Here is a 68,786-nt window from a genome sequence, read left to right as displayed (position 1 = left end):
GCAGCTCCCGGCAACCAAGTCAGGCGGCTCACAACGGGAGGCAGAAGCAGGAGGATCTCTGTGAGTTCGAGGCCAGCCTGGTCTACAGCAAGAGTTCCAGGGCAGCCAGAGCTGTTACACAAAGAAACCCTTTCTTGAAAAACAAAACAAAAAACAAAAAAGAACAGAACAGAACTGACTCAAATTGTTCTCTGACCTCCACACATGCACCGTGGTATACACCCGCACACACACACATACACACACCCACACCCACATTATACACACACATACACCATACACACACACTATGTACACACACACACACACATGCACTATGCACATACAAATAATAAGTGACGTAATTTTCAGCCTCTCGTGGTATAAATCAGTAGGTACAGCTATCATTTCCCTTGTGAAAATGTGTATGGTCTCCCTTTGGTTCCAGCACTGGGGAGGAGAATCTCTGGTTTGGTGAGAGACCCTGCTTCAAAAAATAAAATGGAGAGCAATAGAGGAAGATACTTCATGTACACACACACACACACACACACACACACACACACACACACACACGCACACACAGCTTCGTGCATGCACACCCACACACATAACACATACAGCATCTTGAGGCCCCTGGGACCCAAAGGACCCAAGCCACAGCTCTGTATAGACAGGGCTCAGGAACAACTGCTTCCCGAAGGTTTTCCAGACTCTTAAGACTTGAAAAGATGACAATGAATTTGTTCATAATTACATAGTTCAGCAGTTCAGACTAGACCAGCTCTTCCTGCTGTGACTTGGGTATCTATTGCAGCTAACGGGCTTTCCGTGGCTGGACAGAGCCTGTGTGACGCAATGGTCTTAGCCAATAGCTTAGGCTAGCTCTCAGCTGGGTGCCTTGATCATCCCCCAGGCCAGACAGATCCCTGACAGGGTGGCAGAGAGTCCCAGAATTTAAAACCAACCAGAAGGGCCCCTGGTGGCCAGGTCTCAGAAGACGTAAGACATCGCTCCTGCCACATTCTATTGGCCAAGAGAGCCACAAGGCCTGTCCAGAGTTGAGAGCGGCTGAGGGAATACAACGCCTTGTTGGGAGGGGAAACGATGTCATGTCACGGAGAAGTGGCTGCTCTCGGATAGGAAGATTGCAGCCATCTTCGTCACCAGCCCTATGCATGCTGGGCATGCGTGCCTGGCGCTGTTAGTGCCCTGTGACGTGCCTGTCAATGGAGACAGAAGCACTCCCTTACCACAAAGAGCCCAGTCTTTCTCCAGATGGTTTCTGACCCAGCGTTGCTTCCTGTGTTTCTAGACCCATTACAGGCGTGTTTATATGTGCCGATCCTTACTATTTCGGTAATGATCTTTTTTTTTTCTTTTTTCTTTTTTTGCATTCTAGAGAATTAACGGGGAATAAGATTAACTCAGCCCAGCTCACATTACCATAGCACTGTGCAACAGAGCTGAGAATTGAGTTTTGAAATCTGTCCTGTTCCGGTTGCCATGCCTGCTGCCACGCCTCCCCACCCTGCTGCCACGCCCCCTGATGCCATCATGCCTCCCAACTCGATGCCACGCCTCCCCACCCTGGTGGACTCTCAGGGCTCTGGAGCCACAGGCCCAAATGAACCCTTCCTTCAGTAAGCTGCCTTGGTCACCGCGTTTCCTCACAGCAACAGAAACCAGCCAACATATCTAGTTTCTCTTGTTGTTCCGTTTGCCACGTGTCCCCCTTTAAGAGATCATGCAGCACCTGTGCATGCCAACAGAAACACGTCACGGTCTCACCCGTGTCAGATGTCCTCCCCACCAAATCACTGCCGACCAGAGGAAGAAAATAAACCCTTCATTAGGTGTCAGGATTTTTCCACAGTATATGTTCTAGAAATTCCTCCCCGACGTAACACTGCTAACAAGTAATGGCACCTTAAGAGGTGAAGCTTGAGCTGGGGATGGGCAGGTAGTGGGGGGCTCTTCCTGGGGGGGCTAATATGCGCCTCACAGGTATAGACTGAGTTCTTCAGCAGCGAGTTATTGTAAAGCAAGGTGTGGTCCTCACTTCCAGCTCACCATGGGATCTCTCCCCCACTGTGACGCCATCTGCCAGGAGGCCCTTTCCAGAGCTGAGTATGTAAGTCGTGAACCTCCACAATTGTGAGTTAAACAACCTGCTACAGAAGTTAACTCTCCACCCCACCCCCCACATACACACACACTCACTCACATGCCAAGGCACCTTTAATCCCAGATTTGGCCATCCGGACTACACAGAGTGTTCCAGGACAGACAGGGCTACATAGACACAAACCCTATCTAGAAAAACAAAAGTTAACTAGCTCCAGGTGTGTGTTTGCTGTTAAGACAGCGTATCATGTAGCTCAAACTGGCCTCCATGTCTAACATGTATACACATGAGCTTAACTTCAATCCCAAACTTAAAACACACACACACACACACACACACACACACACACACACACACATATGAAAACAAACAAAATCCAAAATCCAAACCACTAGGCATGGGGATAGATAGCCAGGTATGGGGATATGCAACTATAGTTCCAGCACTTGGGAGTTTAGAGGCAGGGGGATCATCAGTTCAAAATCATTCTTTTTTTTTTTTTTTTTTTTTTTTTTTTTGGTTTTTCGAGACAGGGTTTCTCTGTATTGTTTTGGAGGCTGTCCTGGAACTCACTCTGTAGACCAGGCTGGCCTCGAACTCACTGAGATCCGCCTGCCTCTGCCTCCCGAGTGCTGGGATTAAAGGCTGGGCCACCACCGCCCGGCAAGTGTTGCTTTTGCAGTATTTCATCCCAGCAACAAGACAAGAACTAACCTATTCCTGTAAACAGGAAAAGAACAAATCTCTATGACTTATTCTTGAAATAGTCGCATTATAACACAAGCAACATTATGGCAGCAGAATTGAGATCAATTATTGGATCGTTTTAAACACAGAAATTTGATTTTTTTTTTGTGTTGTCACCAGGTCCTTTTGGAAATGTGCAAAATGCTGTCAATTGCTCTGTGATACAAGTGGACAGATTAGTGATTATCAAAATTAGCTTCCCGATTTTTGACAAAAATAGCAGATTTTCAAGAAGTTGGAAGAAGTCTTCCCATTAGTATGTCCGTAAAATAAAGAAGACAGTTTTTCCAGTTCTTCGAGGCACTGGGCTCTGATTGTGTGGGTCACAAGTGCTGATCCGTTTTAGGGTTTAGCGGAATGTCCCCGCTCACATTCCTCACATTCACAGTGCAGTCATCAGCTTGTTCTCCTTCCGCAGACTCCATTTCCTCAGCAGAAGCTCTGGCATAACTCGCCTTTTGAGATACCGCTGACACACCGCCAGCGCAATCTTCGTCTTTTCTTTCTTTCCCCTAAACTCACTAATCATCTCAAAGGGACCTTGATGGAAATGACAAAATCAGACTCTGGTGTGCAATTGGAACGCCTAATGAGTTTTGATTGGGAACATGGTTGAGATTCAGACCCCATCAGATGCTGAGAAAAAAATGTAGTTTTTCAGGCTGCTTACACAGTATTGTTCCAGAGTGAGGGTTCTGAACTGAGGGTCTATCCTCCTATTTATTTTAAATTTATAAACTTTAGTTTTGAAAAATTTTGGACATAAGAACATCACACGTGCCGGGCATTGGTGGCACACGCCTTTAATCCCAGCACTCGGGAGGCAGAGGCAGGCAGATCTCTCTTCGAGTTTGAGGCCAGCCTGATCTACAAGAGCTAGTTCCAGGACAGCCTACAAAACCACAGAGAAACCCTGTATCAAAAAAACAAAACAAAAGAACATCACACACCAAAATTAACCAGACTTCAAGTCTATACACCTTAATGAACTTATATGCACTTAGAATTGGCAAAATAGCCGGGCATTGGTGGCGCACGCCTTTAATCCCAGCACTCCAGAGACAGAGGCAGGTGGATCACTGTGAGTTCGAGGCCAGCCTGGTCTGCAGAGTGAGTTCCAGGACAGCCTCCTAAACAATACAGAGAAACCCTGACTTGAAAAACCTAAATAAATAAATAATTTAAAAAATGGCAAAATAAAGTAAATATTTTATTGAGACAGGACCTCACTCTGCAGCCCTGGCTGACCTGGAACTTTGTAGACCAGGCTGGCTTTGAAATCAGGGATCCACCTGCCTCTGCCTCCTTAGTGCTGGGTTCTCCTTGTATATAAAGTCATGATGAAAAACCTCAATACACCCCCCCTTTTGAGACTCAGAAGGTCGCCTCAGTGGAAAATTCCCCAAGGTCCTTTCCCCTAGGCAGGGAACCAGGTCTAATTAAAAAGAACATCTGGTCCAGAGTGCTGACAAAGGAAACCGGCAGGCTGTAGAGATAAGTGCACATCTGACCTTGTGGTTTCTCCAGGGAGGATGAGTTAAGCCCGTGCTTCTGACAATCCCTATTGCTTGCCCAGATCTGCACCTGCAGCAGCTCCACTCCTTACAATACCCCTATTACTTTGCTTGCCAAAATTGTGTATATAAAAAGAAAGCTGTCCTAGAGCCTGGCGCATTCAGTTAGCCGAGCTGCTGAATCGCCCACAGACGCCTGTGTAAAAAATAAACCTCTTGCGGTTGCATCCAACTGTCTGATTATTGAGCTTGGGACGTCACTGGGGTATTCAGCCTGAAGCCCGCTTACTTCAGGTCTTTCATTCGGAGGTCCCACCGAGATTTGGTGTCCCCACTCAATAACCTATAGACGTCGGGAGGCGAGACGATTGGGTACCCCTTGTCTGTCTGTCTGTTCTTCTGTCTCACTGTTCTGTCTGGTGTGCACACATCTGAATCTGAGGGGCGTCCAGTGAGGGAATTGACGAATTCCATACTCACTTGGAGCCGCCGTCCTGGGAGATGCTCCAGGGTGTCTGGGGTCCTGGTTCTTCGGGGCCCCCTCTGTATTGGGGTGGTGAACAGGCCACCCTGTTGGAGGACGGGCTATGCAGAGACAGGAATGGGACTTTCTGAATCATGTGGGAGTGAGCTGGGGGTTCCACTCAAACACAGACAAAAGGAAAACTTCCTTTTGTTTATAGAAAGCTTCGAACGTACAAAACAGTAGAGAGAGCTGCACCGAGGGTGCTATCAGCCATGACACAGGTACAGCAATGAGCAGCTGGTAGCCCATTGTCTCATCTTTATCCGACACGTAGCCATCACTAGTGGACCAGATCACCTATCGATACATTACATTGCCCCAACTGTAAATATTCTCTTTATTTTATCGTATTTTTTATTTTTGGTTTTTCAAGACACGGTTTCTCTGTATTGTTTTGCAGGCTGTACTAGAACTCCCTCTGTAGATCAGGCTGGCCTTGAACTCACGGATACTCGTCGGCCTCTGCCTCCCGAGTGCTGGGATTAAAGGCGTGCGCCACCAACGCCCGGCTTATATTCCCTTTAAAATACCCACAGTGCAGCTTGGCATGGTGGCTCACTTCTGTAATCACAGCACTTAAGAGGGTGAGACAGGAGGGTTACTGAGAATTTGAAGCTAACTTAAATTACCTGGTAAGTTTCAGGCCATCCTGGGCTAGACTGTGAAGACTCCTAGAAATGAATGAATGAAAAAAAAAAGGCTGGGACATAGTTCTGTTGGTAGTGTGCTTGCCCAGAATTCTGAAGCCCTGGGTTCCATCCATAGCACCTCATAAAACAGTGGCACACCTCCAATGCACGTGAGAAGGCAGGAGGATCAGGAGTTTGAGATCAGCTTGTACACATGAAATCCCTTCTCAAAACCAACCAAACAAAGCAGCAAAAACCCACAACACTGTTATCATCCTTAAAACAAGCCTAAGGAGTTCCTTAGGCTCACGGCTGGGCTTCGGATGTGGACCAAAGGACCATGGTTAAGGTTTGCTCCCGGTCTAGTATCATCAGGATGTAATTGACCCTTTAAGAGGTGGAGCCTAATGGAGGTCTTCCCCTTTAAGAGGTGGAGTCATATGGAGGTCTTCCCCTTTAAAAGCCAGAGCCTAATGGAGGTCTTCACCTTTTAGAAGCAGAGCCTACTGGAGATCTTCCAGTCATGGAGGGTGGGTTGCCTTTAACTGGAAGACTGAGACCTCAGTTCTTTTTTTTTTTTTTTAATTTTATTTACCAGTTTAAATTTAGATAAGAAACAAGGTTGCTTCACAAGTCAGTTCCAGGTCCCTCTCCCATTCCCTCCCTTCCTCCTGTGCCCTCCCCCCAACCCCCCCCCCGTTATCCCCTCATTTTCCCAGGGAGGGTGAGGCCCTCCATGGGGGTGTGCATAGTCTGTCATTTCATATAGGGCAGGGCCTAGACCCTTCCCCAAGAGTTCAGGGTGAGAGTGCACCTCACATTGTTCTATGGGAGTCCAAAGTCCGTGTGTATACTTGGGATGGGTACTGATCTGCTGCCCAAGGCTCAATAGATTCCCTAGGCCTCTTCACTGACACCCAGATTCAGGGGGTCTTGATCAGTCCCATGCTGGATTCCCAGGCTGATGCCTGGGATTCAAGAGTTAACCTTTGTCTGGTCAGCTGTTTCTGGGGGTTAAACCAGCCCAGTCTTAATCCCTTTGATCATCAGTCCTCCCTCTCTGTTACTGGCTTTCTTGAGTTCAGCTCAGTACTTAACCAAGGGAGTCTGCCTCTTCTTCGATCAGCCACTAAATAAAGTTTCTGTTTCCCAGACTCTCTGGCCATAGGATTGTAGGCTGGCACTCCCCAGATCTATGTCTAAAATCCATATATGAGAGAGTACATGCCATGTTTCTCTTTTTGTGACTGGGTTACCTCACTCAGGATGGTTTCTTCTAGTGGAGACCTCAGTTCTTATTTATGTGTATGGGTGTGTTGCCTGTATGTACATATGTGCCCCACATGTGCACAAGGAACCCAGGAAGACCAGGAGAGGGCATCCCACAGAGGGCTTTCCTGGGACTGGAGTTACAGATGATTGTGAGCTACCATGTGGGTGCTGGGAATCGAACCTGGGTCCTCTTCAAGACTAGTGCTCTTAACCACCGAGCCATCTCTTCAGCTCCCTATAAATGAGATTTTTTTTATTTTAATAAAGAAACGTTGCTGGGCGTTGGTGGCGCACACCTTTAATCCCAGCCCTCAGGAGGCAGAGGCAGGTGAATATTTGGGGCTCTGAGGCCAGCAATGACCTATTGGGTGAGTTCTAGGACAGTCAGAGCTACACAGAGAAATCCTGTCCCAAAAAATCAAACAAACAAACAAACAAAAAATTAATGATCTAGGCATGGTGGTGCATACCCGTAATCCCAGCACTCAGGAGGTAGAGAAGATGAGGTACAGCCTGGGCTACACAGTGAGTCCAAGGCCAACCTGGGCTACAAAAGACTCCAGAAAACAAAAGCCCAGAAGGAACTCCACAGACACAACCGTTAGAGGAACTTAGAAAAGAAAACCCTCTGAGGGGAGGCTACCCAGGAAAGCAATAGCAGCTCGCAGGAGGGCACCGAGTCTTGTACTTGAGCCCATCGGCCCTACACAGTGAACTCCCTTCCTATTCCCATTCAGCGAGGCAAAAAGTTGCCGTTGAGGCAACTAAGGATGGAAGTGACGGACAGCAGCAGACTCCCTTCTGCCCTTCATGGGGTATCACTGAGGTCCATCCCTCCGAAGCCTAGCTAGTACATCTGGATAAGGAAGAAGCTTATTAACAACCTCCGCTCTGACTGCACAGCCTAGCTCAGAAATTATGCCTAGGGAAAGCAGGAAGCTATGATGAATCCTAATCTCTTCCTGGAGAAAATGACAACCTTGACAGAACAGAGTAACAGAGCAGAATTAAACCCTTGTTATCAAAGAAAGTCTTGCCATTAAAAACAATTAGGAGCACGATCAGTTCAGTGAAAACACGCGATACTGTGTACATTCTGTGCAATCCCTGTAGATCGCCTGATCCCCAGGAAGTGGTAGGATGAAGGCCCAGAGACAATATTTTCTCAGGGGGCATGCCTTGAGGCCTAGCCCCTCATTTCTGGGCGGCTGTCCCACTGTCCTGCTGGAGGACAGGCAGGCAGCAGGGGCAAAAGGCTTCTCCCCAGCGGGCAGCTGGCCCACTGAGCACACTGCTCTGCTGACTGAGACCTGGGGCCAGTGCCCTTGTCACACTGATCCTGGCAGGGAGACATCCTCCCCAGGGGTCTCTGCCCAGGAGCCAAGAACACTTAGGCCCCCAGGCTCTGTGCAGAGAGGTGAGAACAGAGGCTGCCGCTTCCTCACACCAACTTTGCGATGTCAGGCCTCAGTCCAGCTCTTTTGATCCATATCTAAGCCCTGGCCTGAATCTATTCTCTGCCTTCTAAATGTCTCATGCCTGAGAAACCTATGCCAGTTGTCAGGCATAGTGGTGCACACCTAGAATCCATAGAGGCAGGAGGAGCTCTGTGAGTTTGAGATAAGCCTGGACTATATAGCAAGTTCCAGACCAATTATGACTTCATAGGCAGACCCTGACTCAAACAAAACCAAAAGAAATGAAAACAAAACAGCAAAAAACTGTAGGTGAACTTTTCTTTCCTGCCTACCGGTTCCCAAATAACCTACATGGAGACTTAATATTAATTATAAATCGTCAGCTAATAGCTCAGGATTATTACTAACTAGCTCTTACAATTTAACCAATTCTTACTAATCTACATTCTTCCAGGTGGCATTACCTCTCTTTCGTCTTGAGCCTTCTGTTTCTTCTCCATATCTGGTTGGTGACTCTTCTCACTCTTCCCAGTGTCCTTAGACTGATTCTCGCCCCTAACCAATTCCTGTCCAGCTATTGGACAGTCAGCTTATTTTTTATTAAACCAATCACAGCGATATATATTCATACCATGTAAAGGAACACTCAAAAAAAGAAAAGAAATGTGCCAGGAAGTGGTGGCATATGCTTTTAATCCCAACACTAGGGAGGCAGGCAGAGCTCTGTAAGTTTGATCATTGTAGACCAGCCTGATCTACGAAGTGAGTTCCAGGACAGCCAGGGCTACACAGAGAAACCCTGTCTCAAAAACAAAAACAAAAACAAAAACAAGCAAACAAGTAAGCAGGGGAGAAGGAAGAAACCTGAATTAATGCTGTCACTGAGACAACAAATCTCTCCCATGGCTCTCAGGACATGTTGTCCATACATGTTGTTCATCCTCCCAAAAGTAACTTTAGAGGGCATCTTTATGGGTAGTCACAAGCAACAGGCCAGGTGCGGTCCTGTGTCCAGCCCCATCTGGATGCCTCAACCCCACCCTGTGATTTAACAATTGCTCTCTGCTATTGCTATTGGATGAAAGACAGGCATGAAACAATGGGAATGAGTTCTTGGGGGCACCACCTCAGAAACCCTGGGTGGACAGAAACCCCCTTGTCTGACCCAACCTCACCATGTCCTGTTTCAAGCATGTGGCCGTGCTTTCCAAATGGCAATCGGTCTACCTTTGGAGTGTAGGGTGGAGAGAACCAAGGCAAAAACACCCTGGCCCTGATGTGACTCCAGGACCAGGGCTTGAAATCCCACCAAATCCCCGAGCTTGCTCCAGGGTCAGACTGCAGAATCCCAGCAATCCCTGAGTTACCTGAGCACAAACTCCCATCAATCCCTAATCATGAAATCCCACCAGTGCTTGCACCAGAATCAAGCCACAAAAAACCACCAATCCCAAGCCATCCTGGAAAGTCCCACCTGTAAGAAACCCTATATAAGCTCTGAGCTCTCTTCAGCTTGCTGCTGCTTCTCATCCTTCAGACAGCCTCCCTCCTGGATTTTTCGTTCCCAGTAAATCTCCTGAGTGAGGTTTGTTGTGCATTGTGACATTTTCACAGAACTGTAACACAGACAGCAGGGTTGTAACAACTGTACCGGGAAGCCCTCCCCTGCTGGGGAAGAGTTGTTAGCTTGGGGAAACCTTTCCCTGGATCAGGGCTGTGTGCTTACAGTGACTTTGTAGTACTGTAAGTGTTACAATGGATGGCATGGGCAGGGATTCTGGCACTGGGGAGTCACAGACTACTGAGCTAGGATGATGGAAAGATATTCTGGCACCAGGGAGCCAAGGATTAGTAGGCATAGCAGCTTACAGCCCTGCTCCAGGGAAAGGCTTCCCCACTGTATTAGCTCTGCTCTGGCAGGGGAAGGTTTCTCCAAAGTTGTTACAGTTCGGCTCCATCCCCCAGAGAGTGGTGAGCAGGAGTATAACAACTCCACCCTGTCAAGGGAAGGTTTCCCCAGTGAAAAGTGTCTTCCCAGGGTTGTCTCTGTTCTGGTGAAGGAAGGTCTCACCCAAACATCATTCAAGAGATTTATTGGAAGGGAAAAATCCAGGAGAGTGGCTGCCTCTGCCAGGGTGGAAGAAGACAGCCAGAAAGCCACAAGCTGAACAGACACAGGGTTTATATAGGGCTTCTTAGGGGCGGGGCTTTTCCAGGGAGATTTACAGAGTGGTGATTGGTCAGATTTCAATCCCTGAGCTCAGATTGGCTACAACTCCTGCTCAGGGATTGGTTGGTTTTTCTGCCCAGGTTCAGGGTCAGATTTGGCTCCTGTTTCAGGGCCAAAGTGTGTTTCTTTCACTGGTCCTCTTTAGCCTTTTGGCTCTAATTTTAGGGCCGGGGTATATTTCTTTCACTGACTCTGATTCCAGGGACAAAGTGTGTTCCTTTGGCACTGGTTTCAGGGTTAAGGTGCATTTCTTTGGTTCTGGTTGCAGAGCCAAAATGTGTTTCTTTGGCCTGGCCCTTTCTCCCTGCACTGCATACATGATGCCCTCCATCTCAATGGGTAGTCACCAAATAAAGGTATGACAACCCAAGCCCCACAGTGGTCCCCCACCTCGGCAGGCTCCCTGCCTGAACCCTGCACCTCCAATCCCAAATCTGGGCTAAGGGGTTTCCTTCCATCCTTTGGTGAAAGCTCCTCTGTGCTCTTAGGCGAGTATGCAAGGTACCAGGGCCTAATCCGTCAAGCTTCAGGGTCCTAGTGAGAGCAGCCAGCCAGGTGGTTTCACCCTCTTCTCAAGTCCATAAAACTCGGATGAGTCCCGAATCGCACAGTGCTCAGCCCGCGCAGCTGGCGACCATCCCCGTCCTTCACTGCACATGCTGGCCCTGGACGGTGCGGACCAAACATCCCTAACCGTTCCAAATCTGGGCTAGGTGCGGCCCGGGGTGTGGCTCTTGCAGGAGAGCAGCGTCTGGGGTGACCGCCATCGAAGTCAGGGGGGTGGGGGCTCGGATTGGAGGTAGGTGGAGGCTCTGTCCTTCGGTAGCTGCACGTCGGCCTTTTTTGGGGGGAATTTGGGGGTAGGGGGTGGGTGGAGACTCAGGCTCAGTTTCTGGAGTTGTGGCGACCTCCGGCCCGGCGAGGACACAGGGGGAGCTGCAGGACCCGGAGGCGCCGCGGCAGCCCGCGGTGGGCTGGGCGGGGCAGAGCAGGGCTACCGCCTCCGCGCGTCCCTCCAGGTCCCGCCACTCCGCCCGCCCGCCGGGGGAGCTCAGGGCGCAGGGGTGGCGGACGGGGCGCACCCCGGCCGGATTCGCATGGACCTCCCGCGGCGCTGGCTCTTCCGGATGCTCCTGCTCGTCGCCGCCTGCTTTGGGGTCCTCTTCACTCTGTACTCGGTGGGGCGGCGGTTTCAGGAGCCCGGTGCCCGGGCCAGGTAAGCGCTTGCGGGGCACTGAGCCCGGGGCGCGCGCGGGCAGAGAGCGCGCTCCCAGCGCCGCCGACGCCCGCGGACACCCCGGGCAGGCTCGCAGCGGCGACACGCCTTTGGCTGCCTTAATCTCGTGCTGCCACCTGGGCCCCGCCGCCTCTGCCCGCCCCGAACACACTGGAGACCCTGACGTCTTGGGTTAATTTCGTCCAGGCTTAATTAAAAGCTCCTCCCTGTTGCCACTTTCTTCCTGGATCCACTTTTAGGGTAGAGACCCTGTTTTCCAACTCGACCCTGCTCTTCGGGTAGGAGGTAGCCAGGCTCCTGCTCCGCTCACTTTGGGCTCTGGGCAGAGAGGCCCGCCTGCATCTGGCTCCCTTTTATCTGGGCCTATTTGTTGTTCAAGTGTTAACTTTGATAAGCGGCGTCTGGACACGGCCCTGCGTGCTGGCGAGCTGCACCTGAACAACGCAGAGGCCTATTCTGGACCCATCCGAGCCTTCCACCCGGTTCCTCTTGCTTTCCAGAAACCTGAGAGTGCCTTTCTTTGGTCGCCTACAAGTTTCGGATGACTGAAGGAACCTCGGGAGGCTTTAACTTTATTTCTGGGAGGCACAGCAAGACATACCTAGAGTGTGGGCTTAGAGGCAGGAAGCGCCCACACAGCGTCACAGAGACCTCAGGCACCAGTCTGTCTCCTCCTAGCCCGTTTGCTTCCGCACACAATGAGTGGTGTTTGGTTAAAGGACACAGCTCAGTTGCAACTACCACGAAAATTGCTTGCAAACAGTTGAACCTAGTTACCTTAGCTGGCAACACCCTGCAAGGGGCCAGACTTCACACGTGACTTCACACGGAGGGTTAGTTACATATGGGTTACACCCCAACGAAGCTTTTCATTTCTAAAAAGTATTTATTCTTTTATTTTTGCATCATTTTCCCCCTTTTCTCCCTCGAAAGTCTCCCATATACCCTTGACCTTGCCTTTTTTTTGCAAATGCCTGGCCTCTTTGTTCATCAATTGCTGCTACGTGCATATATATGTATATATATATCATATGTTTATAATACATGTATGTTTATGTATTATATGCATATAACATATGTGTATTTATATATATATATATGTGTGTCCTGCACAGCCTGTATACTGTTCCTTGTATGTGTGTTTTCAGGGCTGATCATTTGCCACTGGATGACCAGTTGGTGTGAAGGTTGTTTCTCCAGCTCTCAGCATTCCCTAGTTGACTATAGTTCTTCATGTAGGTTGTGAGGCCTCCAGTGAGGTCTCTCCCCTGTGCACTCTGGCAAAACATTTTTCCATTTCAAGAGATCTTTCTTCCTCTCAAAAATCTGATATAGGGGCTGGGGACATAGTTCAGTTGGTAGAGTACTCACCTCTCGTGCATGAAGTCTTGGATTTCAGTCCCCAAGACTAAAAAATAAGACAACAACAACATCAACAAACCTGGCAAAATCTGGTATGAATAAAAAACCTGTCCTTTTCCTTGCCTGTGTTAGCGTTTGCTGTAGTAAAACCTGGTTGCGGGGAAGGAAGGGGCAGGTCAGGACTCAGCCTGGCTGTAGGAAGTGGGTAGGTAGTTCCCGGAGACAGATGACTCCCAGAGTATGGCTGGAAGCTGAGCGTCCTTCCTGTGAATAGGGCCAAGAGACAGTCCAGACGGAAGAATGGCTGGGCCTAGGGAGGGCTCTATTACTCCTTAGTGGGGGATCTCATCACCCACTCACCGAAAACTCTGCTTCCAGAGGGTTTCCAAGACATGGTTTCTCTATCTCCGTAACAGCCCTGGCTGTCCTGGAACTCACTGTGTAGACCAGACTAGCCTCGAACTCAGAGATCCACCTGCTTCTGCCTCCTGAGTGCTGGGATTAAATGCGAGTGTCACCACTGCCTGGCATCTGGGACCTTTTTATTTTATTTTTTAAGGTTAATCTTTATAGTCAATACTTTAAAATTAAATTTGTTCTTTGAAAAATCTGTATGTCACTCGGGCAGTGGTAGCATAGGCTTTAATCCCAGCATTCAGGAAGCAGAGGCAGACAGACCTCTTGAGTTCCAGGCCAGCCTGGTCTACAGAGCGAGGTCCAGAACAGCCAGACCTACATAGTAGCCCTGTCTTGGGGTGGGGGGAGATCCCATTCGTGTATATAATGTATTCTAATGACTCTCACCCTCTACCCCCTCTTGTCTCCTATACACACACACACAGGCACACACACACACACACACACACACACACACACTCCCACCAGCATTCCTTTCTTCCCCACAAGCAAGTCCTTTTGCTCTTTTGCTTTGTTTTATGAACCCCTGAGTTTAACCAGCGGGTGCACAACTGAAGACAATAACCCCCAGTCTCCAGAACCCATCCATATTCAATAACCCTTGCCCAAGGGAGAGGAGGACCCGAGAGCCCCTCCCTTGCCCACAGGGGACTGCTGGCTGCCCAGCCTCGTGCAGGACCAGGGCAGGCAGCTAACTGCAGCCCTCTGAGGTCTTGATTGCAGTGGCCATGCGGTGCCCAGATGGCAGCACTCACAGCATGCCACCCCACCCCCATCCCTGGGCTTTTACATCCTGTCTGCCCTGCATTCTGCAACGTTCCCTGTAATCTCCACATGTGCTCCAGAGTGTGTGTGCACCTTCACACAGATGAATGCACACACATCACACACAGCACACATAGAACATAACACACAGCACACATATCACACAGAATGCACACGTTACACACTGCACACATACACACAGCACACATAATGACACGTTACACACTGCACACATTACACACACACATCACACCCAGCACACATAGAACATAACACACAGCACACATATCACGCATATCACAGAATGCACACGTTACACACTGCACACATACACACACAGCACACAGAATGCACACGTTACACACTGCACACATACACACACACACAGCACACATATATACATTATCACACATTTTTAAAATTGACTATTTGCCTCTTTGTCTTGAGACAGTGTCTCATAAAACTCAAACTGGCCCTAAACTTGCTTAAGTAGCTGAGGAGGGCTTTGAACTCCTGATCCTCCATCTCTGCCTCTAGAGTGCTGGAATTATGGCAGGTGCCACCACACCTGACAATACATTTAGTCTTATAAAAATGCACATTTTTGTGCTTATTTCTCAGGCTGCAGAGTTTTCATAGGTTTGGGTGCCTACCTCCGTTGAAGGAGAAGCCCTAGGTAGCTGGAAGGATTTGGATTCCTGAGAGAGGGCCTGTGAAGTCACCAAGCTGAGGGCAGCTGGGGAGCACCCTTAGGATTGGGTGAGGGTGGGCTTAAGGAGAGTCCCACTACCCTCACCCCATCTGTCACTTTTGTCCTGCTGTCCTAGGTCTGTGATCTGGTAGTTCCTCCCTGGGTTCACAGGCCTGCTGCCCGAGAGATTTACCAGAGAGGGGGGTGGGGGTGGGGAGGTGAGCTTGGAATCAGCCAGAATTTCAGGACTGGTAGGGTGTGGACGTTTGCCAAGCTCCTTCCACATGGCCTAGGCTGAGCACCACCAGGTCCCCACTCCTTAGCCACAGGATTATAGGGGTGGACATCTGGCTGGTGGAGGAGGGAAGGGGGAAGGGGAGGGATCTTCCCCGGATCAGTCCCTTCAGGATCTTACTTGAAACCTGGGAAACCAAAGGGTGGCACAGATTCCAAGCCCTGCACTGACTCAGCGTGCTCGGTGCCTACAGGAGACCAGGCCCCATGTCCTCACACTCCCTGCTTCCCCGATGCTGCTGGGGTATGGGTAACGAAGGAGGGGAGCTCCTGGCCACCAGGCACGTCCTCCGTTCTTTAATCCTCTGCCCAGGGCCTCGCAGTGCCCGGGCAATGTGAGCACCCTCTTGCCTCCCTTTAGAAGACACTGGTAAAGAGGTACAGGATCCCTCACCTTCCTCTCAGAGGGACGGTGGCTGGCATTTAGAGGACCTTTCCGTGTGGGGTAATTTAGCTGTTCTCTTGGGCCCCTTCCGTGTGCTGAGGCAGAGACTGAGGTCTCCGGAAGAGTCGATGGCGAGCTGACCAGACCGGGCTGCAGGCAAACCCTCAGAGTCAGGGCTTCGAGCCACATGCACCCTTCAACAGGAAGGAGCTGCGGAACTGTAGGCACATTCGACTGGAGGAGAGGCGTCCCCCCCCCACTCCCAACACCCTAACATCCCCTCAGACTTTTGTTTCTCCTTCAACAGGAAGGAGCTTCGGAACTGTAGGCATATTCGATTGGAGGAGAGCCCCCCCCATCTCACTCCCAACACCCTAACATCCCCTCAGACTTTTGTTTCTCCTTCAACAGGAAGGAGCTTCGGAACTGTAGGCATATTCGATTGGAGGAGAGCCCCCCCATCTCACTCCCAACACCCTAACATCCCCTCAGACTTTTGTTGTTGCTGTTTGCTTCTGTGTCTTGAGACTTCATCACCAGCCTGAGGCTGGCTCGAAATCTGTGCAGTAGAGGGTGGCCTTGAACTCTGATCCTTCTGCCTCAGTCTCCTAAATCCTGGGCTTAAGGGCATGCATCGCAACATTCACTCCTGGGCTTTGGCAGGAGACTCCTCCGATAGTCACAATGCCAGGCACTGGCCGTCCTTCCTGTTTTATATCTTCGTACTTCAACCATCTCTACTCCTGTAAACTCCGGTTTTTCTGCCCCCCTCTCCCCGCCCCCGCTGAGAGACTCGCTTAGTTTCTTCCTCTGTGTAGCTGGGCAGGACACAGTTGAGTGATGGTAGTTTGTGTATCTAAAGGTGGAGTCGTGGGTTCAGAATCGGTGTGGAGGAGAGATCAAAGGGATGCATCCTGGGGACCCTGGCACTGTGTCAGCCTCTGAGCTGAAGCGTAAGGTGCTTGTTGGACCCCCACTTCACTTCTGCCTTTCCCCCCCTCCCCCAGGAACATCATATCACCTCGAGCATTCCTTGAACTCAAGGCACCGAACCCTGAACACACAAAGGTACAGTGGCTCACCACTCTGGGGCAGTTTGAGGGTCTTCTAGCTCAGAGGGGAGGAGGAGGAGGAGGAGAAAAACCAAGAACTTTCTTGAGGTTTCTGGGTCTAATATGTTCGGACCTCCACTAGCACAGAGATAAACATCCATCCTCCCCAGGCATCTTCGACCTGGGATACAGTGTTTCCTGTATCCCAGCAGAAAATGGTGGATAGATAAGGACCTCTTATGGTGTAGCCAGCTGGAAGGTTCGTGGAAGTCTGAAAATCAGGTCTTGTAACTATATGTCTGAATGTGTGTGTGTGTGTGTGTGTGTGTGTGTGTGTGAGTGAGTACAGGTGCCACAGAGGATACAGGCAGCCGAACCCCCAGAGTTGGAGTTACAGCCAGTTGTGGGTGCCGGGAACCGAACCCAGGTCCTCTGCAAGAGCAGTGTGTACTCTTCCTCACTGAGTCATCTCTCCAGCCCCCTCAAATTGCCTCTTTTATAAAATCAATGTTACTTATTTGTAGCAGGTGTTTGCTTATGTGTATGTATGCGCACCGCGTGTGCACCCAGAAAGCATAGGACCCCCTGGAACTGGGGTTATGGGCAGTGTGAGCCGCCCAGTGTGGTCCTCTGCTGGAGTGATGCACCCTCTTAACCACCCAGCTATCTCTCCAGCCCCTTGAAACTGAATCTTTGTGTTGAATGGATCCTGTACTCTGTTCCTCCAAATACTTACTTAGGATAAGTCGCGGTTCACTTGCTCACCCAGGAATAAGAGCCAAGCTCTGGGAAATGCCCCATGTTTGCCTCAGGGGTCTTAGGTCTTCAGGACTCTAGTCCGTAACCCTACGTAGTAGCTGGGTACCTGCTGGGCCGTGAGGTGCTTCGTTCTCAAGTTCCGGATACACAGTAAATAGAGGTATTCCAGTAGGGCAGACTGAGGCATGGAGTAGTGAGGTGCCGAGGGTCTGACGCCAGAACTGGCTGTACGTTGGGTGGTGTACAGGACTTCCCTGCCACCCCAGCAGCTCATACTGGGTGAACTGGGAGATGTTTGTTTCTTTTATGGGTTATTACAGACTTAAGCATTGTTTTCAGTACCCAAGAAACTGGACTTGGACATGTTAACTGAGGTTTCAGGGACTCAGGGACTCAGGGTCCATGTGTTCAAGAGTTTAGTGATAACCCAGGCATTCAGAGACTGCACAGTGGTCTGGTCTGTCAGGTGATGAGGGAACCTGTGTGTGGAACACTTGTGGTCACGTGGTTAGCAACTGAAGAGGCTATAAGCGTCATCTTGAGTGCTTGAGCCTGGTCAATTTTACGTTTCCAGTGGGTGCTAATTGGCACACAGCCCCAGCTCGTTTAAAACAGGCATGCTGTGACCTTTGAACATAATGTGGCAAGGTAACCCATGATGGGGACAATCCCATCCTAGGGTGCATAGAGTCTTTTGTTGGAGGAGCTGTTGATGGAAGTGTGGTCCCGAGAAGTGGCAAGGCCAGTTGGAGTCCCACACTTTGGACCAGAAAGAGGGATTTATTTGTGACTTCGAAGGAAAGGGACCTCATCTGAGCTGGCATGTGACAAGTACACACTGGATAAAGCAGAAAGTGCACACACATGGCCGGGCATTCGTGGCGCACGCCTTTAATCCCAGCACTCAGGAGGCAGAGGCAGGCGGATCTTTGTGAGTTCAAGGTCAGCCTGGTCTACAGAGCGAGTTCCAGGACAGCTTCCAAGACAATACAGAGAAACCCTGTGTCGAAAAACCGAAAAAAAAAAAAAAAAAGAAAGTGCACACACCTGAGCTGAACCATGTAGGACTAGGACTACACAGAAACACCCACCGACTTTACTACCTGTGTCATGGTCTCACCCAAACACACCTGCTACTACAACTCCCCCTTCTGACTCCAAACAACCCCTTTTCTGCCATTTCACTGAACCTCACTAACTGCTTACCCTTCAGACCCCAGCACCCACAAGCAAACCTCCAGTCTTTCCAAGGGAAGGTTTAGGCAGCAGTCATGTATTGCTTGGCTATGGGACCCAACATGAGTCTGGCTCTCTTGCAGCTGTGCGTGCATGCACGTGAGTGTGTCTGTGTGTGTGCGCGTGCGTGCGTGCACGTGCATGCTTTAAGGCACTACTGGCAGCATTCTGAGTGTTACATCACTCAGCCCATCTCCCCATATGCCCTGTGGTTTGAATTGCAGCAGTTTTGCATAGTGTGGGATGCTCATATGTTGCATGATAGCAGAAACCACTGTCTGGCCACTTCCTGCTCTGTCCTTTGATCAACGGCTTAACAAAGACGCTCATTCAGAAGTAACAGAGCCCCGCCCCACCCCCACCCCAAGGCTGGGTGAGACTCAATACTGTGGGAAAGCAGCAGACTAGAATGGGGTTGGCTAGGAACCTCACCCTCCTGAAGGGCCCAGGCTGCAGGGGTGATGTCTTGTTCCCTGAGGCTCCCAGAACTCAGGGCACAGGGTATGTGGCTTAAAACAACAACGGAGGTGGGATGGGGGTGGAGAGACTGTTCAGTGGTGTGTTCTGCTTTTGCAGGGGTTCCAAGTTTGGTCTCCAGCACTCATACCAGGCAGCTCACTCACAACCTCCTAGAACCCCAACTCTGGGGCGATTTGATGCCTCTGGTCTCTGACAAAGCTGTTTTCACAAGCATAAGCACACATATGCATCATTTTTTTTAAAAAAAAGGGCAAATCAACTCTCTGCTGGTTCTGAATGCCCGAGGACCAGTATCACATGGGGGGGGGCATTCTTCCCTGAGACTCTAAAAATCCTCCCTTGCCTTCTGTCTTCTGGTGTCTCAAGGGTGCCGTCCGCTTGGCCCAGGGTGACTCACTCCTTCGATGCGTCATCCCCCACGGCCTCTGTTTTTCACAAGGCCTCATCATCACGGTGCCGGTTGTTGGGTTTAGGTCTAGCCTAAGCTCATAAGACCCTGTCCTGATGACATTCACACATACCTTATCTCCAAGCAATGAGTTGGCTTTTCTGTTGTGACAAACACATCAGAAAAAGCTTCAGAGGAAGAGCAGTTAGGTTGGCTCCCTGCTCCAGAGCATCTGGGAGGCAGCAGATGGAAAAAATGGAGTCGTTTACATCACGGCAGCCAGTAAGCGGGGTGAGAGAGCACAAGGGGGCCCCGGAACAAGATGTAGCCCACAAAACGTGGCAGTGACCAGCGTCCTCCAGTGAGGCCTCACTGTAGAAGTTTCCACCACCTCCCGAGACGGCATCAACATATTCTTATCCTCATCATCGTCATCATTATTGTAGTGTTTTGAAACAGGGTCTCTCATGTATTCCTGGCTGTCCTGGAACTTGATATTTATACCAGACTGGCTACGAACTCACACAGATCCACCTGCCTCTGCATTGGGAATTCTGGGATTAAAGATGAGCAGCGGCCACACCAGGCTGTCAACAAATCATTACCCCGCCTGTGGGTTAATTGATTAAAGGCAGGAGAACTCTTGCAAATGCCTCGCGGTGGCTGGCTTCACCAGCTGAGGGCAAAAGCCACCTGAATGGCTGGGGGTTGGAGGTAAGCAGCCAAGGGGAGGGAGGGGGACACAGTTCTTCCCAGCACCGTCATTTCACGGGACAGACGTGCCTCCTGGAGGTGGGACTGCGGTCAGGTGGGTAGAGCATAAATCCATGTCGTCCTCACTGGTTGTGAAGTACCCAGAGTTTGCCCAGGTGTGAGCTGAAGGACTACAAAGCCAGACCCCCTGGAACGTGGGCGTGTGACATCTGGACTCGGAAGGGCTGGGCAGGCTAAACCCAGAAAGTTTCCTGACCCCACCAGGCTTCTGGATCGCAGGCTGTTTCAGCCAGCAGATCCAGGGATGGCCCCTTCTGGAGGGATAGAAGCAGCTAACCCCTCCTTTTGAATTCTCCTGTGAGGTCTCCCAGGAGACACACCCTGGCCCCTACCTGACAGGCTTGACCCTCTCCTCAGTCACAGAGCCAGCTCTGCCGACATCCGCTTTCCCTGGCCATTCAGAAGGACCACCACTTCCGGGGTCTGTTCAATCTCTCCACCCCAGTGCTGCTGTGGGGCGGCCTCTTCACTCAAGACCTCTGGAACAATCTGAGCCAGCAAAATGTCCCCTATGGGTGGCATGGGCTCTCCCAAAAAGGTAACCTGCTACCTACCTGCTGCTTCTCCCCACCTCCTGCCTCAGCCGGCCCCTTCTCCCTGCTGTGCTCCAGCCTTGGCTGCCTTCTCAGAATCTGTGGAGAGCTTCGTGGGCTCCTCTCTGTGTGAATCCTGCTTCTCTCTTTCTCCAGTCCCCCAGGACCAGACTGAGATTCCCTTGCTCGGTGGCTCTCACTATCTTGGGGTCTCCTTGACATGGAAAATGTCCAGTGTTTAATGGTGGCCGGGTATCAGAGGTTTAGGGGCCTTCACGGAACTCTCACGGCTGCACATTGCCTAAACCACCACACACAACCCCACCCCGTGCCTTGGATTCTTTACCTTTGGCGCGTACACAGTCTTAAGAGAACTAGTTACTCTAGATCGGCCCACCAACACTGACTCCCATTCTGCCCCCACCCTCTCTACTTCCCGGGTCTCTATAACATAGGTCCCAAGCCAAACAGTCTGGGGAAAGCCTGGCAACAGCCCACTCCACGTGGTTCCCCCCTGTCCTCACCCACAGTTATCATCTCTACCCTGAGCCTTCTCAACAACTCCGAGAGCGCAGAGCTGTTTGGTGCTTCCAAACCCCTAAGCTGTATTCGGTGTGCTGTGGTGGGTAACGGAGGCATTCTGAACGGATCCCGTCAGGGTCAGAAAATCGATGCCCATGACTACGTGTTCAGGTAATGAGGGCAGGGGCCAGGCAGCTGGGTGAACAGCTCTCGTTTTGCTAGTCATGAGGGAACATCTGCCCCGAGGCCAGGGCAGAGGCAGTTGCCAGCCTAAGGTGGTTAGGATAGGCAGATGTCTGATCTAGACCAATAGTTCTCAACCTGTGGGTCCTGACCCCTTTGGGGCGGGAGTCGAATGACCCATTCACAGGGGTCACCTAAGATCATTGGAAAAAGCATCTATATGCATCACTAGTCATAACAGTAGCAAAATTACAGTTATGAAATAGCAACAAAGATAATTTTTATAGCTGGGGGTAGTCACTACAACATGAGGAACTGCATTAAAGGGTTACAGCATTAGGAAGGTTGAGAACCATTGGTCTAGATCAAGAATCAGCCAACCCTGAAAACAGAGCACAATTGCCCAACGTAAAGGGACCTGGGAGGAAGGGTCCCCAGGACCAGGGTTACTCAGTCTGGGAACCCGAGCAGTGAGGATAGGCTAGACCCCAGACAGGTATTCTAATGAGGATAGGCTAGACCCCAGACAGGTATTCTCATGAGGATAGGCTAGACCCCAGACAGGTATTCTCATGAGGATAGGCTAGACCCCAGACAGGTATTCTCATGGGACGAGAGGGAAGGGGAGAGATGAGGCCGTGCCATGGAGACGGAAGTAAACCAGACAGCATGGTGGGCTTCTCCGGGGCCAGGCTCAATGGAGCAGTGATCAAAGGTTATGAGCTGGACGTGGGCACCAAGACCTCCTTCTACGGCTTCACCGTGAACACCATGAAGAATTCCCTCATCGCCTACTCCAACCTGGGCTTCACCTCTGTGCCGCAAGGGAAGGTGAGGCCAGCAAGGGGTGGACCACGGTGGCTGACGGCGGGTATTGTCTTCTTAGGAACTCTTGGGTGGGGTGGGCCTTGGGATTCGTGGACAGGTAGTGTTAAGATTTTGGCCACCTGCTTGGGTGTGGTGGCGCACGCCTTTAACCCTGGCACACCCTAGGCAGAGGCAGGCAGATCTCTGTGAGTTCCAGGATAGCCAGGGCTACGTAGGGAGACCCTGTCTGTCTCAAACAAAGAAAAGGATCTCGGTCACGCGAGGCAGAGATTAGAGATAAAGGCAGATCTGCTGGAGATTCCCCCGGATCACCCCAGTGGCTCGGGGCTGCCTCTCGAGCATGGAAGGGGGAGGATCAATACAGATGGATGACTTGGGACCCCCCACTTCACTGGGGGAAGACTGAAGACCGGAGCCCTCCCATGCGGCCAGTCAGCAGAAGTCCCAAGTTTCAAACCTAGACTGCTCACCCAGAGTTCCCTTATCTATGCACAGTGCAAGGACATTTATTGGGTCCCCTCTCTGTTCCCAGGTATGGACATGAGTGTCACGGGTGCTCCATATAGGATCATCATACCCGTCTTCAGATGGCAGAGTTAAGGGTCCCTGAGAGGTTGCCAGGCATGGAGCTGGTGCACACATGGCAGTCCCAGTACCTGGGAGGCAAGGGCAGGCAGATCTATGTGACATTTGAGGCCAGCCTGGTCTACAGGGCAAGCTCCAGGTCGGCCAGGTGTATACAGTGAGCCTTTGTCTCTAGCAGGGGGAAATGCCGGGAGGTTTGGGAATGTGTCCAAGAGCATTCGGCTAGGATTGTCGAGCCCCCTGGAGATACTTCCATTTCCCTACACTGCTGACCAAAGAATGATGTGTGACCTCTCGGGCTCTCATCAGAGCTCTGTGCAGGAAACGGAGGCTCAGAGAGGCCCAGGCCCCATCACAGCTCCCGCCAAAGCCAGCCTTGGAGCCCTCTCCCCTGGGTCCTCCCTCCATGCCTGTTTGCCCTAATGCCGTGCTTTCTCTCTGGGTGTCCCTCAGATTGAGCAATCCAGAGAGAGCAAGGAAGCCAAGCACCTTTTTTTGTTTTTTTGGTTTTTTTTTTTGGTTTTTGGAGACAGGGTTTCTCTGTGGCTTTGGAGGCTGTCCTGGAACTAGCTCTTGTAGACCAGGCTGGCCTCGAACTCACAGAGATCCACCTGCCTCTGCCTCCCGATGCTGGGATTAAAGGCGTGCGCCACCAACGCCCAGCAGCCAAGCACCTTTTATGACCATCTTTGAGATGCTGTGTTTTGCCCGCACGTATGTCTGTGCACCGTGTACATACTTGGTGCATGCAGAGGCCAGAAGAGGGCGTCGGATCCCCCCTGGAACTGGAGTTGTGGGTGGTTATGAACCACCTGATGTGGGTACTGGGATCCGAACCCGGGTCCTCTGGTAGAAGAGGAAGTGCTCTTAACCACTGAACCGTCTCTCCAGCCCTCTGTTTTCTAGCTTTAGACTCTGGAGGGAGGATCAGGAGGGTCAGGACTTCCTTGGCTGCATAGGGACTTTGAGACTCTGTCTCCTAAAAAAAACGAAAACACAGAGAAGATCCTATGCATTAGTCACAAAGTGTAGCCGGTCCTCCAGGGACCGGCGACCACGCTTCACCTCTCACGGGAGGGACATCAAAGGTCCTGGGAGCCTACAATGAAACCACCCGAGTCCCTGGGCGCGGGAATACAGTCTAGCAAGCCTTGGGAGGCATGGCGAGGCGGAGAACTGTTTTTCTGTGGAGCTGAGCTTGGCCTTGTCCGATACCCTGACAGGACCTGCGCTACATCTTCATCCCCTCCAGTATCCGTGAATACCTGATGCTGAGAGCCGCCATCCTGGGCGTGCCTGTCCCAGAGGGCCCGGACAAAGGGGACAGGTGAGCAGCTGACTGGTGTGTGAGCCTGTGACATGGCGGGTGGGGAACACCGTGAGCACCCCCCCCTTGTCCCCGAGGTCCCATGGTTGGATAGAGAAACTGTCTGATGGCTCTTTAACCCTAGCTATGGTGCGAGAAGCTGTGCAGAGAAAAGTCTCCCTCCAGCCTTCAGGAGTCCCTAATTATTCAGCATAATTTAGCATGGAAATTGTGCTCTGGCTGACAGTAGGTGCCATCTCCTGAGGACCCTTGGGTGGGGCAGGCCACGGGGTGGAGTGTAACGCGTCCAGTGGGTGGAGAGGTAGCAATGCGTGGCCGCCTGAAGTGCTGGCATTAAACCTGAAGGCAGATTTGGCAGAGCTCACATTCTTTCAGGTATTGAGGGCCCAGGTGGCCCTGCCAGCTTCCCTGCTGAATAAGAGGTGGAGCAAGCTTGGCCCCTCGTTTCTGGGCTGCCGTCCCACTGTCCTGCTGGAGGACAGACGGGCAGCAGGGGCAAGAGGTCCACTGAGCACCCTGCTCTGCTAAGTGAGACCTGGGGCCAGTGCCCTTGTCACACTGATCCTGGCAGGGAGACATCCTCCCCAGGGGTCTCTGCCCAGGAGCCAAGAACACTTAGGGCCCCAGGCTCAGTGCAGAGAGGTGAGAACAGAGGCTGCCGCTTCCTCACACCAACTTTGCGATGTCAGGCCTCAGTCCAGCTCTTTTGATCCATATCTAAGCCCTGGCCTGAACCCCCAGCTCCGCTCTCTGCCTTCTAAATGTCCCGTGCCTGAGAAACCTATGCCGCTACCGTGACCAGATAGATCACCAAACCCTTCTCATGACTCCTGGGACATGTGACCCACTCTCCCCCAAAGAGCAGATTTCTTTACGGGTTTACTGAGGCTACAAACCAGGCCAGCCCCTGCGGGGTGCCCCGCCCCCACCCCACGATGACCCAACAATGGGCCCCTGGCGTAGCCGTAGGTCATGAGAACCCCGAGGGTGGGTTCTGTGACGCGCTGGGGAATGGGCTCTTGGGGAAACCGCCTGAGACCCCGGGTGGACTTAAGCCTCCCTAACACCAATGAGCTCCCCCTCCCACACCCCTAATCCGTCCCCAACCCAGTCCCCGTCCCAGTCCCGCTCTAACCACGCTGACAATTCAATCAACCAGCAGCCCATCCCCAGCTCTGGAGGCTCCGCCCCTTCCCCTTCCCCCACCCGGGGGACTAGTTCCCGCCCAACCTCTCACAACCCCACCCCAGCCCCGTCTCAGCCTTCCTCCCGGGCTTCCTCCCAGTCCCCGAGTCCTCACGTCCAACATGTGTCCCGAGGGTCTACTCAAGCCCCTACCCCTCCGGCTTCCAAATCGCCCTCCCAGACCGGGTTAAAATCCCTCTCTCGGAACCCTTCCCTGACGCCCGCCGTGCCGGTGGCCAGGTCCCCTTCCCACAGCCCAGCCACCTCGGCCTCCTACATCGGGCCCATCCGCACCATCCCTTCCTACATCGCCCCCTACGTGCCTCGTTACATGAAGGAGGGCCCGTTCTTCCAGCCGCCCACAGCCCCTCTCCCCTACAACCGCTGCTTCCCCGGACCCTTTCCGTGCCAGGCCCAGGAGTCCAGGCGGCCGGCGCCCCCGGCCCCCCCCGACTCCCTCTACTTCCCCCTCCTCCCCCCGGCCCCCCACACCCCCCAGGGGTCCTGCTCCTACCCCACGCCGCCAGCCCTGTTCACGCCGCCGTCCTCCCTCTCCTACTCCCCGCCCACCGAGGTCCTGCTGAAGGGGAAGCCGCACGTCGTGCCTTCGGTGCTCCCAGCCACCTTCTACACCCCCTTCTCCCGCTTCTACGCCCAGCCGCGTCCCTACCGCTACCACCGGCGGTTAACGCTCCCCTCCCTCTCCCTCCAATATGACGGTTCTGGACGCTCTGTCCACTTCTATCGTGGGACCTAGGCCTCACACCTATTTTGGAGCAGAAACCTCCGCCAGGAAATTCAAGCTCCTGCACCCAGACTTCATCCGCTACCTGACAGAGAGGTATTGGGGGTCGGGGGTGGGGGATGGGGATGGGGCGGGCGTGGGGAGGGCCAGCTCTGCCTTTACACCTGTCCCACGTATTTCCAGTGCCTTCAGCTGGCGCTGGGCAGCAGCCCTGTCCTGAGAGCCTTGTGCCCATCCCTACGCTAAAGGCCGTCTGTCATTCATGTACTGTCTTACTCGCTACCCTGATGGGAGGTGGTTATACAGCTGACGGGGGTCAGCGGGAAAGAAGCCAGAAACGGGAAGCTGGGTTCCAGGAACTTTCACAAAGCCAGAAGGTGTACGGTGGTATTGGGGTCGCGGAAGTCTAGTATCGCCGCTCCGAAGCCCAGCCCACCAAAAGCAAACCAAGGGGAGCAGACAGCCTGAGCCCACTTCTTCCCCTCCCCAAGTGCCTCCAAGCCCCCATTCCTCGCTGGCGGCTCTCAGTATTGGGGGAAGTTAGGCGGGATGTTTGGTTCAGTCAGGACACGGTTTGGGTTGTCGTCGGGGGGGGGGCGTGACATTAAGCGGTGCCCAACTCTAGCCATCCTACAGTTGAGAAACCCACGGTACAACACAAAGGCCAGCATCCCAACAAAGTGGTTGAAGCAGTAGGCGGAGGGAGGCCAGCGGAAGCTCTGTGAGCTTGAGTGACCTGCCCGGTCAAGCTTTAGCCATAAATCCACATCTAAGGTCAGCACCTGGACATGTCTGCATGCCAGCGAGCCCAGAGCTAGGATCTGAGTGAGCGCCCTGCTCATCGGTGATTCCCGCTGGTCCAGTTGTGTGAGGGAGAGGAGCCTGGGCCTCGGGTTGAATGAAGAGGCCATCTACATGTGAATATAGTAGGGTGGGAGACGATAGTTGTGAATGCGGGAAGGGGGAGGCTCTCACCCCTATAAGGTGTTGACTTCATCCTAAAATCCCCACGCTTAGATCACTGGGATGTCCCCTAAGTGGAAATTGGTTGGAGTAGAAGGGCCAGCTTATGAACTTCTCCAGCCTTTTCGAGCGAGCGGGTAGCCTAGAGTCTAATGTTGCAATTACCTCACTGGCATTCAACACCTGAAACGTCTTTCTCGGGTCTCCTTGTAAATCTCTGTGGGGAGGGCTGGGCAGGGAGAGAAACTTAGGCAAGCAGGAGCGCATGAAGGCTAGGGTGTAGCCTCAGCATCTCCGGTCTCTACTTGGTGTCGTTTCTTGACACTGGCCAGGCTAGCTGATGGTTGAGTTTCTGGAATTCTGCCGTCCCTGCCTCCCATCTCACCACAGGACAGCTGGGATTACAGATGTGCGCTACTGTGCCCAGCCAGCTTTACACGGGTGCTGGGGGACCCAGGTTGGGTTCAAGCTTGTGTGGCAAGGGCTTTGCTCACTCGGCTCCAACTAGCCCCTTCTCAGGGTTACCGCTTCTGATGTCTTTCCAGGTTTTTGAAATCCAAGTTGATTAACACACGTTTCAGAGACATGTATATGCCTACTACAGGAGCGCTCATGCTGCTGACAGCCTTGCACACCTGTGACCAGGTAGGTGGGAGCTGTTGCAGCAGAGCAGCAGAACTCACTGTGGCCCGCTAGTCCTTCCCAATGCCAGCCACCCAGAAGTGGGACTGGCAACAGACGGGACTCCCCGGGACAGGAGTGCCTGTCTGTCTGCTTACTCCTGTCATACAAGAGGGTCAGGTCTAGGTTAGCCATGCTTCACCGACACCCTCCCAGCCTGCTTCCCTCTTCTAGGTGATATTTAAGGTGCAATGGGCCAGACAGCTCTGCTGAAAGCAAAAGCCTTTAACGGGGACATCCTTGAGCTGACAGGGACAGCAGGTTCATCCTGCCACATGCAGAAAAACCCGAGAAACTTTGTGGTAATAGGTTCCTAATAGGAGGCGGAGAGAGAGGTTGAGTGACAGTTCTCAAAGGCAGGCTGTGAAGCAAGCATGAGGTTCTAGATTCAATCCTTGATACCTTAAAAATAATAATAATAATAAAAAGGCTGTAATCCTGTAAGGGCACGTGTGGTGGAAGTCAGCACCCCGGCCCTGTCCTTTCTACCTATTCTAACCCAGGCGTCTTTCTGTAGTCAGTGTTCATCTCCTCCATCCTCAACTTCAAGATCATGAAGTCTGAGTCATTCTTAAGTTCCAAAGCCAGCTCTGCCGCTCACTGTCTGAATGGGGACACTTGGGATTACCAGTTAGGCACTTAGTTCAATGGGGACTAAGACTCACATTGTGGGGATTGTGTACAAAGGGCCGAGGTGCACACGTTGAGCTGTTGTTAATCTACCCCCTCATCTGCTTGGGGACAGGCACACACTAGTTCAAGTCGCTTCCCCGCACCGGCGGCTCAATAATCGCTAACTGTGACTGTCCCTGTCCAGGTCAGTGCCTACGGATTCATCACAAGCAACTACCAGAAATACTCAGACCACTATTTCGACCGAAAAAAGAAACCAGTGATATTTTACTCAAACCACGATCTGTCCCTGGAAGCTGTACTGTGGAGGGGTCTGCACAATGCTGGCATCCTTCGGCTGTTCCAGCGTTAACCCCAAAGCACCGACTTGTTTCCTAAGTACTTCTCTTGACCTTTCAACCTTTGGAAGAGGCATCCATCACTCCCCTTGACCTTCTGCTTCCCCGGAGGATACCGAGAAAGGACTCACGGCCTGGAATCACCAGAGGCTGTGCAACGCACAACACCCTCTTGACTCAAGACAACTCTTCTGGGTCTTAGGCAGGAGAGGGCAGACTGCTTTGTAGAATGTTTTAAAATTGAACCTACACGCCACCCAAAATGAGACAGCAACCCTCAACAGCAAAGAGGCTGGTATTTCAAAGCCAGCACCTGATCCTGAGCAACTAGGACATTAAAGGAGCCACTCAGGGTTATCTGGTAACCATTATCATGCAGAGGCCCACACCTAGCTGAAACCAGTGGCACGTCCCAAATGCCATTCAACCTGTGAAGACATCTTAAGCTTCCTAACAACAGAACTTTTCTGCCTGGCGAAATGTGGTGGATGACCATTTTGCCTTTTTTTTTTTTTTTATGTTTGTTGGTTTGGAGGGAGGGGTGAAGTACATACAGCTCAGGACTGTGACAACCTCGAAGGCAGGAGCACCACGGCCCAGGTTTTAAAAGCACATCCAGCACCAATGTATATGGGAGGTATTGGCTCTTGACCAACTACACCCAAATTGCCACTACTGAGAGAAGTCCTACTGGAGATGTAGCCCTCCTTGTCACCAACAGGACACTACTGAGTGACAGACCCTCATCCTCACGTCATTGCTTCAATAAAACATCAATTGAGGCAGTCTCGGTCTCATCCAATCAAAATTATCATGCAAGCACTAAAACTGCGTACGGCTGGGGGTGGGGAGTGGGTATCCAAACACCACACAGCAGCATACCCACACTGGCCAACTCCCCAAGGCTTGGTCTACAGATTTGGGGGAAATGGTGGGGATAAACTCCTAATCTTGAGACAACCAGCCTCTTGCTGTGCTGAGTTAGAATGGGGGAGAGGGGGGAGGTGAGACTCTCAAGCGTCCTGAGTCCTATGGCCTCCTCTCCAGACCACCTCAGTCCCAACCAGCTGACTGTGGTGACTACTTAAACCCTACTGCCCCAACAACCCACATTACTAGGTAACCTTTGATCTATAGTGCTGTTAGCAGTACTTTATCTCAACTTCTTTAGTTTTTCGAGAAAGGGTTGCTCTGGCTTGCTTTGGAGGTCCTGGAACTTGCTCTGTAGGCCTCCTGAGCGCCACCACTGCCAGGTTTTTTTTGAGGCCATTTTTATGTGTATGGATGTTTTGCCTTCACTGTTAGTCTGTGCATCACCCGTGTGCCTGGTACCCATGATGGCTAGAAAAGGATATAGGGTTCTTTGTGACTAGGGTTACAGACGGTTGTGAGCACCAATGGGTACTGGAATTAAACCAGGTGTTCTTAAACACCCTCACTGGGTTAAGTGTGGCGACCTATGATTTAAGTGCGAAGTCAATTTTAAACAGGTCAGTAGGAAATGTCCTGATTTTCTGCAGTCAGGTTCAAATGGTATTCTAGAACACCGCTTCAGAGTTTCTAAGCCTCAATCTCACATCCACAACAGTGAGTTAAGTTTAGTAAGGTTTATTTGTGCTTCAAAACACAAAGCCCAACCGACTCTTCCCAAGAAGTCCACCGTGAGAACTGCTTTTCTAGGCGCAGCTCCTGCTTCCCCAGGATGACTGGAGTCACTTGACTCTGCCAGCTACTTCTGCAGATCAAACTCCAAGGTCCTTTGATGACATTCTCTCTGGGAGACTAAAGGCAGCAGCAGCAGGGCACTAACATGAAAACAAACAAACAAAAAACACAACGTGAAGGAAACAGCCAGGTGAGTGTCTCAAAAATGAGGAATTTGGGAACCAGCACAATCAGACCAGGGCACTATGTGTGTTGTCAGAGTTCCAACCCAGGCTGATTAACTTTCTTTTTTTTTTTTAAGGAGACAAGAGAAGTTTCTGGGGATGGTAAAAAAAAAACTTTCACGAGAAACATTTATATTCAACTGCCTCCCTCTGTATATGGGCCTCTGAGTCCACACAGGAACAAAGCTAAGAGGGCCTGACTCTCACCCAAATGCAGCTACCTTAGGTGACGAAAAAGGCAGGTGGGTGGTGGCGGCTCATGTCTTTAATCCCAGCACTCACGAGGCAGAGGCAGGAGGATCTCTGTGAGTGTGAAGCCAGCCTGGCCTACAGAGTGAATTCCAGGTTAGCCAGGGCTACACAGAGAAACCCTGTCTCAAAAAACGGAAATTAAAGAAAAAAGTGACCGTAAGTACAAAAAGGCTGTACACACCCACCAGTTTCCATAGGGAAGGACAATCTGAGGGCTTCACAGCGGCCACTTAAGAGTCACCAAGGCCGAGCCCACCCCACCCCTTCTTACTTCTCTGGTGCAGCCATGACATTCAAACAGGACCTCATCTGTGCTGAGGCCGCCAGGGCTCCAGCACCTCTCTTTCCCCTAAATGTCAGAACTGTTGCAGTGGCAAGGACAGGGTCATTAAGCATTCTCATGGCACAAGCCTTACATTCCTGTCTCCTCCAAAAGAGCACATTCATTTTCTAGAAATGTGACAAGCACCCTTTCACTCTCCAAGTACAAAACGAGCCCTGGCAGCAAGCCCATTACTGCTCACTCTGGGGCTTTGCCCCCAGAGCCGTCACTCAAAGGACAGGGCAACCAGACCATAGGCTTTTGGAAGGCTAGCACACACAGCTCTCTGTGAAGTCCACTCAATCCCTTATAAAGCTCAAATTTCTTCAAGCATGGAGCCACACCCCCTAAGCCTCAGAACATAGTATTTTCCCTCAGCTGAAATTTTCAGACAGGGATAACTAGCATCCATCATAGGCTTATGGGCTTTTTTGGAACGCAAACAAAATATGAACATAAAACCAGAGGGCCAGGCATAGTGAGGAACGCCTTTAATCCCAGCACCTGGGAGGCGGAAGCAGGTGGACCTCCATGAGGTCAACCAGGTCTACACAGCAAGTGCCACCTGGGGTTAAACTGTGAGACGCTATCTCAAATCAAAGGGGGAGGGGGCTACAGGGAAGAAAGCAATCGCTTCCTTTGTCACAAGGGAGCCACCTCGTCCTGTACAACCCAGAGCAAGGGGATCAAAAAGCACTGACCCTCCACCCAGTCAGCGATGAGGAACCGCTGCGGCCCACATCCTGATTCAGGACGGTTACCTGCTGGCAGCCACAGCATCCGTTTCCGCCCCAGAGACCTGGCCTGCACCTGGTGACGAGGAAACACACACGGTTAAGTCTAAAGCAGCCCACTGGAAAACCATGCCCGGAGCTGCCGTCTGAGCCCGGGAAGCCGAGTTTCAGATATCCAGGTTCCACACAGAAAGGTCTCTTGACCTTCAGACAGGGATAACTTCACATCATCATGCACTCAGCTCCCACGGGACCGCCGGCCTTTGCTGGAGCCCCTCCTCTAGACTTTGGGTGGGCACGCTTACCGAAAGGAGCTCACGGCTCAACGCGCGCTTGGAGCGGAACTCCACAACTACGCACCGTCCACCTCCGCCTCCTCACTTGGCGGCCACGCCGGCCCGTTTAAGCTTGGGGATCCCGCCATTAGCCTGCAGGTTTGCTCCCCGACGTCTTAACAGGTGCCAGGGGCACGCCTTCCGGGAAGGAAAGAAACATGCCACTTGTAAAACTGTAGATTTTTCAGTCTGCAATCCCCTTTCCCCAGCCTGCGGTCATCACACAACGACCAGGCCCTGGCGGGGACACGTATTCACCCGTCAAGGCGCTGGAATGAAGGGCCACCTGAAAGGTTCAGGCATTGATTATGCTGGCCCGCCCTGTTACCTGGCAGGATGCACTCGGGTAGCACTCTGGTCAGCCCTGAGTTCTGGGAGCACCACGCAGGTGCAAGAGGACCCCTTTAAAGGACTGACCCCTGCCCACTAACGCTCTTGCTCCCATCTTTCTCACTTTCCTCTCTCAGCTCTGCACGGGCTGATTAGCCCCTCATCCCCCCTTTCCTTCCCTGTCCACCAATAAAACACTGCGGGATCGTTGAGTCACGGTTTGTGTCTCGTTACTGGATAAACCTAGACATTTTAACAACACCCCCACCCTCCAGGGAGGCCGCATGCTCCGTGCATGGCTGGCTGTGAGGCTCAGGAGGCTGGAAGGACCCCCCCCAAAAAAAGAAATAATAGACGGGATCGCGAAGCCTAAAGTGGGCTTCAGCCCCCCCCCCCCCATACATCTCCCCGCAGCCTGGAACACACTTGTCTTGACACGGAACCTCGGGCCCTCTGGAACCCTCGCTAGCAAAGCAGAGGATGGTGGACCAGGCGTGTCCACGGCACGCGGATAAAAACTCTCATTTCCCCTCTTCCGCAGCTTACCGACACCCAAAGCCCTGGTCCTTCCAGCGAGCGCATGGCGGGCTGCGGCAGCCATGAGTCCCACGCACGCGGCTGCGGCCGGCCTCGGAAAGGGAGAGGCTGCGCCTGCGCGCGGTCTTCCCGAGCCGAGTCTCGCCAGCACTCTCGCGGTGTTGAGGAAAGGCCTGACGGGAGATGTAGTCCTAAACCCACCGTAGCCGAGTCGAAGAAGGGGTAAGGTGGGTGGCCGCCGCCAGGGGGCAGCAGAGGTTCCTGGGGTGGGAAATGCGGTCCCTGGCTAGGGCCCGGGAGGCGGTGTTGGAGGGCGCTGGGGCCGACGAGGAGACCGAGGCTCGTGGTTAACCGCTCTGCGGACTTTATCTGGGGTGCAGGGACTCGCCGGCTGCCTTCAAAACGTGGGGGCGAGTGGGGGACACGGTGGTGACGGGAGAGCCGCTGTCACCTCCGGGAGCCCGAAGAGCTTTCCCGAATCCTTCGGCGACCTCGGCTGCAGTGACAGCCGCCCTCGTGGCTAGGATGGGCTGGAGATGAAATCATTTTTGACACAGAGGTGTTTAGCGTGAGGCTTAGGAGAAGGAGGGGCGCCCAGAATTCTGAGCGACACTACCCCAGTGTGGGAACGGGCTCAAGTCGGGCTTGCAATCAGTCGCCTTCGTGTCTGCCGTGCGTACTATTTTGGGGGCTGGAACGGTTGCTAGGAGACCTCCCCTTCCCCACTTTCTCGCTCTCCTGGATGAGTGAGGTCAAGTGCGCGGGCTCCGGGGAGCCCTTGGGTGGAACTGCAGCCCCGAAGCCACTAGGGGTCGCCAAGCACGGTTTAGGTCGTGTCCTCCCCTTGCGAGTGTGCTTGGTCTCTGGTGAGAGTCCAGGAAACTGTAGATTCATGTCTGGCAAGGGAGAAGGGGCCTTAAGGTTGGCCGTTGTGCCAGAATTCTTGCTTCTCTCCAGATTCCTGAATGAGGAGCCGCTTTGCCTTCTCATGTCACCTGCCTTTCTGAGTGTCATCTTCAGTCACTATATTGGCTTCTTCTTTTTTTAAATAGGGCAAAATAGCAAGGCCGGGGGGGGGGGGCTGGAGAGATGGCTCAGAGGTTAAGAGCACTGACTGCTCTTCCAGAGGTCTTGAGTTCAATTCCCAGCAACCACATGGTGGCTGACAACCATCTACAATTCAATCTGGTGTATATGTAATAAATAAATAAATCTTTAAAAAAAAATAGCAAGGCCGGACCGGAGCTTACACGTCTTTAGAAACGAGTTTAAATGTGCAAGCTCAGAGGCCTTGTATTGATAACTCTTACCCGTTGCCCGTTCTCCTCAAATGGGGCTCTGCCGCATTTAGCCTGTACCATTTTTTTAATGTGGAAATCTGTTGCCAACACATATTCTTAATGACCATATTTGCTTATGTTTATCTCCTTTAATTTGATTGTGAATGCTTCATGAGCAGGGGGGAGGGCCCTTAATATTTCCTTCTTAATTTCCTGGCAGTGCTGGTTTTCATGTTTGGCTGTCTTCTCACAGAATGTTCCAAGGAGAAATAGCCACTAATTTATTCAGCAAGGGCCCATGAATTTGCCTGTCTTACCCTTGATTAGTTTGTTCAAGACTGAAAGGAGGAATGCGTTTTTCTCCCAGCACACGAAGTTCTTTCATTTGAGGCTTGCCTAGGGAATTGGGAAGAATTTGCCCGAAAGCTGCTTTGTGAAACTTGTGGGCACGTGACCTTCTGCCGACAAGACAATAAGGGTAGTCAGTACTTGATGGCATTTGCCAGGTGGCCATTCACTACATGTTGGTCCTCACAATCTACTAAGCTGGGCAGATGAAGAAATACATAATGAGAGATGAGGTTACCGTTTAAAGTCACGCTGGTATCTGGCAGACTTCGTTTGATCTCAGCCTGAGGGGTTTATGCTTTCCACTAAGTTGCTCGGTACCGTGAGTGAACTAATCTAATATGGAAGTACTTTCCTAAGGGGAAAGGGAAAACAGAAGAGGGCTTTTTTTTTCTGGTTTTACGAGACAGGGTTTCTCTGTATTGTTCTGGAGGCTGTCGGTCAGCCCGGCCTCGAACTCACAGGGATCCACCTGCCTCTGCCTCCCGAGTGCTGGGATTAAAGGCGTGCGCCACCACCGCCTGGCTCTTTTTTTTTTTTTTAAGTATGGGTGTGACCATGTATGCAGGTGACATAGAGGTCAGAGATCAACTTGGGTTCTCAAACACCCTCCACCTTATTTATTATTTATTAGTAGTAAAAAAAAGTCTCTCCCTACATACACCTGGAGCTTTTTCGGATTTGTCTAGACTGACCAACCAGTGAGCTCCAGAGATCACCGCCCCCACTTCCCCAGCGTCGGGATTACAGGCCCACGCCACCATACTCAGTTTATCCTTCCATTTTGTTTATTTATTTTGTGCGGGGGCGGGGAGGTGCTGTGCCTGCATGTATGTCTGTGCACGGAGGCCAGAAGAGGGTGTCAGATTACCCCTGGACCAGGAGTTACAGTCGTGAAGTAACACTGGGTTTCCGAGAACTTGGGTCCTCTGGGAGAGCAAATGCTCTTCCGCGCTGAGCCGTTTTCCAGCCCCTGCACCTGGCTTCTTTTTTTTTTTTTAAGATTTATTTATTTATTTATTTATTATGAATACGACATCCTGCCTCCATGTCTGCCTGCAGGCCAGAAGAGGGCACCAGATCTCATTACAGATGGCAGTGAGCCACCATGTGGCTGCTGGGAATTGAACTCAGGTCCTCTGGAAGAGCAGTCAGTGCTCTTAACCTCTAAGCCCTCTCTCCTGCCCCGCACCTGGCTTCTTATGTGAGTGCCCCGGGTGGGGAATCTGGGCTCGTGTCCCCTGTCGGTGCAGGAAGTACTTTGCCAACTGAACCAGGTCCCCAGATGCAGGCTTTCTGTCTTTACAGAGGTGGTTGGAGACTAATAAAAAAAATGTTGACTGAAGAAGGCCCAGCACCTGCTTTCTTGGCGTGAGCCACACGGTGGCAGAGTGGGGGCGTCTGTAGGAGCCACTCTGTGTAAGACTGACTTTGTGTAAGGCTTTGGGATCTAGCAGTGTTGGGGTGGGGTGGGGGGCGGCTAATTGCCACCTAGTGTGGAGAGAGGCCACTGTTCCTAGCTACTCACTCTACCATGGGGCTTTGTGTGGGATTCCCACCCGACAGCGCACAGTTTCTCATCCGTACGTCCCGGACCGGCCACAGACAGCCATGCAGCAACCAGTGTGGGTGCCACCAGCAAGCTGGGCAGTGGTCAGCAGGCTGGAGCAGACTGGAAGAGGCCTTGTGCCGGAGCTCGCATGAGGCGCAGCTGTGTAGGCAGTCTAGAAATAACTGGAGAAGCTTCAAAGAGTGCATCAGAGTCCCTGAATGAGCAGCCAAGGACAGAGCTGCTCAGAACCGAGTGCTAACGCTACTGTGATCTCATTTGCACCCTGCTGCCGAGATCCTGCGCCACCCGAGTGGTGCATGCGCACAGTGGAGCCCTGTAGCCGGTCTAGGAGACTCGAGGGGATCCCTGCGACCGCGTGCAGAACCGCAGTCCAGTGCCAAGTGTCGGAAGCGCGCAAGCAGACCGTGGCCCCAGTGCCCTGAGAGACCCAACCCAAGAGTGCACGGGGGTGGGGGGTGGGGGTGGGGGTGGGGGTGGGGGTGTCAGCCGCTGACCCGCGGCGCTGGGGCAGCCCCTGGTAGCACGCGCGGTGTCTGAAACCCGCAGTAAGAAAGCAGCCTTTACAAATACTGGAGGCCCCTTCTTAATCCCAAGGGAATCTTTGATTTTATTCATAAGATCGTGAAGCAGGGTTGGTGGTTGCTGGCTGCTCACACTGGAAGTGGTGGCACCAGTGATTTCACAGGGAGGATGTCCGGATGCAGGCATGTTGGCGGCGGCCTGCAAGCTGGTCTTCTTCCATGTCGTCTCCAGTACAACTCTTTAAAGTCTTTAAAAACAGCAGCCTCTCTTCTGACTCTGGGACACTGTAGAGATGGGGCGCTTGGGCCTGCTACAGCCCTCTGGGATCTGTGAGACTTCCTTCAAGGCAAGAGCCCGATGCCTCTGAGGACGGACTGGAAAGAAGAAAGGAGAGCTTGAGGCTGCTGTCGGGCTGCCCGGATAGCCAGCCCCGAAACCCTGGGCTTTCACGCTTCCTATTTCTTTTTAAGTTTTTTAAAAAATAGTTTATTTATTTATTATGTATGCAATCTTCTGCATGCCAGCAGAGGGCACCAGATCTCATTCAAGGTGGTTGTGAGCCACCATGTGGTTGCCGGGAATTGAACCTCTGGAAGAACAGTCAGTGCTCTTAACCACTGAGCCATCTCTCCAGCCCCCATGCTTCCTATTTCTGTACGTAGGCTATGCCTTGAAAGTTCCAGTGACATGCAGAACATGAGATACAAGAAACAAATGCCATTGCTTAATTCATTCCAAGTTGGAGTTCCGTGAAGAGTTTCCCAGTCATAACAAATGATAGTGACATTCCCCATGTCTTCATAAAGAGTCCCCCCCAAGAAGCCTCGAAAGGTGGTGCATGCCTTGAATCCCAGCTCTCGGGAGGCAGAGGCAGGTGGATCTCTGTGAGTTCCAGGCCAGCCTGAGCTGCACAAGGAGACCCTGTTTCAACAAACAACAAACAAAACACACCTAGAAGAAGCCAAGCCTTCACCCACCTTATCCGCGAAGCCGTTTCCTCTTGTAACATTTCTACTTAGACACGGATCTTTTAAAAATAAACAAGTTTGAAGAATCTGAAACATTGTCTGGACCTCATCTGTTTCCTGGGCATACAGTCTCCGCATTCCCAGAAATCCTGCCTTCTCCACACTGCGTAAGCTTTGCTTGTCTGTGCCCTTTGCTTTGGCTTCCCGTTCCCCCCTTCTCTGCTCTCTCTCTGTTTAAGATGAGATCCCAGCTCATCTTACACACCTCCTGTGCGTACTCTCAGCTGCCATGCTGAGTCAGGCTCCAGGTTTTCCTGGTGACCCCTTTGCTGTGGCAGGTGGTGTAGCATGTGCTCTGATACCAGACCAGCCTGGAGGAAAGTCCCAGTGCGACTGAACCCAGCTTGGATAAGTTTGGGCCCATTACTCACCTCCCTCGAGCCTCGTGTCTCTCTCTTTTTGTTTGTTTGTCTGCTCTTGTTTTGTTTTGCCAGACAGGGTCTCGCTATGTAGCTCTGCTTGTCCCGGAACTCTGTAGTCCAGGCTGGCCTCGGACTCACAGATATCCTCCTGCCTCTGCGGCCCTGTTGCTGGGATCAAAGGTGTGCGCCACTGCTCCGTTTCTAGCCTCGTCTTGACAGCAAGGGAGGAGGAGGATGAACCCCACAGGACCGATTGTCTTAAGCCTGTGTATCCGAAGCACTTACGCAGTGCCTGGCGGGAAGTAAGTGTACCACAGATGGAGCTCTTGATGCCTGCATTACGTCTCACTTGGTTACCCACTGGTTTTTTCTAATATCTATATCTGTGTGCGTGTGTGTGTGTGCATGCGTGTGCGCACGCCTGCCTGTGTTCACCTGCACTGTGTGTGCACACGCCTATAGAGGCCATCGAGTGTCAGATGGTTGTGAACCACCTGGTGTGGGTGCTGGGAATTGAGCCGGAGCCCTCTGCAAGAGCAACACGTCCTTTAACTGCTGAGCTGTCTGTCTGTCTCCCCAGCCCCGATCCACTCTCCATCATAATCACCTTTCTGCCCCCCCCCACTCCCTTCCAGGCATCGAACCCAGGGCTCATCCAAGCAAGACAAGCGCCCCTGCCTTCCTTTTGCTTTTTTCTGGGGGGCGGGGCTGGGGGACAGGATCTCTCACTAAAGTTGGCTTTGAATTTATCATCAGCCTCTCTGGTGTCTGGCATTAGAGGCCTGTGCCATGTTTATTTATATCTTGCTTTTTTTTTTTTGCCAGACTGTGAGCAAATAACGATTAGGTCTGCATTCGAGTTTTTTGCTTTTAACCCTGTAAGCCTCTTTATTGAGGTGTAAAATAGATCCAAAATGCACTGCTGGCGTCCACTAAGCAAACACGTGCATATAAGCGTAATCCCAAAAAGATTCAAAGCCTTTTGCCACCCTGGAGCCCACATGCCTTTGTTGTTGGTTTTACAAGCAGTTCCCATATCTAGCCCTGGCCCGAGTCAATCTGCAGTCTGCCTCTATCGATCACCCTCCCCTCCCCCCTTTTAAGAATTGTACTAATTGTTGAGTTGTAAAACTTTTGGTTTGCTTTGGTTTTGGTTTTTCAAGACAAGAGCTTCTCTGTGTAGCCCTAGCTGTCCTGACCCTGAACTCAGAGGTCTGCCTGCCTCTGCCTCCCAAGTGCTGGCATTAAAGGCATGCGCCGCCAAATCCCAGCTTGTTTTGTTTTTGTTTTTTTGTTCAAGTTCTTTTAATAAATACTTTATTTTTCTTTGCGTGTGGGTGGGTTGGGGGGGTGCATGTTAGTTCAGTGCCCAGAGGCCAGAAAAGGGAGTCGGAGTCCCTGGAACTGGAGTTACAGGTAGTTGGGAGCTGCCGTGTGGGCGCTGGGAACGGGACTCCGGTCTCCTGGCAGAGATACCTATAATAACTACTGAGCCAGCTCTCCAGGCCCTGAGCTGTAGAAGTTCCTCATTCTAGTGTTTAAACTATTCCTTTACTTTTATGTGCGTGCATATGTGTCTGCATGCACTCATGGGCACCACGCACGTGTGAGAAACTTCAAGTTCATAAGAGGGCATCAGATCTGCAACAGACTGCAAAAGAGCACAGGACCTTTACCTCGGAGCCATGTCTATTCTAGATACTTATTTTGTTTTCCAGAGAGGGTCTCACTATGTAGCCCTGGCTAGCCTGACGCTCACTCTGCAGACCAGGCTGGCCTCAGACTCTCAGGGATCCACCTGCCTCTGCTCCCGAGCGCACCGCAGTGTCGAGCCTGTTTGGGGGGTTCGCTTGTTAGTTGTGTGCGGTGCCAAGAACTGAACGGCCGGGCTTTGCACATGCTAGCCCATCACCCTACCACTGAGTCACAGCCCGAACATTCGTCTTCAGACACCTGCCTGGCCGGCGTCCTATCCAGTCTTCACACACATTCAGTTTACTTTTGTCTGTTGGTTCTTGTCTTGTGTTTTCTGTACCCTGCTGAATTGTCCTCGCTGCTTCTGTTTCTGTGCGTCCCCACGAGCGTCACGCGTGTCTCTCCACCTGCCCTAGTGTCCTTTCCCTGAGCACCAGACAAGGTGTCGTCCCTGAGCAGAGGCCAAGACAGTCACCGGGTCACTGTCTGTGGCACCCACTGTCACGCCTGCTTCTTATCCCTTGTCCAGTTTCTGCTTGGATTTGACAGGTGCTGCGAGTCTGGTTTTGTATCCTGGCACGAGGACGCAACATAAACGCCCGTCACATAGGCTCATCTGTGTCGGCACCTCGGGACACAGTCGGCCACAGTCTGCCTCCGTGGGGATCATCTAGGCCCCTGCAGGTCACCTGCCGCCTCCCTTCATCTCACAGCTGTGCCCTGGGGTCCTTAGTCCTTCACGTCCCATCACCAGGCCACGCAGAACTGAGGCGTTTGCTGTGTGGGGAAGCTGAGCTGTGGGGAAGCTGAGCTGTGTGGAGAAGCTGAGCTGTGTGGAGAAGCTGAGCTGTGTGGAGAAGCTGAGCTGTGTGGGGAAGCTGAGCTGTGTGGAGAAGCTGAGCTGTGTGGAGAAGCTGAGCTGTGGGGAAGCTGAGCTGTGTGGGGAAGCTGAGCTGTGGGGAAGCTGAGCTGTGGGGAAGCTGAGCTGTGGGGAAGCTGAGCTGTGTGGGGAAGCTGAGCTGTGGGGAAGCTGAGCTGTGTGGAGAAGCTGAGCTGTGGGGAAGCTGAGCTGTGGGGAAGCTGAGCTGTGGGGAGAAGCTGAGCTGTGGGGAGAAGCTGAGCTGTGGAGAAGCTGAGCTGTGGGGAGAAGCTGAGCTGTGGGGAAGCTGAGCTGGTCTAGACAACAGAGTTCCTCCCAGCTGGCAGAGCTGAGCCAGCGGAACTTGGCTCCCTGGCCAGGATCCTCCCGCGGTCCTAAGCAGCGGGGCCAGGGAAAGTGGCTGTCATTGCTGCTCCCGGCACCTCTTGATGTTTGTCTGTCGTGGTCTCCCATTGCGTGCTTGTAAGTAAGCAGTCAGATGAATACATGCTTTCTCAGTGCTTAACTCACATGGCTTTTTGCCTATGCGTGGTGTGTGTGTGTGTGTGTGCGTGTGCGTGCGTGTGCGTGTGTGTGTGTGTGTGTGCGCGCGTGTTGTCATAGGAATGAGACTGGCGTCTTGACTGGCTCCCATGTTCAGAGTCTGTCATTAAACCCTTTCTGTTTGTCTGAATTTTCATAGCGAGGCCTCCATCTTAACCCCCCACTAGGGGGCACAGGCATCTCACGGAGAGGGTCTGTGGTCCTAATGTAGGTCAGTGGATCCCTGCAGCCACCTTCTTAGGCTCCATGCCCTGCACCCTTCCCCTGGTAAACAAACAAACCGGAGCTGCTGCCTTCCTCCCCCTCCCCCTCTGCAGCTAGGCTGCTGGCTGTCACCCTCTCCCCAGGGTCCTGGCCCTAGTTGGAGGAGGCAACTGAGTGGCAAGTGACAGTGACTGTGAGTGATGGCCTTGTTGTCTGTCATCCCCACCAGGGGCCACGGTTTCCCACTTCAGTGGCAGCAATGAACCCTAAGGAGGTGGGGGGGAGGGCTGTCCTTGCTGTCCCCAGCTGTCGAGCTAAGACTAGCCTTTCCCATCCCAGCGTCTGGCCTGCCTTCGATTGACATGTGCCCAAAGAGAAAACAGCAACCCATTTCTCTGTTTCTCATCCCTCACTTCTCAACAGAAAACCCCCGCAACCCTGGCTACCTGCATAGACAGGCAGGCAGGCAGGTCCAAGTGTCCTCCTAGGTAGGTCACGCCCTCTTCACGCCCTCATCTCCAGACTCAAGGCCCCTCTACCATCAGCCTTGGCACCCGGTTCCGAGACACCGGTCCCGGCTTCACTGCCAGCTGTGACCTTGGATAGATTCTGCGAACTCCACTTTCCTTATTAGGTAAATGAGGCTAACAACAGTTCCTGCCCCATCAATGAGACCGCGCTTATAAATAAGGCACTGGGCACAGTGCCTGGCGTATAATAAGTGTCTGATCCATATTAGCCATTATTAACAGTGTTATTAGCGTCCTCAGCATCTGTTAATGTGAGCTTCAGCATAGCCGCTCTGCCCTTCTCCTCATTTTCTGTCTCACAAAGAAACAGCTCTTTCCTCCCGCCCAGGGGCTCAGCTTCTCCTTAACAGCAAAGCCCCTCCAAAGAGCCCTGGCTGCCCACGGAGCCAGGGAAGTGAAGTACCCTGTTCTGCTCTTGCCTGTCTCAAATTGGGCCCCCAGGTTTCACGTAGCCTGGGACTGGCCCGCACTCTGCCATGCTCCGAATGCAAACACGCTCTACCCATTTGTGGTGGGTGGGTAACCCCCCCCCCAGAGTCTTCTCTGCACTGTAGGGCGGCGGCCCAGGACAGCAGCAGCTGCAGAAGCTGCTAAAACCACCACAGCTCCTCATCCGATCTCTGCTCATGTCCCAGCCTCCAGGAGGGACTGGCAGCAGTCCCGAGTGTCAGCCCCGAAAGCAGCAGCCAGCAGCACCCTGCCTGCCCGGGCTGCTGCCCTTGGCCACCCCACGGCTCAGGCTCAGAGCAGCCTATTCCCTGCCACTCAGGCTCTCCCTGCCACTCAGGCTCTCCCTGCCACTCAGGCTCTCCCCGCAGCAGAGAGATTAGCATTCAGACAAGGGAGGGAAGGTATCAGGGTGATGGGCTCCTGTCCTCGGCAGGGCAGCTAGGATTGGTTTGGAAAGCGAAGCCTGTCACAGGGAGGTGTCTGGGCTCAGACAGCCTTCTGCACACGGAGGAGGCCCTTGTCGGGTGTTCTCACCCGCCCTCCACCACAGCCTCCCAGTCCCCCCCCCCGCCCCCTTGCCTCTTCTCATTCGCCCATCACCCGGCTCTGCTGGATGTGGAGAGGGGAAAGGGAGCTACGGGGCGAGGAGGGGAAGAGCCGCAGCAGCTGAGCAGTCATTTTCAGTCAGACCTGCAGACGCTCACTGGTCAAGGACAGCTCACATGTCTCACCCTCACAGCTACTAACTCCGTCGTAGGGATGAGAAGCCGGGAGCCCAGAGACGCGCTGCAACCCACCCCACCCGAGGGCGCAGAGGACAGGGTGGCAGCCCCTGTTTTTGCCCCTGTCAGAGGCAGCACCCCACACAGCAGCCAGCACCCATCTCTTGGTCTCAGTCCTGTCCCTCCAGTTGTCCTTAGCTTTCTGTCCACCAAGCACATAAATATTCCTGCTCCCATTTCCGAACGGCAGCTATTTCTAAGGAAATGGGAAAGGAAAAGACTCAACCTCTGTGAGGACAGTGTCATGGCCAGGAATTAACTGACACTGCCTCATACTTTACAGATCCTCCCTCGACCTGTGTGATGGGAGCTAGCGGGCTCAGGGAGGGCATCTGTGAAGTGGGCACCTCCTGTGGAGGAGTTCCAGGTGAGGGAGGGCACCTGGGCCGTGAGAGCCTTCTCTAGAGGAGTTCCAAGACGAGGGAAGGGACTTGATGCAGCAGGAGCTACAAATGGGCAGAGTGTACAGAGAGCCAGGGTGGGAGAGGCCCTGGGAATAAGCGGAGCGTGGGCAGGGTGTGCGGGGAAGGTGTAAATACAGTCTGCTCCCACCAAAGCCAGCCTGCTCCCTGGGGGAGAGGGCCCCTCCCTCCCGGCCCACATGGCGCCCCAGCTGCCAGGGCCCAGGGAGTCACATCCCCCACGCCAGCCAGCCCCTTCCCATCCCACCCTAGCCCTGAGGAGGCTCGCAGAACAGTGTGGCAAAGAGGTGCTGTCCCGTGTGTGGGAAGTGGGTCTGGCCTGGCAGCCAGCCCTGGTGCCTCTGTGACCTTGGCCTGACAATTTCTCGGATCGTTGGAAGGAGGCGGGCAACTTGGAAATGGCAGAGGCCAGAATCAAAGATGAAATGACAGGAACATGGTGAATAGATTAGAGAATGAATGCAAAGCTGGGTTCAGAGAACACAGACGGGTCCCCAGGAACACTGCCCTCTGGCCATCAGCCTGACAGTCCTGTCGTTAGGACAACAGCTTGTGCGTGCCTCCCTGGAGAAAAACGGGCTGATGGGACCTGAGACAGTTGGCCATGGACCGGCTCATGACCTGAATCAGGTGGACACTTCGGCAGGTTCTTTCCCCTAGCCAAAGTGTACACACACACACACACTCACATATACACACTCACACTCTCACACTCACATATACACACACTCACAGACATACACACACTCACATATATATACACATATATGCACCCTCAACACACTCACACACATACTCACACGCTCATACACACTCACACATATACACACACTCACATATATACACACATATATGCACTCTCACACTCATACACACATATACACACTCACACACATATGCACTCTCACACACTCATACACACATACACACTCTCACACACACACGCACCTCTGTGCCCTACGGAGGACAGCCCCCACAGAACTGCCTGTATACATACCCACGCCAGCCTCCCTGCAGTACCAGCCACCTCGCCCAGTGGGTAGCTCCCTGCAACAGTGGGTCCTTCCGCTGCTGTGTCTCTCACCCTCTCTCTCCTCTGACACTGACCCGGAGCAACACCGAGACCCTGCTGTCTAGGGGACTGTCTTCTGCCGCCTGACTGTCAGGGGCAGAGGCTGGCCAGACAGAGGAGGTATTACTGCTGGGCCGGCAGTGGGGAGCTGGATGGGGAAGAGAGTTACATGGGGAGGGGTGGCTTTTGAAGATGAATGGCTCCCAGACAGTCGGGAGCAGCTGCCCACAGGGTAAGCCTGGATCTGGGAGCGGGAGCGGAAATGTGCTTTTATCTCGTGGCTCTGGACCGGGCAGGACAGTAAAGAGAGAAATGGCAGAGCAGCTGGGGGCAAGGGAGACCGCCACTGAGTTACTGAGCAGTCAGCACAGTGACAAAAACGGGTGTCACACTTTCCCTTCCCCCACGCCGCCACTCATTTGGAGCGCACACACCCGTGCACGCAGACACGGACACAAAGCACATTCGGAACACAAGCTGGTGTTCGCTCCCATCCAGCGCCAGGCAGACATGCCACAGATCCAGCTGGCCCTTCTTACTGATAATTTCAGGAGAGCAGCCAATGACGGGCTGAGTTCTAGGGTCTGAAAAGAGGCAGATGCCACAGGAATGAGCATCACCGTAGCAAAGTGACACCACACAGCCCCAGACCACAGGGATTTAACAAACAGCTCCTGCGCTGACAGATAACCAGGTCAGCCCCCCTCTGACAAGCAGATGCAAAGTTGAGTAGGGGGTGAGCTTGGACTTCTCCCTGTGTCTTCTTGAGCGTGTACCATAGACGCCAGGACTGCTATCTGTGGGTTGTGGTCAGGATTGGATAAGAGAACAAACCGGGGAGCCCTTGATGACCAAGCTCAGGCTATCATTTCTCCTTTCCTTGATCCTCAAGTCTTCTTGATCTCTGTTTGCACCTGGCCCTCGCCTGGGATGCTGGGTTTCCCTGAAGTCAGCCTCAGAGAGCCTGGAAAGTCCCTCTCTCTGCGCCTTCTCCTCAGAGCAGGAACTCGGGAGTGGGAGCCCAGGAAGCACAAGCATCCATGCTCTTCCTGCCAGCACCAGCCTTGCTCGGGAGCCCTAAGTCACGGCCTGTCAAGGAGCAGACCTGGGGGGTGGAGGGAAGAGCCTACCTCTCCATGGCTGCTCCTCCCGTTCTCCCTGATGCTGCTGCTTCCAAACCCACAGCATCCTCCTGGGATGGTGGGTGAACCAGGACTCCAGCTGGGAGGGAAAAAGCCAAAACGGTTCACTGCCCCTTCCAATGCCCAGAGTTGGGATGTGTATTTCAGAGTGGTGCATCCCAGAGCACTGCCTCTCTCTTAGAGCTGAGACTGCCCTCAGGATGTCGTAGCTCAGCTGCCACCTCATCTCCAAGCCTAGAAGGCACAATCAGAACCCTACCTGATCCTCTTCAAACCAGCCCTTGCCCTGTGGCCTGAGGCCTACCTAAGTAGCAAGCACAAGACAAACTCACCCTCACTCAGCCTCCACCAGTGACTGTAAGAGCTACAGACTGCCTCCCATGCAAACCATACACACACACACTCACACTCTCACAAGCACACACACTCACACTCGCGCGCACACTCACACGCGCACACACGCACACTCACAAGCACACACACTCGCGCGCACACACTCACACTCACAAGCACACACTCGCACGCACACACTCACGCTCACGCACACACCCACACACACAAGCACACACACTCGCGCGCACACACTCATACTCACACACTCACGCACACACTCACAAGCACACACTCACGCACACACTCGCGTACACACTCACACACATACACACACGCACACAATCTCACAAGCACTCACACTTGCGCACACACACACGCACACAATCTCACAAGCACTCACACTTGCGCACACACAGGCACACAATCTCACAAGCACTCACACTTGCGCGCACACACACACACGCACACAATCTCACAAGCACTCACACTTGCGCGCGCGCACACACACACACACACACACACACACACACACACACACCCCGCCCCATGGCTGGACTGCAGCCCTGCCCTCTGCCCTCCAGAGCTCCTGTCCTGCCTTTACCTGTCTGGGCCGGTGGGTCACAGTTTCCAGAGCTGAGCTGCCTGAAGAAGTGAGGGCCTACCTCACAGGTTCCTTCTCCCTGAACAGAGGGAAAACGCTCGAGTCAGAAGATGGAGGCCTTGAACTTGTGGTGCTTAGGCCTCCCCTCTCTCTCCTATTTCCTCTGTGCCTCCCTAGCCAGCCCTGCAGCAGCCTCCACCAGCAATTGGCTCCTCCTTGTCAGATTAGTTTTTCCAGGTAACTGGGTGCCAAGGAGTTAAGAGGTAACCAGACTACGTTTGGCCAGATGGTCCCTAGGTTTGGCCTTTCTCTCTGGTCAGGGAATCCAGGCCTATGTTTTATAGGCAAGACAGCTACTTAGAAGCCAGTTGGTCCCCCCCATTCAAATCTCCTCAGCCATTACTGAGTGGTTATAAAGAAACAGCCACATCCTACTAAGCCTACGGTTATTGAGAATTACTGCATAAGAAAAGTTTGGGAGATGGGACTGGTAACACACGCCTTTAATCCCAATTCAGGAGGCAGGGGTAGGCAGATCTGAGAGTTTAAAACCGGTTTGCTCTACGTAGCAAGTTCCAGGGCAGCGTAGTGAGACCCCGTCTCACAATCAAATGAAAAATAAAACAAGAGAGGAAGAAAAGAGAAAGGAAGTTCTAGGGAAACACAAAGGCACCCACTGGCTGTGTATCCCAGGAAAAGTATCTCAGGAGCACCACCCAGGAGCACCACCCAGGAAAAGTATCCCAGGAGCACTATCCCAGGAGCACACATCCCAGGAGCACACATCCCAGGAATAGTATCCCAGGAGCATCATCCCAGGAGCACCACCCAAGAGCACCATCCCAGGAATAGTATCCCAGGAGCACCATCCCAGGAAAAGTATCCCAGGAGCGCCATCCCAGGAGCATCATCCCAGGAGCATCATCCCGGGAGCACCATCCCAGGAATAGTATCCCAGGAGCACCATCCCAGGAAAAGTATCCCAGGAGCACCATTCCGGGAGCACACATCCCAGGAGCACCATCCCAGGAAAAGTATCCCAGGAGCACCATTCCAGGAGCACACATCCCAGGAGCACACATCCCAGGAGCACCATCCCAGGAGCACCATCCCAGGAGCACCACTCACACTAGCATGCTAGCACCGGCCCAGCAGTTAAGTTCCACTGCGCTTCCAAGCAGCCTTGCAACCACTGTCAACAGCTCCAGCCTTAGGGGTCACGGTATATATTTACCCTCCCACACCGACTGAGGGCCAGTCAGTAAGGACACCCTCCTTCCTGTGGCCCCGAATCTCCCAGAGCCCTTGGAGACCTTTTTTACCCTTTGTTTTCACTAGGAATGAGAGATGATCTCAAGATGTCTCCCATGCTAGGGGGTCCATGGGCAGGCACATAATGTCTCACACATAGGAACTAAGTTGATAGCGCTTTACTTTTTTAGTGTTTTGAGGGGGCACAGAGGCCCCTTATTATCCAGAAGACTTCGGTAAGCCCGGGAAGGAACAGCCTAGAAGAATACACAACTTTGCTCCCCACTCCCACCCCACAAAGGCCACATGGCTTCCACCTAGGGAAGAGTTAACTTTCTGGCCACTGGAGACAGTGTCCTGCCCTCGGGGACTGCCCAGCCAATGGCACTCAGTGCTGGTGATGTCATGCTCCTCCTGCGCCTTCTATTGGGGACCGGACAGCGAATCCTACTGGAGGTTCAGGCAACTGAGCGGCAGAGCTGGTCGGTCGGTGGCAGGGGAAGGAGGAGGAGGGAGGGCCAAGGACAAGGGAGCAAATCAACCCAGAGCAGCTCCTGCCTCCTCCTCCTGCTCCCTGCCCCTTCCACAGAAGGCCCTCCTGGGGACTGTCCTACACTCCATCACAAAAGCGAAACAACACAGCTCTGGTCCAGAAAAGGGGGCAAGGGTCCCCTCTGCCACCTAACCTGGCCACCACACAAGGAGTGACTATAGCAAGCATTCACACACACACACACACACACACACACACACACACGCACGCTCACTCGCTCACAGGCTCACACGCTCGCACACCAGTAGCTTCCTTGGCGCCACTTTCCCCACCCCTGACTGTCCTTCACCTGCCCGAAGACTGAAAGTCTGCGTCGGAGCTGCGGCCCACAACTGCCCCATCCACTGTGCTGGGCTCTCTGGAAGGGAAGAGTAGGCAAGAGAATGTGTAGGCAGCGCTCAGCCTCTGTCCCACCCTCCTTTTACGGTCTAGCGGCTACTCCAACCCCGCACCACCTGCTCTGAGAGTGACCCTTGCTGGGTGCCCTTCAAGTCCCCTCCCAGGCCAGTGAGAGGCCCAGGCAACCCCTGATCACCCGCGGCTTATCTGTAGCCCTCCCTGAAAGTTCCTCCCACCCACGACCCCGATACGCAGTGGTCTCTCACGGTTCCACCCGGTTGCCAAATCTGCGGCGCCACAGCATGGCCAGGCTGAGCAGGAAGAGGGTGGTGCACATGGCTCAGCTGCCCCATCCCCCCACCCCCGAAGACCAACTCTGCCGAAGAAGGCCACAGGTGAGGGGCCACAATGGCGGGCAGCCGCCTCTCCCAAGCCAGCGGCTGTGTTTCCTGGGGTTCCTGGGGACGGATTAGGAGGTTCGAGCTGATTAGCGGGAGTCAGCAGAACTGACCTTGTGAAGAGAGATTAGACTCACCAGGCCCAAGATGTCCCCCGTAGTGGCAAGACCTGCACAGTGGCTCCGAGTGACTGTCCAGAAGGTTCTACCCAGAACATCCGATACTCCCTGGGCTCTGGACTCAAGGGCAGGTAGTGCAATCAAGTGAGTTTTCTTCCACACAGTGTTAAAGGTTACCTGCAGAGCACCAGGGGGCACTGATAGCTTCAGAAAGGATCCGGGGCCTGGCGGAGCGACAAGGACCCGTAAGCCACTGGGGAAAGGGCAGGGTCTCAAGTTCAAAGCCTGGATGAGCTACACAGACAGTGGCTAGCCTGGGAAACCTGATGAGACTGCCCCAAAGAGGCTCCGTGGTAGGGGGCTCACCTGGCATTCCCAGGCCCTGAGTTCAGTCCCCAGTGCTGGAGAGAAGAATGAGTGAGCGCAGCTGGATCTGAACTTGCTGGAGAAGGTTGCGCCCTCAGCCCAGCCAGCTCTGCCTGGCCCCTGACATGACAGCGTGCAGGACTCCAGTGGCCGAGGCTGCGAGGCACAGGGACCGCGCTGTCGCAGCACGGGCATCGAGAGCAGAGAAGGGAAGAGGAATGGATGAGGATGCCAGCAAGGCCGGGAGAGCGGAGCACGCCTGTGAGCCTGGCTGCTTGCTCCCCCTGGCAGCTCCGAGGTCTTCCCGCTGCTTCCCTCTCTAGTAAAAGGTAGAGTCGAGGTGTGCACTCATAGATGTGCACTGTAAATCCTGTCTTATATAACTGTCTTATGTAAGTTAGATATAAATCAGAAGCGTATCAATCATGTGCTTGAGGTGTACTGAGGGGAAGGTGAAAGCCAATAGAAACGTCCTCTGCCTGTCCCACCTGGACCTCCCGGGCAGCTGCCTGGGCCTCCGGAGAGTAGAGCAGCAGTCAGCCAGGCGGGACTGAGTGATGTTGGGACATGAACCCACACTGTCCCCCATCTCCTCTAAGACCTTCAGTTTTCCATCCCTAACCAAGATGGGAGGTAAGACCTCCTGCCCGGGAGGCACCCCAACACTGAACTCCAGGGACGGCCTCCATGACTGAACCTTAACGTCTGACTTTATTTTCTAGACTTTTTATTTTTGTATTATTATTGTGTGTGTGTTCCCATGCATGCATGTGTGTGCACGCCCAAGACAGAAAGACACATACACACACACAGAGAAAGAGACAGAGAGAGAGAGAGAGAGAGAGAGAGAGAGAGAGAGAGAGAGAGAGAGAGAGAGAGAGAGAGAGAGAGAGAGAAGGAGGTCAGAGGATAACTTTCAGGAGTCCTTTCCATCCCCACGTGGGTCCCAGGGATGGGACTCAGATCATCAAGGCTTTGGAAGCCAGTGAGCACCTCCAAAGCTTTTAAATCAACAGGAACAAAGCTGAAGAGGGGAGCCACCTCCTGGGTGACAGGACTCCACATCTTACTCCCGATCACCCCCCTCATCTGCCTCAGGTCAGCCAGCCCCTTCTGGTCTCAAGAGTTCCCGCCATCTATGCCAGGCCTGAACAACTGCAGACAAGACAAAGTCTCTGGGTGTCTCGAGACAGGGCAAGCCTGCCCTCTGTCCCGACCTCAACCATCCACGAGCAGCCTACCACGAAGGATTTGCCTTCTGGCTTTCAGATTGAATCCTTGACGGTGACAGATGTCTCCACTGCCCTGTGCCTTATGACTTCCGATCCCACAGATCTGATTGCCACTGCCTCCTTCTGGAACTTCACCCAGGTCAAGGCCACGGTTCAGCACAGTGTCTGGTTCTTACCTGCCTGTCCTTAACTGGCACTCGGGACTTCCTTCCTGCTTGCTGGCACGGAGTGGCATTGGTGGGGAGGAAAGGGGGCCCGCGGGCCTTTGGGTCCCCAGACTGGTCCTGTGTTCCAGTTCAGAGAACAGCAGGACCGGAAGACGGGAAGGGAGACTGCCACAACTTGGGGTCCCCGGGTCTGAGAACAGTGCCTCGAACCCAGGCTCAGGCTCAGGAGCCGCGAGCGTACAGGGGAAGCCCAGCTTTGTCTGCAAGTTCGCGTCCTCTCCAGCAGGCGACCGGAGGCAATGCCTGGGTGTGTTTGACTTTGAGTCAGTTCCCCATCGCGTGAAGGGTACGCACAGGCATGGGTCCAGACACCGCGCACCCAGAGCCGGGTCCCTGCGCCCCCATCCCCTCACCAGCCCGTGGGGGGGGGGCGCACTCCAGTGCAGCTCGCGCTGCTCATGCGGTGTGAGACCCCCTGGTCCTCCCAGCCACACCTACCTCTCCCAGCGAAGACCGCGTTGGCCTTGCTGGCGGGCGGGTGGGCAGGCGGGCAGCCGCGACGCCCCCATCCCGAGCCCAGCCTTCACCTTGCCAGAACTGGCTCCCCGACACAGGACTGGGGATTTGGAACGGAGTCATTTTTTTTTAAACATTTCTTTTTTCCCAGCAGACCACATCCCCGCCCCCAGCTCGCAGTCCCCCGCCCTCCGCACATATACCCTGCACACACGCGCGCGCGCACACAGACTCTCTCTCTCTCACACACACACACACAAGCTCGCGCGCGCGCACACACACACACACACACACACACACGACGCGCACAGACACACACGCTCGCTCCCTCCTTCCCTCCCTCCCTCCCTGCCTCCGGCGCTCTACTCCGCGCCCTCCCGCCAGCCCGCCTCGCACGCACCGGCCTCGGCTCTTGCTCCCCGCTCCCGCCGCCTAGCGAAGCCGCGCTGGGCTCGGAGCTGCTGCTCATGGAGAAAGTGCCAGGCGACATGGAGAGAGAGCGCAGGGAGCGGAGCGAGGAGCTGTCCGAGGCGGAGAGGAAGGCGGTGCAGGCTACGTGGGCCCGGCTGTATGTCAACTGCGAGGACGTGGGGGTGGCCATCCTGGTGAGGTAGGTGTCGCTCCCGGCTTGGCGGGGCCCAGGACAGGGAGGGTGACAACGGCTGCGGCGCAGCGGCGGGCTCGGCCCGCCGCGAGCTGAGCTCCGGAGCCACCTCGCCAGCGATTGGGGACGGGTCATGGTGATGGGGGCGCCTTGGGGAGATGGAAACCTTAGCTGATTCCTCCCCAGCTGGGGGCTTGGGGCTCGCGAGGAGCTAGACGCGGGAGGGCACTTGGTCCCCCTGGCTTCGGAACTCACCCATCCCGGTCGGTCTTCCTTGTGAGTGACCCTAGTGACCCAACTAAAATGTACGGCTCGGGCATCTGACCAGACCCTCAAAGGGAACGGTAGGGGCTCCCCATTTTAGAGACAGGCAGAGAAACTGAGGTTCAGCCAGGAAAGGGCTTAAAGAGGAAACAGAACGCCCTGTCCAGCTCGGCCCAGCAGAAAGCAAGGGCTAGGGGCCAAGAGGTCCCGCTGCCCCGCTGCCCCTCTTGGGCCCCAAAAGTGAGGCTGAGAGCCAGCTGCAGGTGGGACAGGTAAGTGAACCCAGTAAGCTCCCGGGATGCAACCCTGGTGGAGTTTGCTAGGTTTTTTTTTTGGGGGGGGAGCAGTTTTCAGGAGACAGAGCTCCACTCTGGACCCTCTACCAGGTAGCGGCGTCTGTCTCCAGTATCTCTGAGGACCCCCCACCCTAAGTGATGCTGTATTTACACTTTAGCGTGCAGCCACACAGGCTAGACACTGACTCCACCGCCGAATCACATCTATAGACTTCCCACACATGCTGGACCCAGGGGTGCACACAGCAGAGACACCACGGTCACCCCAAGCCCCGACGTTCTTGACTGGGGTGGGGGGGCGAGACTGTCAATTCGAGCCGTTTGTAAGGACAGGGTGACTCCTGGGGTGGTTGGACGGGGCTGCTTTCCAGTCCCGGCCCCTTCTCTGGCTCTTCTCCCCCCCTTCTGCCTCTGCCTCCTGCAAGCCTGGGACCTGCCCAGCTCCCCGCCACCACTGCCTGGATTCCAACTCAGAAGTAGCATTAGGGAGGAAAAGAGCAGAAGTGTTCTAGAGGAGTTGGGGGAGGGCTCCCGAGGAAGAGGAAGGGGCGGCTGTTTCAGAGTTCTCACGCCCCCGGGAACACCGCCCTGGGTGGCAGGAAGCGAGGAAGGGCCACTGGGACCCCGCAGACAGATCGGCAGCATGGGCACCCGCCCACAAGCACACAGTGGGGAGCGGCGCCTCAGATGCGCCAGGGGCTTCTCTCAGCCTGTGCTACGCCCCTAGGGCCACCAAAAGGGAACGAGGCAAGGCCCAGAGGACCTGGAGACGTCCTGTGCAAGGCCTCATTATTTGTCAGTGAGTTTGTCCCCCAGGAATGGGAGAAGGGGGACAGAAGGACAGAGTCTAAGAGGAGGACTCAATTCTGTATCCTGGGACCCCTTTCTTCCCCTGACACCCCGGGGCCAGGCCTGGCTGGGGAGGTGTTTACTGATAGACTCTGCTCAAAGGCCCACAGTGAACCCCAGAAGGCCAGAGACCGCAATCAGGCCTGGCTTGCCAAAACCACACTTCACCTAACTCCATGCCTGTATTGATCGAAGCCAGCCTGACAACCCCGGGCCAGCACTGTGTAAGCCACTCCCTGTAGCTCCGGGCGCCACTGACTCACTGGCCCTAGGCCTGGCCAGGGAGAGGGGCAAGGCCACGACCCTTAGCTTCTCATAGCTCCTTCACAGGACCCGTCTGTGATCCTGGTCACAAACCCACGCTTTGACAAGTCCAACGCGGTCATCCATTGGACCAGGTGTGCTGACCACCCCTCCCTCCTTCCTGTCCCCACTGCCCACCCTGCCTGCAGGCCAAGGGGGCCAAGGAGGAGGCTGGCCACCAGCAGGAGTTCCTGGAAGATGCACAGGTGTAAAAGAGGAGGAGCTAGGTGCCTTAGGGTCCGAGTAGACCCCACACTTCCAGTCCCTGTCAGGGAGGTGCCTGAGAAGGGAACACCACCCTCCCTCCCGGTTGTAACGCTGACACCTTCCCCCTCACACGCAGACAAGCCTATTTCAGGCTCTTGGAAGCCCAGATGCCTCTGGGAGCTGAGAAATTCCCCAAGACTGGCTGCTGAGGCTTCTCCCTGGCAGCTCAAGCCAGCCAGGGAGGGGTGGGAGGAAACACAGGCTGGAGGGCAAGCCAGGATGACAGCCGAACTCAAGGCCCCTGCTCCCTGAGAAGGCCCTCCCTCAGGGCCACACACAGCGCGGCTGCTGAGGCGAGAGACTCACCTGTGCCCTCAGGACCGGTCCCTGACCAGCGGGCGGCGTTGAAGTCTGGTCCATTCTGTTGCTTCCTCCTTGGCAGCCTTGGGGACCAGCCGGTTCCCCGTCCATAAGATGGGGAGTAAAGCAATGCCCGAGATAGTAAATGCTCAATGCGTGTGTCCCCTGGGCGCCCTCCTTGGGGAGAGGAAGCAATAGCTTCTAGGCTGTGGCTACTAAACACTGTAAGAGATGCCTTGCGAATGGCAGCGTACCACACCCCCGTCATTGATTTTTTTTTTTTTTTGGCAAATGTGAAAACCAAAAAGCCCGAGATGCGTGCACATCATCTTGTGTAGGGTGCGTGCGCGTTCATACGTCATGACGGGCATGTGGGAACCAGAGGACAACCGTCCAGAGCCAGTTCTCTCCTTCCACCTTGTCGAGGGAGTGTCTCTCTTGTTTCTGCCACCGTGTCCCTCGGGACCCTGCCTCACTGCTGAGGAGTGCTGGGCTTGCCCGTGTGTGTGGCACCCTGCCTTTGGTTTTTGTTTTTGTTTTTAACACATTCTGGGAGCCAAACTCGGTTGCCAGGGTCATGCAATGAGAGATTCGACCAACTGGCTTGTCCCCCTGGGGCCACCGAGGTGTCTCTCCCCCCTGTGTCCCTCATCACAAAGCTTCCAGAGAAGTCCTATGTGTTCCCAGGCCCACGCCCCATGCACCTCTGAAGAAACCAACTTCGAAGCTTTCCTCAGACAGACAGATGAGGAGGGAGGGGTGTCATAAAGTGCTTGTCCGAAGTCACACTCAGCACCCCTGCAGGTTTCTCTCCTTCTCCACATGGACGGTGGTGCCCCGGCCACCCAGTCAGAACCTTCCCGCCAAAAGCAGCCCCGGGAAGGCCAGGCCAGCCAGATGTTCCGTGTCTATCTCCCTCACATCAGACTCTCGGGCCTGAGCCACAAGAGCTGCGAGCCTCCTCTGATGCCTCAGAGGGACAGCCAGAGGGTGACAACACCCAGGGACACGCAGGCCAGAACACTCTACACACTTTCTTCCGAAGAACCATTAGATGAAGTCCCAGCGGGGGGAGGGGGGAGCGTAGGTGGGGGTAATGGGTCAGAGCATTGGTGAGGCCCCGCCTCTGCTCGCGGTGTGGGGTTTGGTCCAACAGACTGGAAGGTGGCAGGGAAAACTAGTAGGTGGCACCAATGGCTGTGGTGGGAAGGCCACACTGGGTGGCCAGAGAGGGGCGGGTCTGACACGGGTGTGTGTGTGTGTGTGTGTGTGAAGGCTGGCCAACGGTCAGTGCAGCTGTCGGAGCGAGACAGAGGACTCTGGGCAGAGGCAGTGGAGACACAGCCCTGGAGGAGTGGGTGGGGACAGTTCGTAAGAAGTCTTGGGTGTCAAGCTGGGGGGGGGGCGGCGATGGACGCTTTGCGTGTGGGAATGATGTAACCAAGGAAGGCTGGGGGGATTAAACAAATCGGATGAACCAGAGCAGGAAATGGCCGGTGCTGGGGAAGTCCAAGGGGGGATTTCCTGGGGGTGAGGTGGTCCGTGTCTCCAACCCCATCATTTGAGAGGCAGAGACAGAGGATGTCCATGAGTTCAAGGCCTCACAGATAATCACAAACCCTGCCATGGAGGCAAAATCAGCTGTTTAAGTTGGATGGCCCAGTCAGTATTTGCTGCGGGGCATCCAGGAGGAAGAGGCTGAGCTGGGAGAGAAGTCTGTCTCTGTCCACTCTTCATTGGCTGAGTGAGCACGGATAGGTCGCCCCGGGCCAGGCCTCACTTCGTTCACTAGGAGGGCTCTCACTAAGGATGCCACCTTCACTGAGCCCCCCCATTCTGTGAACACCTTGCTGATGGGGGGGTGGGGGTGGGGGGGCAAGCCCTTTCCCTTTCTAGTCACAGCCCTCATGGTGTGGGGGTGCAGATGCCCATTTTGCGGATAAGGCATCCGAGCTATAGAGAAGATAAACTATGGGTGCTTGCCTAGGAGGTTGCAGGCCTCAGGATTCAATCCCCAGCACTGAGAGAAAACTTAAATAAGACGCTGGGTGTTGGGGGGCATGGTAGTGCATGCCTGTAGCCCCAGCACTCGGGAGGCAGGAGCAGTAGGAATGTGTGAGTTTCAAAGCCAGCCTGACCTACACAGATCCAGGCCAAACGGGGGAGGGGGGTTGGGGGGTGTGCTTGGCAAGACCTCAAAGAAACAGAAGGGAGAAATGAGGGGGAGCACGGTGGCCATGCTTGGGGGGGGTTTGCTGAGGCAGAGCCCAGGAGTTCAGCATTGTCCTGGGCAACATAACCAGTCTCCAGTTAAAAACCAAAACACTTGCTGGCCAGTGGTAGCACACACACGCCTTTAATCCCAGCACTCGGGAGGCAGAGGCAGGCGGATCTCTTTCAGTTTGATGAGGCCAGCCTGGTCTACAGAGCGAGTTCCAGGACAGCAAAGGCTACACAGAGAAACCCTGTATGGAAAAAGCAAAAGCAGAAACCAACCTAAAACAATTGTCCCACGATTCCAGAATCTCTCTCTCTCTCTCTCTCTCTCTCTCTCTCTGTGACCAGAGCAGGCCTCAGTGGGGTGTAGGTTCAGACAGTGCTCAAGAAGCGAGGCAGACGGTGGCCAGGCACACGAGGCTGCCAGCCTAAACAGGTCCCTGCAGTTGGTCCCTGCAGGGCCTGGCCAGAGGGAGAGCCGTGACTGAAGGACAGCTCTGTGTGAGAGAGAAAACCATACCTAGTTCCTGGTATGGGAGCATGTGTGCTTTTCCAACCCCACCTCCATCTTGGCCACTCCAGAGGGACTCGGAGGCAGCCCCCTGCCTCAGCGCTCACTCACCCCTTCCTCCTGCCAGGTTCTTCGTGAACTTCCCATCAGCCAAGCAGTACTTCAGCCAGTTTAGGCACATGGAGGACCCCTTGGAGATGGAGAGGAGTCCCCAGCTGCGGAAACACGCCTGCCGGGTCATGGGGGCCCTCAACACCGTCGTGGAGAACCTGCATGACCCAGACAAGGTGTCCTCTGTGCTCGCCCTGGTCGGCAAAGCCCACGCCCTCAAGCACAAGGTGGAGCCTGTGTACTTCAAGGTATGTCCTTCCGATTGCTCCCGGTCCAGAGCCCCCCCCCAACACCGCCCCAAGCCACCGGGCCATAGCTCCCTACAGCCTGTGGCTCCCAGAGGACTCCCTGAATACCAGAGAGCAGCAGGAGAGAAAGGCTGCTCTCTTGACAGCATGGTCTTCAGTAACCATACTCAGGCCAATCCAGGCTATCAGGGATCCTGGGGGCTGCGGGGGGTCAGGGTGCCCAGGCGTTTACTCCTCCTTCCCTCCTCTGCCCCCAGATTCTCTCTGGGGTCATTCTGGAGGTGATCGCCGAGGAGTTTGCCAATGACTTCCCTCCTGAGACGCAGAAAGCCTGGGCCAAGCTGCGTGGTCTCATCTACAGCCATGTGACCGCCGCCTACAAGGAAGTGGGCTGGGTACAGCAGGTCCCCAACACTGCCACGTGAGGAGGGGGTGAGGGTGGGCTGGGCAGCCTCCCTGCTGTGTCCTCTCCTGTCCCCTAGGCATCCCATTTCTCCTGGGACCAGGGACTGACTGCTGGGGCAGGGAGCCTTCAGGCATGCAGACGCAGGAGTCCGATACACTCAAACGATAGCACAACTCAAAGGGCCCGCATGACGGCGCCCTTCTGACTTCAGGCCCGGCTCTGTCTCTGTCCGTTCCCTGCTCTTGGCTGCACAGAGCTGAGAACTCCAAGTAGATCTGTCTGGGCAGTGCTTCTCCGTGCCTGGAGCAGGGATGGCTCAGGTCACCCAAGGCTGTGACTGTCTCCTGGTGGGGCGTCGGCTCCTCAGACTCAGAGCAGCGTGGGCCAGCCCCTTCCTCCCTGGTACCAATCCTGTTCCTCATCTCACACCTCATGCTGGCCAGTGAGAGCTTCCATACACTCACTCTCTGCCCTGACAGAGCTGGAGCCGGGGTGGTCACGAGGACACACGCACATGCCCAGGCCCACGGGGACCTACGTGGGTGTCACTCACATGGACAAAACTAGGGGATGTGTTTACTTCCAGTCTGAGCAGAGGACAGCACCCACTTTCTAGGCTCCAACAGGGTGGCTCTGGACTCAGAGACTCCTGCTGGCTGGGAGCATGGCGAGGGCCGGCCTTCCGTCGTGGCGATGTGGCGGCTGGGAACACTCAGACCCCCCCCAGACCCCCGGGAGGCAGCTGACTCTGGGAGCTGAATGAAAGGGCAGAGGCAGGGCTGAGGGAGGAAGGAGGAGAGCGGAGGCGGGAACAGGAACCAGGGGTCAGCCAGCGGCTTGGGACACGTGTTGTAGAGAAACATTCCCGGCGATTTCCCATGGAAAAGGCACCATCTCCTCAGGCTCTTCCAAGTCCCCCCCCACCACTCCCTGTTCAGGGGCCTCCCCACCCAGCTCTGTAGAGAAGGTCCCTAAGGGCAGGGAGAGGCCAGGCCTGTCGCCCCTTCCTGCCACTGACCAACCAGTGCCCCGCCCCGCCCCGCCCCACCATCAGCAGCTCCCCAGGAGAGCAGAACAGAGGTCTCAGGGAATGCTAGTTGCAGCCAGGTCAGCTCCAGATGTGCACAGCTGGACCTGGCCTGGCCCAAACCCTGGAGTAAACGAGAGGCAAGAAGAGTTTTACCTGCCAGGGGAGGGCAGTGGCCGGGTTGAAAAACTGGGGTTCCCTCCAGCTGCCACCGAGAGGGACCAAGGAGGACACTGTGGGAGGGGAGACAGCAGAGGGGTCACCTCCCCCCCCCCCCCCGCCCCTCCTCCCCAGGCAGGCTCTGCAGCCCCTGATGAGTTTGTTTACAGCCATGACACAAGACTTCCTGCTTTTGGAGAAAAGAGCTTTTTGACAGGGCCTAGAGGGACCGTGGGGAGAGCTGGCCAGCGGAGCCCCAGTGAATCAGAAACACATGGCTGGAGCCCTCCCGCTCCTGCCCCAGCTGGACCCCAGGGGCTTAGTGCTAGCCAAACCCCAAGCATCACCCTGCCCCCTCTGTGGTCCTAGCAGGCTGAATGGAGGCAGATGATGCAGGGGCCAGGCAAGCCAGGACTACCTCACCCGGGCCTCAGCACCCATCCTGGGCTTCCCCAGCTGTCCTGTGGCTCCCCTCACCTCTTGAGAGCCGCCATCCCCATCTCTGGTCTCCTGGGGTCTTGGGGTCCTGCAGGACACAGCCTATTGCCAGGACCTCCCTTGCCTCACGGGGTAGGGTGGAGTTTTAGGGCTGACTTCTAGAAGGGCCCTGTCCAACTTCTCTTATCAGGGAAACACACTGAGCCAGACACCACTGTTTATTGAACTGTCTCTGCTTCAGGGCGTGCGACTCTGTGTGGGTGGAGGGGCGCTGGGGCAGGGGGATGTGCCCGGCCAGTGAGCTCAAAGGAGTTTGGTGGACAGAGACAGTGCATGGAAGCCAGGGAGCCCTCTGCTTGGACAAGCAGCATATCCGATTTCCAAACAAAGAGACACAAGTTCGAGTCCCTCAGTCCGTCCACCCGTCCATCCGCCCATCCGTGTGGTATTTGTAGAATGTTTCAGTTCTCAGCAGACCAGACGCTGGCCACACCCCCCTGCTCCTACAAAGGGCAGGCCCAGGCATCTCCTCTCCTAGGCCAGCTCCAGGTAGCACAGGAGGTTGGAGGTAATGAGGGATTGCGAGACTGTGTTGGGTCTCAGAGGGAAGCGCCCCACCTCATGTCTCCCAGCCCCCTCCCCCGGGCCCCCAGGTGTCCCATCCGGCCTTCCCCCACCCACCCCTGTAACCTGTCACCTTTATCCCCTGTCTCATCCACAGTCCCTCGACCACACCACCCTCTTCGGGGCCATAGGACTCCTCCCGGCTCCCCCGTCCCTGGCAGCACTTTGGGCAGAAGGCTGAATTCTGAAGACACTCCTTGACCTTCCATTCCTGGGTGCCAAGGAAGCTGGAGGAATCCCGACTCAACTCCCCGAAAGGAGGCTTTCCTCACGGCCCTGGCCCCCCCAGGCTGCTGGGAAGGGTGGGGCTGGCTACCTTGATGCTGAACCTGGCAGGGGGGGACCCCTCTGCCTCTCAGTAGGGGGTGCCCATGTCTTAGCTTTTCTACTTACTGTTAGAGAGGGGCCTAGCAAGGGAAGCCAGGACAAGCCCGTGAGTCACTTGGGAAAGGAACTAGGCCTGCCTCATTCTGCCCACCAGCATGCGGGTTCACGTCACATCCCTAGAGTATCACGCACACACGTCTACCATATATACAGATATATTCTATATACGATCTCTATATAAATATATATAAATATATACATACTTATCTATCGCGTGTACCTGCAGGCCCAGAAGCCTCAGACCCGCCCGGCTGTGGGAGGCCAGGAGGAGTCCTGGGCACGCTTGCTCCTGGGGGGCTCTCGGGAAGCCAGGGAGAAATCCTGCAACAGCACCAGAGGATGGGGCCAGGCAGCAGAGTTGGGGTGACTCGGCTTGTCCCTATAACTAAGTGCTCTGCACTCCTGCCCCTCTGGAAAAAATAGAGAGAAAGAAAGAAAAAGGAAAACAGAAAAAATCTGGTTTGCCAGGTGTAGTGGCAGGAACCTGCAATCCCAGAGCTTGGGAGGCCCCAGGGTGTGGAATCATTGCAAATTTGAGGTCAGGTGGCCTCTACCTGGTCTCGATGATGGTGAGCTTCAGGCTAGCCTGAGCTACACAGGGAGACCCTGTCTCAAACAGAACAAAATAATATCTGACTCCTCTCCCCTTCCCAAGGGTCTGGCTGACTGACTTGCCCTAAAAAAGGACATGGACCAGGGCACACCAAGAGCTCAGAAGACCCCAGTGGGGTGGCAGCCAGTGTGTGTGTGTGTGTGTATGGGTGGGGGCAGTCTGAGTGAAGGACCCAGGAATGTCCACATCACCGGCTCACTTCAGCCGGGCCGCAGGAACGGGGATGCCATCCTCAGTGGACACCCAGGGCCTCTCCCTCCTGGCCTACTCCAGGCCACCAGGCCATCCTCCCCACCTAGTCTCCTAGGATAACACTGCTGGGGACCCCGAGGGTCCCCCTGGTCACATTACTGTCCTGGAGGATGTCTTGCTGCCGTGGCTACCGTGCCTGCATTCCTTCCTGTCTGTTCTCACGCAGCCTTCCTGTGACCGCCTGTCTTTTTTTGTAGTTTCTGATGTTTGTAACCAGACCCAGCTGTGTCATTAAACAGGTCCATTCTTCCTGTGTCTGGTCTGTTCTTTTCCGCCCCGGAGAGACCTGCCTTCACCTCTCTCTCCCCCTCCTCAGAAGTTCTAGATAAGGGTATCTTCATCAGAAAGAGCTCCCCCGTGCTGGCCCTAGCTGACCCTGGATCGCTCTGTGTGTTGGGAGCAAAGATTGCTCAGCGGCTAAGCGGGAAGCCAGAACATGGAGCAGGGGATAGGTCTGTCTTATTAAAAATGCAGAGAAAGCCGGGCGTTGGTGGCGCACGCCTTTAATCCCAGCACTCGGGAGGCAGAGGCAGGCGGATCTCTGTGAGTTCGAGGCCAGCCTGGTCTACAGAGTGAGCTCCAGGACAGCCTCCAAAAGCTACAGAGAAACCCTGTCAAAAAAAAAAAAAAAAAGAGGAAGAGGATGAGGAGGTTGGGGACGCAGCTCAGTGGAAGAGCTCTAGCCTGGCTTTCATTCACCGGGCTCTAGGCTTCATCTCCAGCACTGCCACTGGGAGATAAGAAAGTCAGTGTCTCTGGGGTTTTGTCCTGGGAATCCCGCAAGGACAGGGAAAGAAGGGCACAAAGTCAAAGCCGGCTTGGTAACGCAACTCTCGTCACCCCAGCCCTCGACAGGCTGAGATTGGAGGAGGACAGCCTGGGCTACATCCCCTGGAAAGGGGAGGAAGGAGAGAGGATGGGGGGGGCTGGTGAGTCTAGATGTCCATGCAGTAGGGCCCTGTTTGTGGGACTAGTCACGTAATCAAAGCCTTGAGTTCTAGGCCTGCACACTGGGCATCCCATGCTGGATGCTGAGTGCAGGTCCTGATGCAGCAGGGGCTCAGCCCCTGGGTACCGCAGAATGGGAGCCTCCTGGAACCAGCTTTCAACTTTGCCCTCTCAGCCCAGTCTCTCTTCCCAAGCTCTGCTGGGCCAAGCCTGTCCATCCCCCACGGCCACGGTCACAACAGCAGCACCAAGTCCCCCAGGAGGGACCAAGGAGGTCACCACAAGGAGGAGGGGAGGGGGAGTTACGGGAGAAACAGGAAACAGCCTCTGCCCCTTGGGAGGGCTTCAGGCTGTCTGGAAGGACTCAGCTGACACCGGCCACAGCCTTGTCTCCCAACCCCGTGCGCGCTTGAGTGTGAGCCTCGCCTCCCTTTATCTCCTGGGCCTGGCACAGCGGAATACAAGCTGGAAACCCAAAGAATAAATAAATAGCAGTCTTAGAAAGCCGGACAAGCACACGGGCCAAGAGTAAGCTGTGAACTGAAGCAGGGTGCTGAGTGCCGGGAGGGCGGCGCAAGCCAGACCTTTCCAGGGAGGGAGTGTGCCAGACCGGTGGCCTCCCCGAGCTCACATTCAGTCTTGGCGCCCTGCTGTGTGACTCTGGGCAAGACACTGAGAGCCTCGATTTTAAAACAGGAGGCCCGGCGTGGCGGTGCTCCCAGCTCTCGGGAGTTAAGGGAGGAGGATGGTGAGTTCGAGACCAGCCTGGGCTACGCAGCAAGACACCGGGGAGGAGCACGGGGTGGGGGTGGGGGGGCTGAGCACTGAGAGGGGTATGAAGAAGAAAGATGTTCATAACAGCGCTGGCTGGCTGGACACTGAGGACCAGGAGAAGACAGGAAGGCTGCGCCTCTGAGCAGAGAGTCCTGTGAGAGAAGCTGGGATGAGAAGGAGGGCGGGCGTGCTCCCTGGGGTACTGGGCCCTGACAGAGCTGGTTGGTAGGGTGCCAGAGGGTCCCGATGGGGCATCTGAGGTCATGATGGGGCAATCGTTCCTGAGAAGTCCGCCCCACAGTCGTCTTGAGAATGGCGTAGGTGGAACCTGGAGCCATCCTGGAACAGGCCATTGAGGACTCTCCCCTCTTCCTACCTTCTAGGGAGGATGTGGGCCATCACCCCCTCCACCCGCTGGGGATGAGGATGGAACCGGACAGGATTCTGGTGGCTGGGTTTTAAGCCAGAGCAGGGGCAATGTCTGGGGCATAGAACAAACAGTGCACCGCATGCAGTCAGCCTTCTTACTGAAATGCCGAGCAACTGGGTCAGCTCCCCTGGTGAGCTCAAGCTGAGAGCCACCGGGGTGTGGGCAACGAAAGGGGGGTGCGTTGCGAGGAGACGGCGGCCTCTTCGGCCCAAGACGCCAGCGGTACAGCCCCGCAGCGACCCCTGCTGGCTGCAGCTGGAACGTCACCCAAGAAAGCAACCATCTGTAGCTCGCCAGCCTCCCGGCGGAGGAGAGGGGCGAGGAGGCGCGGTATGAGGTCAGGGTGGGGAGCAGCGGGTTGGCTCCAAAAGGGATGTAGACTTACTGAAGTCTGAGCCAAAACCGAGAGTGTACATGCCTCGTCAGCAGGAAGTATCTTCCCGCAGTCACCAAGTGGAAAAAGTTAATCAGTGAAGGCGTTGGCACCAGATAATGCCAGCGTTTGCTAAACTGAGGCAGGAGGGTCCTGAGTTTAAAACCAACCTTGGCATCTGCGTAGTGAGTTCCAGGCCAGGAAGAGTCATATAGGGGGACCTTCTCTAAACAAACAACAAACAAACAAACAAAAACAGGGGAAAAGGCTCCTCATTTCAGTGCTTGCCTGGTAAGCCCAAGAAACTCAATCCAATGGCGAGCACCCGGGGAAAAAGCCGGGTGTGGTGACACACGCTTAGAAATCGCAGGAGCGTCGCTGGGGCTCCCTGGCCAGCCTCCCCTGATGGTGAACCCCGGGTCCCAGGGAAGGTCTCAAAACACAGTGGAAGGCACCTGAGGCTGACCCCGACCTCCAGTGGCATCCAGAGAAAGAACAAGGGGGCTGAGGAAAGAGAAGCAAAGGTTTCTTTTTTTTTTTTTTTTTTTTCGAGACAGGGTTTCTCTGTATTGTTTTGGAGGCTGTCCTGGAACTCACTCTGTAGACCAGGCTGGCCTCGAACTCACAGAGATCCGCCTGTCTCTGCCTCCCGAGTGCTGGGATTAAAGGCGTGCGCCACCAACACCTGGCTAGAGAAGCAAAGGTTTTAAATGCAAAAAAGGCTACAGAGTGGGACCCTGCTCAGAACAAAGCAGAAGGGGGTGGGCTAGTTAGCTTCTGCTTTGCCCGAGGAAACGCCTCCCGAGTGCTGGGGTTAAAGGCATGTGCCATTACTACCCTGCTGGCATTTTCTGCATTACTGATCCATTTGGGAAGGTCCAGTTTTCTGCGAGCAGAGCCACCCTTGGGCACTGAGTTCTCTAAGAAAGCAGGCTGAGCAAGCCACAGAGAGCAGCATCCTCCTTGACCTCTGCACAAGCTCCTGCCTCCAGGCTCCTGCCTCGCGTTCCTGCCCTGACTTCCTTTATTATTGTTTGGTTTTTAGCCCTGGCTGGCCTGGAACTCCATCTGTTAGACCAGCTGGCCTCAAATTCGCAGAGATCCTCCTGCCCGAGTGCTGGGGTCAAAAGCGCTACCACCTCCTGACCAGACTTCCCGTTGTGACTGATTAAAAGAGATTCTTTCCTCCCTAGGTCGCTGTCAGTCACATTGCTTATCACAGCCGACATAACGCCATTTTGTTCTCCATTGCTGCTTTCCCTGGATCCGATCTGCCTCAGACCTGCCCCCAGAGAAAGACAGGCCCAGGGTAGGGAGAGTGAGGGTTCTCCTGCTGGGGCCTTGACTACGGTGCCCAGCTGACTACAACCAAGTTGGATGGGCAGTTTTAATAAGAAGACAGCAATGGCAAGCTTCAGCCCTGCCGGCCTGGCTTCAGCTTCACATGGTTGGAGCAGGCTGTGAGGGAGACCTGGGCCTGCTTTACGAATGCACCGAGACTGGGGTGTGGAGGAGGGGCAGGGTGTTGGACTGGCCTTTCTCTGAGGACAGACAAACATGGGCTTTGCTAGAGAGCTATGTGGAGGCCCTGGCAGAGAGGCCAGCATGTGGCCCAGGTGGCTGGACACCACCCTCCATTCTTGGCAAGGTCTGAGGGTGGTGGCCACCGTGTTGCCACAGCCTTCGCTTCTGGCCCAGCTAATAGATAGATGTTCCTTCCCTGTGTGCTCCGGAGGTGGAAGTGGGGGGGTCTGAGGCAAAGCTCTAGGCTGGCCTTGAACTCATTATGTAGTTGAGGATGGACTTGAACTCCTGATTTCCCAGTCCTTCAATTGCAGGCAAGCACCACCGTACCTGCTGCAGGGTCTCTTTTGTAGGGCCTCAATCTGCCCAGCATGATAGCTCATGCCCACAATCCTTGTACTTGGGGTGTGTGTGGGGGTGCTTGGCTTAATGCCACAGGTTCAAGGCCAGCCTGGGCTACACACTGAGTACCAGGACCGTGTGGACTCTATAGCAAAAGCCTTATCCTGAAAACAAATCTTTAGAAAGATTTATTGATGGATTACACAGTGTTCCGACTGCATGCATGCCCGCAGGCCAGAAGAGGGCACCAGATCTCATTACAGACGGTTGTGAGGAGTCACTAGGTGGGTGCTGGGAATTGAACCCAGGACCCCTGGAACAGCAGGCAGTGCTCTTAACCTCTGAGTCATCTCTCCAGCCCCTTAAAAATATTTTTAAATGTGCATGACTGTTTCATCTGCATGTGTGTCTGTGTACTGTGTGTGTGTGTTCCTGGTGCCCTCAGAGATCAGAAGAGGGTGATGAACACGGGTGCTGGGAACTGAACCCGGGTCCTCTACAAGAGCAGCCAGTGTTTCTAACTGCTGAGCCGCCTCTCCAGCCCCATAATCCTTTATACTTTTTATGTGCAGCTCCAGCGGCTTTGGCAGAACTTTCCCAGATGTGATAAGATTGTCACAGGAAATCCAGGGGAAAGGAAACCACACAAGGACAATGTCCAAACAGCCTGAAGGTTTGGAATCGTCAGGGCCGGGATAACAGAAATTCTGCATGACGCCTCAGCCCTGGTCGTGATAGGCGTAGTGGAAAACCGCCCCTTGTTCCTTGACCTTCCGCACACTCCCAGAACTTTGCTATACACACTTACACATTGTGTCAAGTTGGGATCATGTCACACCTGCTGGCTTTGCTACAGCTTTTGAGGGAAGATATCTCCCAGGACCACGCAGTGAGGAGGTTTATATCCAAGGTACTTGGGATGATAACGGCAGCTAGGGACTGGGGAGATGGTGCAGTTGGTGGCCACACAATCATGAGGACCTGAGCTTGAGCCCCAGCAGCAACTCAAATACTGCGTGCAACAGCACATGCCTGTTATCCAGCGTTGGAGAGACAAGGAAGGTCGGTGAGGCCTGCTGGTCAGACAATCTAGCGGGATTGACAAACTCCAGGTTCAGTGAAAGCCCTTGTCTCAGTAAGATGGATAGTGTCTCGATGGGGTTTCTGTTGCTGCGAAGGGACACCATGACTATGGCAACTCTTACAAAGGACAACATCTAATTGGGGCTGGCTTAGCGTTTCAGAGGTTTAGTTCGTGATCGTTGCGATGGGAAGCACGGTGGCATGCAGGCAGGCATAGTGCCGGAGAATGAGCTGAGAGTTCCACAGCTTCATCTGAAGGCAACAGGAAGTGAACTGAGACACGGGGTAGCTTGAGCATATATGAGACCTCAAAGCCCGCCTCTACACTGACACAATTCCTCCAGCAAGACCACACCTACTCCAATAAGGCCACACCTCAAAATAGTGCTACTCCCTATAGACCAAGCATTCACACACACACACACACACACACACACACACACACACACACACACACACACACACACACAGAGGAATCCATGGGGCCACAACCATTCAAACCACCACCACAGACAGCGACCAGGGACGATATCAGGTATTGACCTCCAGCCCCAACATGCACCCAGAGAGGAGCCGTTGGGAGGACCAGGTGGATTTGTTTACATGCGGAACCAACTAGCAGGCAGCTTAGTGTTTCACACCTGTAACCACTGTGCTCAGCAGGCTGAAGCAGGAGGATGCAGACCCCTTGGATTGGAGTTACAGACAATTGTGAGCCACCATTTGGGAGCTGAACCCAGGTCCTGTGGAAGAGTGACCAGTGCTCTTAATCACAGGGCCACCTCTCCACCCCTGAAACATAAACTTTCCTTTGGGGTTCTCACTTAAGATGATTTTCTTAGGCCAGGTGTGGTGACAAAAGCCTTTAATCCCAGGGGCAGTGGAGCTCTGTGAGTTCAAGTTTAGCCTGGTCTATGTAGTGAGTGCAGGTCTGTGTAGACAGAACCTGTCTTTAAAAAAGAAAGAGAATTTTTTTAATGTTTTTCCATTTCCTTTCTTTTTCTTTTTCTTTCCTTTTTTTTTTGAGATAGGGTTTCTCTGTGTTTCTTTGAACCTGTCCTGGAACTCAATCTGTAGACCAGGCTGGCCTCAAACTCACAGAGATCCGCCTGCCTCTGCCTCCAGAGTACTGGGATTAAAGGTGTGTGCCACCACTGCCCAGCTTCATAGTTTTAAACTATGTTTTACGATGAAGGTTAGAGGACAATTTCCAGGAACGATCCTCTTTTTCCAGCCCTTAGGTCCCAGGGATTAAACTCAGGTCATCAGGCTTGGTGGCAAGCAGCAGAGGGCATGCAGACAGAAGAGACCCGCTGCAGTTACACAGCTCACATTTTACAGCTTGTCCTTAGACCTCGGCCTGTGCTGTTCTCACCAGAGCAGCCAAACGCTGCACAAAACCAGCTCAACCAGTTTATTTCATTTCGTTCTGCAACACTCCAGGAAAGCCAATGGCTGCCCTGGACATCGCTGTACATCTGCATCCCGAGGACACCGCCGCACAGTACACAGGAGCGGCCCTG

At 54.1% G+C, this 68,786-nt stretch overlaps 3 protein-coding genes, 1 long non-coding RNA gene and 2 other non-coding genes across 13 annotated transcripts; 2 read left to right on the top strand and 4 right to left on the bottom strand.

Moving 5' to 3' along the window:
* The first annotated feature begins 11,489 nt into the window (after positions 1 to 11,489).
* On the top strand, positions 11,490 to 29,591 carry St6galnac2 (ST6 N-acetylgalactosaminide alpha-2,6-sialyltransferase 2). Its single transcript, XM_013113179.3, has 9 exons — positions 11,490 to 11,659; positions 16,602 to 16,662; positions 20,641 to 20,821; positions 21,347 to 21,509; positions 22,214 to 22,352; positions 24,158 to 24,261; positions 26,204 to 26,287; positions 27,700 to 27,799; positions 28,653 to 29,591. The coding sequence occupies exons 1-9, from the start codon at positions 11,541 to 11,543 to the stop codon at positions 28,818 to 28,820; spliced, it is 1,119 nt and encodes a 372-aa protein (XP_012968633.1). The 5' UTR covers positions 11,490 to 11,540; the 3' UTR covers positions 28,821 to 29,591.
* An 807-nt stretch (positions 29,592 to 30,398) lies between these two features.
* Positions 30,399 to 33,331, bottom strand: LOC106021111. Its single transcript, XR_001196459.3, has 4 exons — positions 33,215 to 33,331; positions 32,309 to 32,476; positions 32,031 to 32,079; positions 30,399 to 30,611 (listed from the first exon to the last, which is right to left on the bottom strand). It is a non-coding gene; the product is annotated as an uncharacterized LOC106021111 (long non-coding RNA).
* On the bottom strand, positions 31,617 to 31,692 carry LOC121141646. The gene has a single exon (XR_005878610.1). It is a non-coding gene; the product is annotated as a small nucleolar RNA R38 (small nucleolar RNA).
* On the bottom strand, positions 32,164 to 32,245 carry LOC121141648. The gene has a single exon (XR_005878612.1). It is a non-coding gene; the product is annotated as a small nucleolar RNA R38 (small nucleolar RNA).
* Positions 33,332 to 36,976: 3,645 nt separating the features above from the next.
* LOC101833147 lies at positions 36,977 to 51,875 on the bottom strand. Of its 8 annotated transcripts, XM_040750090.1 has the most exons (7): positions 51,407 to 51,875; positions 49,999 to 50,721; positions 49,651 to 49,809; positions 49,066 to 49,134; positions 46,973 to 47,051; positions 46,027 to 46,117; positions 36,977 to 37,302 (listed from the first exon to the last, which is right to left on the bottom strand). In XM_040750090.1, exons 2-7 carry the CDS (start codon positions 50,191 to 50,193, stop codon positions 37,239 to 37,241), a joined length of 657 nt encoding a protein of 218 aa, XP_040606024.1. In that variant the 5' UTR covers positions 50,194 to 50,721; positions 51,407 to 51,875; the 3' UTR covers positions 36,977 to 37,238. The 8 variants fall into 8 exon arrangements, 6 of the variants coding, with proteins under 6 accessions (XP_040606024.1, XP_040606028.1, XP_040606025.1 ...); XM_040750094.1 differs by lacking the exon at positions 51,407 to 51,875 and having other exon boundaries at positions 49,651 to 49,856; positions 49,999 to 50,812; XR_005878533.1 differs by lacking the exons at positions 49,651 to 49,809; positions 49,999 to 50,721; positions 51,407 to 51,875 and adding an exon at positions 49,382 to 49,593.
* Positions 51,876 to 52,232: 357 nt separating this feature from the next.
* On the top strand, positions 52,233 to 62,042 carry Cygb (cytoglobin). The gene is made up of 4 exons (XM_005069879.4): positions 52,233 to 52,523; positions 57,652 to 57,883; positions 58,141 to 58,304; positions 60,635 to 62,042. Exons 1-4 carry the CDS (start codon positions 52,381 to 52,383, stop codon positions 60,666 to 60,668), a joined length of 573 nt encoding a protein of 190 aa, XP_005069936.1. The 5' UTR covers positions 52,233 to 52,380; the 3' UTR covers positions 60,669 to 62,042.
* Positions 62,043 to 68,786: the final 6,744 nt, after the last annotated feature.

Source organism: Mesocricetus auratus, unplaced genomic scaffold (assembly GCF_017639785.1).
Source record: "Mesocricetus auratus isolate SY011 unplaced genomic scaffold, BCM_Maur_2.0 Super-Scaffold_100007, whole genome shotgun sequence".
NCBI classification, from domain to species: Eukaryota; Metazoa; Chordata; class Mammalia; order Rodentia; family Cricetidae; genus Mesocricetus; species Mesocricetus auratus.
The sequence above is the reverse complement of the archived record's forward strand: the minus strand, read 5'-3'. Positions and strand labels throughout refer to the sequence as shown.

Coding starts and splice junctions, on each gene's coding strand:
- St6galnac2 (XM_013113179.3), top strand. CDS start 11,541: ATGGACCTCCCGCGGCGCTGGCTCTTCCGGATGCTCCTGCTCGTCGCC. Junction 11,660..16,601: donor GAGCCCGGTGCCCGGGCCAG/GTAAGCGCTTGC, acceptor CCCCTCCCCCAG/GAACATCATATCACCTCGAG. Junction 27,800..28,652: donor CCTTGCACACCTGTGACCAG/GTAGGTGGGAGC, acceptor GTCCCTGTCCAG/GTCAGTGCCTACGGATTCAT.
- LOC101833147 (XM_040750090.1), bottom strand. CDS start 50,193: ATGCCCGTGCTGCGACAGCGCGGTCCCTGTGCCTCGCAGCCTCGGCCA. Junction 49,810..49,998: donor TCAGGGCCTGGGAATGCCAG/GTGAGCCCCCTA, acceptor GGTGCTCTGCAG/GTAACCTTTAACACTGTGTG. Junction 49,135..49,650: donor CGGGGGACATCTTGGGCCTG/GTGAGTCTAATC, acceptor CTTCCCTTCCAG/AGAGCCCAGCACAGTGGATG.
- Cygb (XM_005069879.4), top strand. CDS start 52,381: ATGGAGAAAGTGCCAGGCGACATGGAGAGAGAGCGCAGGGAGCGGAGC. Junction 57,884..58,140: donor TGGAGCCTGTGTACTTCAAG/GTATGTCCTTCC, acceptor CTCTGCCCCCAG/ATTCTCTCTGGGGTCATTCT. Junction 58,305..60,634: donor CAGGTCCCCAACACTGCCAC/GTGAGGAGGGGG, acceptor TCTCATCCACAG/TCCCTCGACCACACCACCCT.